Here is a 60,948-nt window from a genome sequence, read left to right on the forward strand (position 1 = left end):
CATAGTCCTTTGTCCTTGAGGGCAGCCTGTGTCTGAGGGGTCTGGGAAAGCAGTGAGTGTAGACAGTTCCTAGTGAGAGATGAGACCCAGCCCCTCGCTCAAGTGTGGTAGAAAGGCAACTAGTGTTACTCCAAGCCTCATCTTGGCGGCATCAGAGAAGCTGCTTAGAGTCTGGATTCTGGACCAGATCTGGTTTGCATCCACCTCCTTCCTGCAGGACAGTATGACCAACTTTACTTGAATATGCAGTGCCTCCATTTCCTCATCCAGGAAACAGGGGATAATAGAATCTCACTGTGACTGAGAGATTAGAGACATTTTTGTCATAAAAGCACTCAGATCTGCTGTTAACTATTGTCACTTTTTCTGAGTCCCTGTTCTGCACAACCAGTAGAAACTTGACCTCCCACGATTTGGGGCTGATGCTTCCCCTTTTCTGAGCTTTGTGTGGTACCAGTGACAGCGGGACTGACACGGTCCTCCGGCAGCATCTCCTTTGAGCTGCCACTTGCTCGTCATTCATTCTCTAGCTGAGATCATGGGTATCAGCTCAAGTGGTTGCCATGGAGACATTCCTTGTGTTGGTCCCATGGCCCTCCCAGCCCAGCTGTTCTCTGCCACTTCTGCCCACATGGAAATCACCCCCAGCTCCCACACCATGCAGAGCAAACACTGCCAACCTTGCAGACCCAGCAGCCCTGGGCAGGGTTGTACATGGGAGGGCCCAAGCAAGGAACCCAAAAGGGTAGATGGCCCAGATGGCCCTCAAAGGCAAATGTTCGTGAAGGGGTGGCTGCTCCTGTTTGGCTGGTAGCTATGTGAGGGAAACCAGGCTACACCTGCAGAGCTCAATTCTTCACTTCTGGAAGAAGCTGTTGTTTGTTTGTTTTTTAATATATATATATGAAATCTGGTTTTCAAATATTGGCAAAAGTACATTGAAAAGGGCCCATGTGGCCAAATCTAAAATGCTGCGGGTCTGAGCGTGTCCTTGGGGTGTCCTTACTGCCCTCCCTGCCTCTGTAGGGCTCCGCCTGGCCTGGCTCTCCTGTGCTCAGTCACACCACCCCTGGCCTCCTCTCCTGGCAGAGGGGACTCAAGCGCTCGCCCCAAGGTTCCTGTGTCTCATGTAGGCCCTGGCAAGAGCCCAGCCCTAGGCACCAGCCCTCCCGGGCCTGCAGGTCTTGGCATGACTGTGACCTGGAGCTCCTGTCTGAGCCACGTTAGGAGGCCTGTGTCCACCATCCAGCCAGGGAGCCAGGTCCTAGGTGCCCCTGCCCCTCACAGCCCTTGTTCTGGGAGCCTCTGGGGGGAAGCTGCAGCCGACAGGGTACTGATCAGCCCACCGGGCAATGCTGGCTTGAGCTGCCTGGACTTTCTGTGAGACCACTTGACCCTCAGGCCCAGGAGCCTGTGCTTGCAGGGCCAGCAGAGCATGCCAGGGCCTCTGCAGGAGGCATGAGGCCGGGCACAGGACCCCAGGTTGTGCTCTGCCACCATCCTGGCCTTAAGAGCTGGCTTCTTGTGTTTCAGCCTTTGCTGCAAATCATTAAAAGGTGTGCAGTCTGCTCTCAGGGACTTACACAGGCCTGGGGCCCTGCAGAGTCTGCCCCATAAGGCATTGCCCTCATCCCCTGGTCCCCTTGTTTATCGGTGACCTCAGCGGCCTTGGTGAGGCTGACTGTGCCTGCACTGAGCTGTCTGCTCACAGTTCCTGCTCCATCTTCCCAGCCATGCTAGGGCACTGTCCCCACGTAAGGACACAGGCCCAGGCTCAGTAACTGGTGAGCCTAGATCTCATCGTGCTAAGGCTGTGGTCATTTGGAGAAGGATCCTCTCCCTCTCTATTGGCTAAAGTCCCAGACCTGTCTGAAGCCACATGTCCAGCACCAGGACAGAATTCCCAGGGGCTGGAGGTCACAGGATTCTGGCCTTTGCCTGTGATTGACCAACAGGCATAAAGGGTGAGTCTTGGGCAGAAAAGGTCCAAGGAGAGGGAAGTTAGGGGAATGGAGAAGGGGAGCCTAGAGGAGAAAACAGCATACAAATCTAGAACAATACCCTCACCTGACCCCTCCACTCCAGCTCCTCTTTCTGCCACAGCCTGAATCCCACTTCCAGGCCTCCTGGTCCTGCCTCATCATACACTGGACCACTGAGAGTCTTCCTCCTGGGCTCTCCTACTGGCAGATACGGTTCCTCTGGCACCTTTGGTGCAACACCTCAGCTGGAAAATTAGCGACATGTCCTTAAGTCCTCCAAAAGAGACCACACCCTGCCCTGTGATCCAGGACTATAAATGGCACAGCCATCTCTAGACTGGCCATGAAGTAAAACTCCTACTATTCCTGATGGTGAGTGCAGGACAAGAACTGAGGGGTCAGCAGCAGAGCAAGTGGCCAGGACTGGGCTGGGACTTTCCACAGGGACACCAAGGGCCACCTCATTCCAAAGTAACTGAGCCAAGACCTGCAGCAGGGTGTTGAATCTCGCCAGCAGCCCCCCTGGGGCACCATGATGACTTGCAGCTCCTACATGAGCTCAGAGTGCTTGGCCACCTGCCCAGGGCCCCACATGTGCTAAACCCACTCTCTGGCCCCTGACCAGTCCCGACTTGGATCCTCCCCGGCTCGCCCAGGTCCCAGGGTGCTCTGGGTCTGGGGTGTCCTGGGCTGTGCCTGCCACCAGAGCTCTTGGGCCTGTGACGGCTGCCTGGAAAGGGGCCTCAGGCTTCCTCCTGGCTCCTCTTCTCCCACAACCTCCCAATTTCTGATGAGCAGGGGAAAAGATGCTGCACAACACAGAGTTCATTTCAATATTAATTCTGGAACCTCGTTTTCAGCAGATAATGAAATTACTCTTTAATGACAAGCACAATGTCTGTGCCTTCCCTGGGAGCAGGGTCGGGTGGGTGTAGGGGCAGAGACAGGAAGGAGCTGTGTGGCACCACCCAGGCCCGGCGAGTCCCTCAGCTCCCAGCACCAGACTCAGTATGGGCCGTCACCAGGCTGGGCCCAGTGAATGGCGCTCCTGTGTTACATCTGCCGGCTGTGAGCCTGTGTCCAGGTGGCCCATTTGCCCTTCACCAAACAGGCCCCTTTGAGTTCTGCTTCCTGTGGTCACCTCCCAATAGCTGCCTTCCTTCTGAGTGCAAAAATTGTCAAAAAGGCACCCAGTTTCCACTAAAATAAGAAAAAGGCCATGTTGGGAGCCATTCTACATAATTTTGGGGAAAAATCATTTCACAATTAAATTATGATTAGACCTAGTCTTCTTGCCTACAAGTGGGCTATGACATGCCAAAACATAACTCTTTTTGCCTCTAGTCACAGCTGAGACCTCAATGGTCCCATGATGCTGTGACACTCAAAGGGAAGATTACATCTGCAGAAGACATCCTGGTTCCTTGAGAACTGAGTAGTAAGAGAAAGGTTTCACCTAGGGAGGGATAAATTCCTTATCAGTTTAACTCATCCCACCTGTTGTGAGACTATCTTTGCTCATCTTACCATCCTAATCAACATAAACTCCTTGACCTAAGATCCTTATCAGCATAAGATCCTTATGGTCATAGGATTACTGCCACCCACTGAAACATCTGATACTTTCTCTGATTATAACATCCTTGTCAATTTAGGATTATTGTCACCCTCTAAATCATCTGTTACTCCCCATGAACCCAGTAAATAATGGTAAGCTTCAGGTGCCTTCATCTTTGCTGCCCAGAGCAGCATTGATCAGGCCCAGAACTCAGCTTCTTTTCTAAGTCTCACTTTCTGTCTTTATTCTTTAATTTGCCCTGCATTGTTGTGGCTCACAGGAGACCAGGACCCACAGCAGGGGTTCGGTAACATCCCCTTTCCCTGTTCCCTATAAGGACAGACTGGACAGGAGTAGCCATCACACTGGGGTCAGGCTGTAGTGAGGTCTGGAGTGAGGAACAGGATCCCAGTCCAGGACCTCTGGGATTCACAGAGCTGCCCAACACACAGTGGCTACAGAAAGAGACCAGGGACCAAAGTCTCCTCCCTCCCTGGACACCGAATCTCTGGTGGCTTTGTGAGGGCACATTTCCTATCCTCTGGCTCACTCCTTAGAGCCCCTTCCACCCTTCTCCTGGTCACCACTGGTTGGGTGTCCAGGGCTTCCAGGAAAAGGGCCAGAGGTGGTCTCCCAGGTGCTGTGTCCTGGCCACTGCCCAGTGTGACCCAGGGACAGTCCCTGGCACTCTGATCAAAAAGTGCATGGGGCCAGGGTGTCTTAATAGGCACAGACTCTGGAGCCAGAGGAGCTGGTTCAGATTCTGGCTCTCTGGCTGCCAGCTGAGAAGGGTGAGCACACACCACCCTGCCCTGGCTGAGGAGGGGGCTCCCCTGGGCCAGGCTGACCTCAGAACAGCCTCAGAAGGGACGAGCACAGATGGTGACAGCGGCCCGGCACAGCTCTGCCCTCAGCATCCCCATCCACATGGCCAGCCTGGAGCACCTTCTTCCACTTCCTCCTGAGACCTCTGCCTGGAGCCACCCCTCCCCTGCTGGAGCACACAAAGCTCTCGGCACAATGCAGCCCAGAGCAGATGGCAGCCCCAGCCCAGCCATGTCCTGCCTGCCTCTCACATAAAAATGGGGAGATGGCCAGACAGAGGTCCACCATGCTGGCCTGGCCAGGCAGACAGGCCTGAGGCCACAACCCCACCAGTGGCCAAGCATTCAGGATAAGGGCATCTGCTGGGCATCACGTGGTGCCTCCCAGCCCTGGGTCCTCCAGGGGCAAAATCACATCTGTTTTCCCTCCCTCCCTTCTGCAGCCATCAGAGGGGGACAGCCAGCAGGGCCTCCACATTTGAAAGGGACACCCCTGAGCCATGGGGCAGCAGAGCAGCTCAGTGCTGTGAACTCAGAAGAAACTGCCCCTAAAGGGAGTGGCTGCCACTGAGGACCTTCCAGGCCCCTCCCCTGTATCCCCACATGTCCCTGGAGCTCTGGGGACACCCCACACTTCACCCAACTCTTCCTTCCTCAGTGCATGCATTGAGCAGATGCTTGTGAGGGTCCCCAGTGAGAAAGACAGTGATGACATTCATGTGACATCTCCCAGGAGACCCCAGCGCCTTGTGTTCGAGCCCTCAGCCCACAGTGACTGAAATGAGTAGGAGAGGAGCCCCCCAGCTAGGGATTCTCACCCCGAATCCAGCTGCTCCTCCACACTTGTCCAGCGCCAGGTCCTGGGCACCCAGGTGGGAGAGGACGGAGGATGCTGCATGTCTAACAGCCTCCCAGGGTCTCCTGTTGACCCCAGGAGAAGGAGAAGGCCTTGACATTCCCAGACTCTGTAGAGGGAGAGCAGAAAGCTAAAAAGCCGCAATCTCTACCCTTAAAGAGCCTTCATCTCCCCACCTGCTGGATGGACTCAGGAAGAAAAGCATTACTGAAGAGCAAACGATGAGAGGATTCCCCCGTGCTTATGGCCTGAAATCAGTGGCCATTGGTCAGTGGCTATCGGGCTTCCCTGCCCACCTCAGTCACTCATCAGTGACATAGGCCTGATCCCTGGCCAAGCAGAAAGACCCGAGGCCCCTTCCACTCTTCCATGTCACTCTCATGCCTCCCTGTCATCTCAGAAATTACCTCACTGCTTTATTCTCCATTTTCCAGTGGACAGGACTCGGGGGCCTTGTCTAGTCTGTCTACTGCTGGATTCCCAGGTCTGCAGCAGTTCTGGCTCATGATTACGAGGTGAAAGTATTTGTTCATTGAACGAGTGAATTTGGAAGGTGAATGGACAAAGGAATAGACAGGCTTCACGTGACTCTGGCCCTGCTCCCTGGGACTCGGCCCCTCCTCTCCCTCTCCCTTTCTCTGCCCACCTCAGCTGCAGCTGCTGTTCCTGCAACCCCCAGAGACACTTTGGCCACAGCACCGCTCTCTGTGCTGCGCTGATCTCCCCAGGGACACCTCACATGTGCCCAACACCTCTGTCAGGTCCCTGGCTGAATACCACCCTCTCAGGCCCTCCCTGACCTGCCCTGTCCAAAGTGCAAGCCATCCCCACCATCCCATTTCCCGAGCTCCCCTCTGCTTCACGCTTTGTTTTCTCCACAGCACTTAGCTTAGCATCCCTTGGAAGATTGATTCCCTTGCTTTGCTGGCTGTCTCACTCCTGGCAGGAAGACAGCCCCAAGGGCAGGGATGGTGGTCCGGCTGTTCCCTCGCTGTCTCCCCAGCACCTGAAACAGCACCACTGGTGCTTAGCAGGCAGGTGCTCAGTAAATATTTCCTCAGTGGGTGAGGAAATCTGAGGCGAGACAAAGAAGCTCCCAGAGATGGTGGAGGGGCTTTCTGGGGGCGAGGAGCTGAAATGGGACCTGCACGTCAGTGTTCATGGCAGAAATTCCAGATAGGACCAAGGACCCTAAACCCAGTGTGGTCTCCAGGCCTGGAGGAGGGGTTCCCAGGCCCCCTCTTGTTTTTTATTTTTGTTTTTGTGTGTGTTTTCCAAGGTGCTTAGATCTTGGGCGGGCTAGTCACAGTTCTTGGGCAATTAATTCAATGTTTTATTCATCTCTGAATGCCTTAAAGCTGCAAATCAAACTGGGTGCTTTGCTAACCACGTTCTGTGCTCCCTGTGTCGCAAATAACCGTGCTCTTTTGCATGCCAAGCAGACCTTCCTCTGTCTCAGGAGAAAGAATTTCTTCTGGTGTTCATTGTTCTAATTGCATCTGTGGAAAGCCAGATCAAATATGTTTCCATCCCAATTTGCATTATGCAAAACCTTAGTCTCCACAAGTTTCCTAAGTCACTGTGAATGATTCACAGCCTCTTGATGCCAGGAAATGCACCGTTTGATCTGCCAATCCATGTAAACTAGATTTATTGGGGGGAAATAAAGGAGGCTTGATACTATAAACTATCAGGAAATAATCACCGAAGTGCATGTGTGTTCCATAAATTTGTTACTTAGGAGAAAAGCAAGGCAGCTGACCAAGCACATGTTGCTGAATTGATGTCCTCGCTGTAATTGTCAAGGTGAGGAGGATGGACTCCAGTCCTGGGCAGTGTCTGTGCTGTCTGAGGTGGGGCTGGCCAGGCTCCCACACCAGGCCAGGAGGACAGAAAGGCCTGGAAGGCGAGCGGGGCAGCAGGGTGTCCAGGTTAAGGTGAGAGCCTGGCAGAAGCACAGCTGACTCTGTCTCTGTTGGCTTTGAGGCAGCAAGCAGGTCATTGACCTCAGAGCTTTTGTTCCTTCCGCTGCCACTGGGAACACACAGGTTAGCAGACCGTCCCTTATCAGGGTTAGATGGGTCTCATGTGTATTCCTTTGGGGACACCTTCTCTGTGCTAGGCCCTGGCTTGTGCTCTGAGAGATAGCAGAGAAAAAAAGGCAGCCCAGTCCCTGCTCCCAGGGAGTTTGGAGAGGACAGGCCAGAGAGCAACCCTGAGGCCCAGGACAGCTCAGATGGCATAGGTAAGATGGTCATTAACTTTTTCATACAACCCACTTCTAGCTGGGTTTTATGTTACTTGGAGCCTATAGCACCCACCTGGCTGTACCCATGGCACTTCCATTTGGTGAGTGAAAGCTTTCACACCCCCATTTACGGGGAGGAACACTGAAACCAAGTAACGGGGGCACTGATTCGCGCACTGTTGGACCCACAAGCCATGGCTAAGTGGGCACTTGGCCCTGGCCCTGTGCAGTCGCCCCTGCCCCTATCCAAGAGGCCTTTGCAGTTCTGTAATGTCAATGCCTCATCACCATCACTTCCTATTCTCCTTATTGGAGTGACTTCCTAGAATTAAAGAACTGCACGATAAATGTTTCTTGTTGATTTCACATGCTTCACATGGAGAGAAAGAGCACATGTCCTGTGGCACAAATCGCTTCTCCAGATTAGATCTCAGAGGTGCAGGATGTAGAAGAAATGGGACAAGTGAATTTGGGGCACAATCACATCACGGTGCCCGAGTGAACTTTCCTTCATTCATTCATTTGTTCATCCTTGCAATGCATATTGATCCCATGTTCAGTGCTGGATGGTTGCTAAGTCCTGGAGCCACAGCAGTGCGCCAGCTGTGGCCCCTGGCCTTTGAAGCTGGGTTTCTAATGAGCAGACCAAAGACAGCAGTCATGTGAGCATGTCAGAGATTTGATAAGAGCTTTACTGATAATAACACCAAGAAACATGGCAGAGAAGGAGAGAGCATCTGACCTTAGGTTCCCAGAGACCCCAGGCCAAGATCAAGGGCAAGATGTCTGTTGGGAAGGCAATGCAGGCAACCCCTGTAAGGGCATCTGGATGTCATCAATCGAGTGACTGCCAAGGGTAGCTGGGGTACAACTCTGCCGGGGCAGAGGGCAGTGGGAACCACACCGCTGAGTGTTGCACCAGAGGACGAGGTGTCTGGGGTATTTTCTCACCAGGTACTGAGGGTCACTGGTCAAGGCTGCTCTAGGGGATGATGCACCTTTGACAGCCCTAGTGTACCAGAAAGGCACAGCAGTCTCGCATGGTTCTGGGGACCATCCTTGGGCACGGAGATGCGGGCACAAGTCTACAGGGCACTCTAACTCTGAGAGTCCTGGGAGGGGCACAAGCAGCATCTGGCTCAGGACCCTACATCAGTGAGTGTGGGCAGAGAGGGCTCCGTGGTTCGTGGTATCAGCACAGCCAGGCCACAGTGCCCAGGTGCTTAGTCAAAGCCCATCCAGGCTGCTGTGGCTGTGCAGTTACCTTGAAGATGTGATGAACATTTAAGTCAGTAGACTCTGAGCAGAGCAGATTCCTGCCTCAATATGGGTAGCCCTCATGCAATTAGTCAAAAAATTTAAGAGAATGAGATCCCTCAAAAAGGAAAAGAGTTGCCTCCCATTACAACATGCAAATTCTGCCCAAGGTTCCACTCTTTAGACTCAGGACTACAGCTTCAACGCTTGCTGGAATTTCAAGCCGACTATAGATTTCACACTCACCCGCCCCCATAACCCCCCCCCGTATCTGGTTTGTGCAAACCCCTGAATAATGCAGGCTCAAGGTGGACATGCTAAGACCTGGAGGATGAAAAAGTGCCAGACACAAGGAGATCTGGGAAGAAAGCATTTCAGACAGCAGGTCCAGTAAGTGCAAAGGCCCTGAGCTCTGGAGGTTGCTAGGTGCAAATCGAGAAGGGGATAGAGGTATATCACATAGCACTGTGTAAGCCACAGTGGGGAGCTTGGCTTTAATTCTGAGAACAGTGTGTAGTCACTGAAGAGTTTAGGTGAGATTGACAATCTCAGCTGCACTGTTTAAGGCACACTTTCAGGGGATGTGGTGGGACACACCCGTACCCAGATACTTGGGAGGCAGAGGAAGGAAGATTGAGCCCAGGAATACAGCTCCCCTGGAAGGAAACTCAGGGGAGCTTAGAACAGCACCTGGCACAGCTCAAGAGTTCAGTCAGCACTATCTAGATTATTATTCCTGTTTGCTATGAGGACCCAAATCCACCCCTTACCCAGCCTGATGTTGTCACATACTTGCGAGCTCAGCTTTCCTACAAAATCCCCTCCACCTTATCACTGTGCCTGAAATTCTCCCATTAGTCACTCCCCTTCCAGATGGACCGTGAATGCCTACTTTGGAGCTCTTTAGAGAGACAGCTGTGGAGAAGAGAGAAATATATAAGCATATGTCGTTCTGACTCTATAGATGTCATAAAATACAAATGAAAAGCACCAGCTGCACCCCCCCACACACACATACACTCAGCATGGGGGGGCCACTACTGTGTCATCTGAGAGTGACAGTGCTGGTCATGCCATGAACCCTGGAAATTCCCCACCTGGCTCTTGCCACCTTGCTCCTGGTTCTGTTGGAAGCAGGAGTGTTGTCCAGGGACACCCTCCCATTACGGGCCTCATGTAGAACTAATTCCCACCGAGCTCTGGGTATTGACATAATGCCTTCATCATCCAATCAGAGAACTGCATCATTCTCTTTGCCATTATGATTGGTTCATGGGTGGGCACCTGACTCAAGGCTACCAATCAGATTCAGAGAGAGGTAATTCTAATATTTTCAATAAAGGGATTTAGCTGTCTCCTTCCTTTTGGTTAAATCTGGAGTTACTATGGACCTGAAGTTACTGGCACCCATCTTTCTGACCAATGGAGCCCACAACTGCAGCCGATACAAGGGAGTCAGAAGTGAACTAGGAAAAAGACCCAAGCCTAGTACCACTGCTAAGGGTCCTAGCTCCAGCCCTGCTTGTCCTCTCAGCTGGACCTCATTCCGCATGGCTTTCTACCCTCACAACCGAATGGGTCCTGGGGAAAACCTGTGGCCCTCTCCAGCCCTGCCATTGTCTCTGTTTCTTTCTTCTCCTTTGAGGGGTCATTTCCATCAGGGAGCCAGGCTGCCTGGCTCCACCACTTTGCTGTGTAAACTTGTATTCAGCTGTTCAGAATTAGAGATAACAATAGCACCAACTCCCTAGGGTTTGGGAATGGCATCTAAAGCGAGTAACAGTGCAGGCTCATACTAAGCGCCATGTGTTTTTAAAGGATTATAAATCTTTAGCAGTGACGATTCCACACTATCCACAGTCTTCATCCAAGTGGGAAACAGGCTGGAAGTGGTAGAACCAAATGGATGGCGCAGAACCCACTTCTGGGAGGAAGCCCGTTCAGGACACCTCCTGCTCCAGGTGGAACTTCAGAGTGACTCATGCACCCCAGTATGAAAATAATGGCCAGCTCCTTCCACAAGAATTCCGAATACACACTCAGGGGGCAGGTGTGAAATGGAAATATTAATATATAACAGCATCACTTTGTTGGAGGGTTAAATGAGATAATTTGCATAATTCATGGAAACAGTGCCTGCCACATGGTTAGCTGTTGAGGTTGGTTATTGTTTTCTCCATGCTAAAATACAATTGTTTGCCTTGAGTGCCTTCTTAGTGAATTGACTCTTAGAGAATGAATCACCCTATCACCCCTCAAATTGAAGAGGTGCTATGTGCTAGGACTGGGTGGAAGTGCAGGGAAAGAGGGGGCAGGACTCAAGTAGGCAGCTAGGGCATGGCAACGCAGCTGAAGCAGGTGGACACCACTTGCCAGTTGAAGAGCCTTGTTAACCACGGCACAGAGCAGCAGTGCCTGGGCCTGACACAGGATCAGACCAAGCCCTGCACCTGGTACCAAATCTTCGGACACGAGAACGTGCGGGGCCTAGCACCTGACACCAATCTTCTAGCACGCGATCAAGTGGGACCACCTGGGTCAGCTCCCAGGGAAGGTATAAAAACATGGCAGGGAGGACCTTTGCGGTTGCTGCCCCTCTTGTTCCTGCTGTGGTCTGTGCTGCTGCCTGGGGCATAGCTTTTCTACCTCCAAAGTGCCCTTTTTCTCCTTGGGTACTTCTGTGCTTCTTGCCCTTTTCTTATTTCTACCCCCCAAAAAATATACTCTTACCTTTACCAATTATCCTATGAATTCATTGAGCAGGCTGATGGGAACCTGCAAAATGCTGCTGGTGGCTACTCAGCCCCGTAGCCCTCCTGGCTGTGTGGGATTTCAGACTCAAAGACACAAGCAGATGAGAAAGCACCAAGGCAGGGTGGAGTGGCGGGGGGGGGGGGGAGACAAGATAGGGTGGAGGACAGTGACCTCAAGCTGTGCTCAATAAGGGGCTGAAGGAATAGCTGGGCAAAGGCCCTGAGGCGGCTCTGCAGCTCTGACTCTGCAGGGAGAGGGGCAGCAGAAGGGTGGCTGGGAGAGGGAGGTGGGCAGGGAGATGTGGATCTGGCTCTGTCCTCCCCCTTGACTCTTCCCTCTCCCCAAGTGCAGTCCTTGAGGCTTAATTCAGGGCAATTTGATAGTGAATCAGCGTTGGCTGCTAAGGTCGAGAGCCATTAATATGGACATGGGCTTCTGGGAGCTATCAGGCAACAGGAGGGAGGGATGGGCCAGGGACAGCAACACAAACGTGTCCATGAGGCCAGGGAGCCATAAATCTGTCCCAGACCAGAGGGAAGCAGCACAGCTGGCCGGGAGACTGGGCTCTGGTCGGGACCAGATGGCAAAGAGCCAGAGGGGCCTGAGGCTAGGGCATTGGCTACTCAGAGAAGCCTTCCAGCCAAGCTATCTGTAAGTCTCCTCTCCACCTCTAGATCTGGGGGCTTTAAAGGGAGGGTGTTTTTAGAGGAATTTGAAGGAAACTGACGTGCTGCACCTCAAGCCCTGAGTTTGGAAATCTTGGTTTCTGACCTAGCCTCAATTAGGTGGAGCAGGAGACTCACATTGAGTAGGCTGGGCAATCTGGGACTTTGGAGCCCTGTGTCCCACCAGAAAGACAAACTCCTTGGTGTCTCTGGGACTCGGTTTACCATGTGGAAAATGGCAATAAGGGGAGTACTTAACTCATGGCCTGAGACCATTTTTTCAAACAATTCCTTCTAGAAACATTTACTGAGTGCCTACTACGTCCTGGTCTGTGTTGTAAGCCCTGACAAAGAGTTTACTGGGAGCTGATCAGCTGCCAGGCTCTGCAATTAGATCTTTCTATGCTTTGCTTCACTCCACCTCCCCAACAGCCCCAGGGATAGCTGTGCTCCGCTCTGAGTGGGGAAGAGCCTTCTACAGGCAGGGCTGGGATTTGAACCTGTGCAACCAGGCCTGAGACCACGTCATCACCCTCACACTTGGCTTGTCCCTTGTGTTTAATCGAGTCAGAGCAAGCAACTGCTTCCAGCCCTGTCTGACAAACATAGAAACTGAGGTTCCAGAAGGCTGGCAGCTTACCTGATGCTGCATAATGATTAATTCTTGGGCTTTTTTGTTCCACAGAACTCTGGGGGATGTCCATGTCTCTTATTTCGGAAGCCACTCTAGGGGGGACATGTTCCTGGGGCAGGATTTTCTGTGGGCTCAGCTGCCCCTGTTCCCTAGGGAAACCCAGCTGGAGACAATGCGGTGGTTACCTGATCCCCTTCCCTGGCCCTGGTGCTACACGTGTGCAAAATACCTTCTAGCCCAGCTCACGAAACCTCTCAAGGAGTCTGATAAATGACTAACAGCATATTGGTACTGTCTCACCAGCCAGCCACCCATCATTCCATCCATACATTGCCTGTCCGTCCATCCATCCACCCCCTATTTGTCCGCTCTTCCCTCTGTACAATCACTCATCCAGTGGCTGGAGTGTTCTAGGACCAGAAAAGTAGTCAGCATGAGCTTGTGAGATGGTGGTGACAAAGTTGGCTAAAACTTGGAAACAGCCCAAATGCCCATCAACTGGAGACTGGATAAAGAAAATGTTTTTCTATAAAATGTAGTACCACTCAGCCATAAAAAATGCGAAATTAGAGACATTTCTAGCTAAGTGAATGCACATTGAGGTAATACTCTCAAGTGAAATAGGACACAGATGTGTAAATACCGAATAGTTTCTCTGGTGTGAGAAACTGGAAGTGTAAATAAGGACTAAATGTATAATAGGTCATGTGAAATAGGAAGGGGCAAAGGGGAGGGAAGTGGGAGGGCTAAGGGAAAGGATAGAAGGGAATGGGATTAATATGAGAAAATGGAAAAATAGGAACAAAATCTTTGTAAATAGGGCTGGAGGGGTTGAAGGGAGGGCTGGGCAAGGGTGAAAAACAACCAAGAGAGACTATGTAAAGGTGCAAATTTCCAATGATGAATGTCATTATATTGTATACCTAAAATGTACTAATGATTAGAATGAATAATCGATAATGTAAAATAGGAATAAAAGGTCCAAAGGGGTAGGGGGTAGTGGGAGGCACAGGGGAAAGGAAAGAAGGGAAAGGAAAAAATGATGAGAAATGGAAATAAAGTCTTTGTAAATAGGGAAGGGTGGAGGGCGTGAAGGGAGGGCTAGGAATGGGGAAAAAATAAGAACCAAGATGCATTATGTAAAGGTACAATTCCCAATGAGAAATGTAATTGTGTTGTGTACCTACAATGTACCAATAAAAGAATTTAATACAAAAAAAAAAGTTGGAGAAGCAGACTGGGCCCACGTGCAGATTGATGACCACGGTATTAAAAAAACTAAAAACTCAAGTTTGCTTAGACTCCCAAACCTAGCCCTTTCTAGCTCAGCCCAAGACACTCCCAGCCCGGGCCCTGGGAGCTCCCGGGGCTCCAGCACATGCAGGCTGGGGGTGGGGTGGGAAGGGAGCTGGGTCCCCAGCATGGAGGCGCCAACCTGATTGCCACTCGCTGTCCCGTCTGTCAGCCCCTGTGCCCTGCCCCGTGCACTCTGCTTCTCCCAACCCCAGAAGGTAGGGCAGTCTTGGGGGGTGTTCATGGCCCAGCAGATAGAGGGAGGCAGGAACCAATGGGAGCCCCTGCTTTGCCGGTCCAGCTGAGGGAGGCTCCCAGGGGGATGAGGTGGCTTGGGCTCCAGGTCCTCTAGGCTCAGGCAGAAGTGAGAGATGCTCAAAGCACAGGCTCTGGAGCCAGAGGACCTGTCTCCTCCACCTCCCCTCCACTCACCACTGGGGGACATTTAACAAATCACCTGTCCCTTAGTTGATTAATGCTTTAGTTTCCTCATCTCTAAAATCAAAATAACTTCTTCTTCCTTGGGTTGTGGGCCCATTCAATATGAAAAATAGTTCAATAAGACCCTAATGCATATTAAGCCTTCCATAGATATTAACTCTGTGATGCTTTAGTGCAGAATGGCAGAGTGAAGGCCTCAGAAAATCCACTCCATCAAACAGCGACAAAAACAAACAAAACTCCTATCAAAATCCACTTTTTCAGAACTCCGAGCATTGACTAGAGGCTTCGAATGGAGTATTCAAGAAAAACGGCCAAATATCAGGAAGAACAGCAAGCTTGCTTTTCACTTGCCCTAACCCGACCCTCCCTCTCCCCAGTGCTGTCATAGCCTTGAAAACCGAACTCCTGCAGTGAGCGCAGCTGTGAAAAGCAGCACCCAGCAGCTGCTGGAGAGGGCAGAACAGCCATTGGGAAGATGTACGAGCACCTGAGAAAGGGAGTCAGCCTCCCCAGTTACCAGGGAATAGGAATCCAGACCACAAGAAGGAGTTGCTTCACCCCACTAGGAAACTGTGATTAAAAAGGCAGACAGCAGCAAATGTTGGGAAGGAAGTTAAACCAGAAGCCCCTGACACTGCTGGTGGGAGCAGAGAGTGGCACAGCCACTTTGGAAAATAGTGTGACAGTTCCTCGAAACATAGGGTTCACTCCATCCACAATGTCACTTCTAAGATCCCTCCCTGAGAGGAGGGAAAACATACGCTTACACTAACACTTGTAGGCAAATGTCAAAACCGGAAGCAACACAACTGTCCATCAGCGGATGAGTGGGTAAGCAGTGAAAATCTGGGGGTGTAGTTTGGTGAGAGTTTGCCTAGCATGTGTGAAGCTCCGAGTTTCATCCCCAGCACGGGAACAAAAAGTGCTACATGCCTTCCATGGAAAATTGTTCTACCGTAAAAAGGAGTGCAATACTGGCAAATCCTACAATGTGAATGAGCCCTGAAAACATACTAAGTGAAAGAACTCCGTCATAAAAGATCACATTGTATGATTCCACTTACATGGAATGGGCCTATAAGCAGACCCATACAGACAGAAAACAGCACAAGCTGCTCAGGGATGTTGGCCAAGGATGGGGAGTGAAGGTGAACGGGAATAGGGTTCTTCTGGGATTTCCATGAGTATACTAAAAACCAACAAAATTGTATACCTTAAAAGGTGTGGTGAACATTGCAGTATGCAAACTACAGCTCTAAAAACTCTTAAATTCACATCTAGTTCAGGCACCATGGTGTCTCACCTAGTCTATTCAGGAGCCTCCCTGTGGGTCTCTCTGCTGCCACTCTGCCCCCTTCCATGCTCCCCCTCAGTGGACAGAGTTGATATTTGAAGCCAGAAGCGTGATCTTATCTGTCCTCCAATGAAAGCCCCTGTGGCTTTCACGGTTCCCCATTCACCCTTCTCTCTTAGCTGGGGCCACTGCATGTGCTGCTCCCTCAGCCCAGTGAGCCTTGCTGCTGGCTGATCCTGTCTACTCTCAGATCCAGCTGCCTCCCCAGGGATACTACCTGGCCATTTCTGGATGTTTCTTAAGATAATTCTGTTCCCCACACTTGTCCAGCCCCTGTTCCCTCACTAGTCAGAGTCCTGCAGCCAGAGGGAGGTCTGGCTTGTCCCTGTGCTGGCAGCCGCCGCCTCTACACCAAGGTCACGCACCTAATAGGTGCTCGGTCAACACCTGTGCATGAATGGTGTCCCAGGCATCAGTGTAACCAGGAAGAGCCCAGGTCCCTGCTGGGCCAAGGCTGTGACTATGTCCTGGACAAGACACTACCTGTTCATGTGGGGATGAGCTGGAGAGACTCCTAGCAAGCTGGTGCAAAGGAACCTAGTTTACTTGGCTTAAGTATGACAGTTCATAGTTAGGAGCTTCTCCCTGTGTGGCTTTGGAGAAAAAGTGCTCTGGTCTATCCTGTAATTAGCACCACTTTGCAGCTGAAGAAAGTGAGGCTCTGGGAGGTGCACTGACTTGTTTGAAGTAAGTTTGAGACAGACAGAAACTTGCACTTGATCGTCATTCGTTCACCCTTTCACTCAAATATATACAGATGCTCCCTGATTCATCATGATTCAATTTAGGAGTTTGTGACTTATTGACGGTGTGGAAGCGTTTGCTTTCAAGCATTCTGTTTTTCATATCAATACAGTAATCAATAAATTACAGGAAGTCTTCAATGTTTTATTATGAAATAAGCTTTGTGTTAGAAGATTTTGCCCCACTATAGCTCATACAAGTGTTCTGAGCATGCTCAAAGTGGCTGGGCTAAGCTGGGAAGTTCAGTGGTTTAGTTTAGTGGAAGTTTAGTATTAAATGCATTCTGGATTGCAGAGGTGATGTTCTAGAAGGCAAGATGGACAATGACTTCAGATTGTGGTTTGTGTGAGAAGGAGATGAACTATGACAGAGTGTGTGTGAAGGGGGCAGGTATTTCAGCTATGCCAGTCACTGAAGGCCTTACTGAGGACACTTGCCTGAGCTTTGGGAATATCCTTCCAGGCACGGGGACCAGCTGAGACAAAGGCACACCTGTGGTGACTGTTCAGAAAGCACTGAGGAGAGACCAGTTGGCCAAAGGCAGAATAAGCTGCAAGCTGGTGGGGCTGACCATGCGGTGCTTCATAGACTGTATGAAGATTTGGGTCTGGCCAAGGAGACAGATGAGCATGTTGGGCCATGGAAGAGTGCAAAGTATCTCTTCTGTGTCACATTAAACTCCCGGGCAGGGTCGGGGATTTAGCACAGTGGTTCCGCCACCTGCCTTGCAAGCAGAAGGTTCCGAGTTCGATCCCTGCTACCAAAAAAACCACAACACTCCCAGGGAGTCCCCAGTCTGCATTCATGGAGGGTGAGTTTGAGTTGTGTCCAGTACTCACCTGTGGAGACTGTTCTTGGACTCACAATCTGGTGGCGGGACCTGGCCAGGGTCACCTGAGGCCAAGCCCTGCAGAACAGAACAATCAGTTCTGCAGACACTTAGAGAAAACTTCTCTGCTGCACAGGGGGAGCCAAGGGGGGAGTGAGGGTCAGCACTTGCCAAGGACACTTGCTCCAGTGGATCAACCAGGGAGCAGTGCTAACAGAACATCCTTGCAAGGGATATTCAAGAAAGGACCACTGAGGTAGAAGCTGAAACTGGACTGTTAAAGTATATGGTGAAATTCAGAAAAGGAGGTGGCGAGGTTAACCCCAGGAAGGCTCACTACAAGGGCAAAGGTCAGGAGAGGAGGGACAGACAGCAGCGAGCAGAGGAAGGGGCGAGAGGCGAGAACCTGTGGCCTGCTGGGCCGTGGCACTTGGTGGTGTAGGGTTGTGATCATGAAAGACTTAAAATGCAAGCTGTGAACTCTTAGCCTGACTCTGAAAACTTCTAGGAAGCCGCGTATCCATCTAAACTGGGGGCTCTATTTCCTAGGAAGAAGATGCCAAATGGTTTGGGCAATAAGCAGTTCCTGCTGGACCCGATTTTCTCTCTTCTAGGATCTTTAAGGAAAATTAGCACCAATGTTCAGCAATGTCCTGAAACAACCCTTCTATGACTGGTTAACTCACCATGACTTTTCACCCAGCAATTCATCGAGGACCATTTTTGACTGAATAAAATATCTGATTCCCACTACCTCCAACAGGCCCAATGGATTGTGTCCTCATTACAAAGAGATTTTCTGGATGCCCTCGAACTCTCCTTGCCAGTGCCTCTATGTATAAGGCCACACTGACCCCATCTCCCACTGAGTCCTCACTGCTTACCTCTCCCTTGAACAATGTCCTGTGCTTTCAGGGACAAACTGTGAGGCCCCTTAGCTCTTATGCTAGGTAAACCAGGAAAGTGCTCATGGGGCAGGAGTGAGGTGAAGAGGTAGCTGCATGGTGCAGAGACATTTTCTCTTGGGATCTCGGATCCCAGGTGTTGGAGAAAGAGCTGCAGGGAGGAGGGGATAGGTGCACCTGAGCTCTTCACACACCAAGTCCATGCCTCAAACAGCAGCGTGGTGTTGGCAATTGCTCATTCAGTAAAGATTGAGACATAATTCCAGCCCAAGATGGCTTGGCATGTGCAGGCAGAGGTGATGCTAACTCGGAGTAGGCCCAGCTCTCTTCTGGGACCTGTGCTTCCCCATCTCTAGCTCAGAGGTCCCTTGGCTGGAATTTTCAATTTCACAAGGCTAAGATTTTTTTTCCTCATTCTATTTTCTATGGAGGGTAGACTTTATCTTAAGGGCTTCAAACCAGCTCTGTGAGCCAGATATAAGGGGACAGGGGAGCAGAGAACTAAGATATGCTGGAGGCCAAGTTACCTGTAGCAGGCTCTGGGCCTGATGGAGAGACTCCAAGTCCCTCAGGCTTCCAGAAAAAAGTTAAGATCCAAAGGCATTCGAGTTGAGATTTTTTGCTTAGTATCCAATAACAGCAGGAGTTAATTTTGAGAGAGAAACCCCTGCACAGTGCCAGCCAGAGAGAAGGCCAGGGGTTCATGTTAGGAGCAGCCCTCAGAACCAGATTGTGGGTGGCTCATGGCACAGTTCAGCCCACACTGCCCAAGTTCATATCCCTGCTCAAGTACTCGCTGGTGCAGCCTTGGGAAGGTTACTCTGCCCCTCTGTGCCACAGTTTCCTCACCTGAAAATAAAACTATTCCTAGGATGCACCTCCCAGGGTTGCTCCAAAGAGTCAATGAATCATACAGTCACATAGTTAGAATGGTGGTTGGCGTACAGGCTGAGCCTGTATGCAGCTGGAAACCATGGCAGAGTCCATCCTGATTTTTGGTCACAGCTATGTTTTCCAAAGAAAAATACCAACAAGTTGTGGCACACGGCCTATACTCCCAGCACTCGGGGAAGCTGAGGCAGGAAGGTTGAAAGTTCAAGCCCGGCCTAGACAGCACAGCAAATTTGCTAAGACCTTGTCTCAAAATAGAAAGAAGGGGGGAGGAAGAGCTAATGTAACTCAATGTGAAGACCCTAAGTTCAGTCCCCAGTGTGTCTAAGCAAGTGGTAGGTGAGGCTGGGTGTTGGGCACCCGTATGGCTTTTACTATCACACAGGCTCTCCCCCTTGAGCTAATCACATGTTGGTGTGGGCAATAGATTACTTTGATTGGTCAGCCCTGGGACATGGTTTGGATTCAGCTCCCACCAATCAGCCTGAGTGACAGTGGAGAGAGTGTTCTCTAGAAGCAGGCAGAAGGGGGCACATGGGTACAAAGCAAGTCAAAGCTCTGCTCCCATCACTCCCTTCTGCAACCATAGGTTCCACTGGACCTGTGTCACAGTGCACAACCATGGTGGCACAGAGGATGAGTGATTACTTGAAGACAAGACTTAGCCCCTCTGAGCCTCATGGCAACTGAACTATCTTGACTGAGAGCACATTGGGGAGACTCCCAGGAGCAGCCCTGAAGCCTTTAGCTTTTATTTAGAATTGAGTGTAAGTGAAAAAAGAAGAAAAACAGTTTGGGCAAGGAGCTGTCTCAAGGCTAAGCGGAAAGTGGAAGGACAATGGCCAACAACATGCTTCACTAATCTAAGTTCTTGTTTGACCATTCATTTCTCATAGAGCCTGTGGGCTTTTGCCCCAAAGTGTTTAACCATTTACCCTTTGGGCAAAGCCCCCACAGGCCTGAGATCTGTAAGGAAACTCCTGGTCTTTAACCCAGAAGTGAAGAAGTGAGACCTTTCCAGATTCAGATAGCTGAGAAGAAAATGACCCCACCCTTTTGTGCATCCCCAGCCTTCAAGCCAAGGTTGGAGCGTGGAGGGAAGAAAGGCCTTTCCATCAGTTAACCCAGTCCTTAGTGAAACAGGAAGGGGAGGAAGCTCTGTTGTTCCCAAGGTTCATTTGAAGGGTGTGATTGTGCAGGGATGCAGTAGAGAGGATTCTGTGTCTCAGGGAGCTAAGCGCTCCCAGCATTTCCCACCATCTCCCACTGTGCCTTCCTCTGGCCTGTAACCCTGTCTGTATTGATTTATTAAATGTTTTATTTGCATACATTTATGTGTTTTTCCCTATACATGTATTAAATGTATACTGGATGGGATGTTACTATTTAATGGAGACAGAGTTTTAGTTTGGGGAGATGAAAAACGTTTTGAAGAGATTGTGGTGATGGAGCCACAGCAATAGTGCACTTACTGCTACCAATCTATGCACCTAAAAATAGTGACAAATTGCATGACATGTATAGTTTACCACAGCAAAAAAATTTAACTCCCAGAAAGAAAATGGATACAAATGTCACCATTATAAAATGGGAAAGCAGAATACTTTCCCTCAACAGAAAAGCGTAAAAAGAAAAACAATGAAAACAAAACATTCACTGTAATTCTAGCCTAACTGTCACCTGCAGAATGCCCTGAGCCTGAAGAAATGACCCTTATTTTTCAAATAAGTATTAAAGGGATACAAAAGCAATTAAGATATATATATGTGCCAAACTTTGGCTTTCTCCTTGATAAAATCAACCAGATTGAATGAGAACTGATTTGGGAAAAGCCTTTCTTGGTGCAGTCGATGGTATTCTGATGCAATGTCTACCCAGCCCCTGAGTCATCTTTGACTCTACTACTACCCTAACGATTTTTGAATGTCTTCCATTAACTTCCTAGGAAGGCCAAGGGTGTACTACTGGAGTTGGGTGACCTAAGAGGATGGGATATTTGGATTTCCTCCTCTTTCTGTCATCAATCAGTTGAGAATTCTTTTCCTCAGTTCAATTGGACAACGCCACTCAGCAAAGTGCAGCTCTGGGCTCTGAGTGCCAGTGCCCCGGCTCTGAATGCTGCAGCTCCTGGCCACTCCTTTCAGCTCCTCGGAAGCCCATGCTCCTAATTCCCTTTGGCAGCTTTCTGGAGATCTTCCAGCTGCTTTCACTGTCTCTCTGGGGTTCTCGGTAGGCGTCTGCCAAGCGCTGCTGATCTCTGCTGATTTCTGCTCGTCCATTGCTGGTGGTCATGGATCTCCATTAGTTGCCGCTGTTGCCTGCCACTGATCTCTGGAACTCTTCAGAGCTAGCAGTCCTGAGTGTTAGCAATCCCACACCAACTAAGGATCATGAGTAGATTTGTACTACTCTACTAGACCATGCATGTGAGGCTTTGTTAGGACATGTGCTGTGGTACAAGGGGGTAGTGCACAGGAGGAAGCCTGCTTCACCTGACCTGAGGAGCATGAGGAGGATGCTACTCATAGAGACAGCATCAGCCTGTGCATACACAGCTTTGTACACTTCTCAGACCTATGTGAGGATGACAGAGTAACGGCGGGGGGGTGGGGGGGTGCTACAGCACAGAGTCCTTTGGGATTGGTCTGACTTTCAAGCTTATTGCAGCCAAGGCAGACATTTCTTGGAGTAGCTGAGGGTATCCAGGGCGGCAACAGTGTCACGGTGCAGAATTTCTGGAGAAGGTGCTGCTTCATTGGCAGCTTCTGTGTCTCTGCAAAAACAGAGGGACTGAAAGCAACTACTACTAACTGCCACTACTTTTGCAGTCTTCAGGAGGGCTGGTCCTGTTGATGACAAACTCTTAGGTTTAGGGATTTGGGGAGATCGACAGTGGGCCCCAGGGCCTCCCAGTCTTTGCCCTGTCAAGTACATTTTTCCTGGCCCTTCCTCAGAAGGCAGGAAACATCTGGAGCAGAGGGAGCAGTGTGTGTGTGCACACATGTGTTGTAGCTGTCAGATCACACTCCCTTCTCTAGATGTCAGAGGGGAAAGGAAAGCATAGAGCCTCATTTTTCCCCTATTTCTCTTCTTTCCTCCGTAAAACCAAATGGCTCGGTGTTGACTTGTTTTCATCTTGGATGCTCTATAGACGTTGGGTTTTCATTTGACAAAAGCAGTCTGTTGCTTTTAAAAAAGTTTGGACACTTGCTCTGGATCTGGGAGATGGCTCTAACTTTCAGATTCCTGATTCGCTGCAAGTGTGATCATTCTCAAACCTAATATGCCCATTTCCTTTTATTTTTTTCTGCTATGACATGTTTTCCAGACTAGGCTTTCCTTGTCCCTAATCTGCCTCCCTTTTTCCCCATAATCCTATTTCCCTTGGTGAGTCGTCCCTCCCCTACTCTGTTTATATCCTTGGCTGAGCCTAGGGCTGGGCATATGACCTGGCTCTTGTCAATCAGAAGTTTTGATCCCATGACCATAGAGGTTGGCAAAGATATGGTTATGTGGCCCAACGACAATTAATGAAGTCCACTTCTCAGATCTTGGCTGGAGTCACTGGAGGAGCTGTTCATGCTTTCCCTTGTTATTGCTGAGAAGTTGTAACACTGAGCTGAAGCAGCTGTGAGTTACCTTACTACAGCTGAGCATCTATCCTAGCTTAATCCCCACCCTGCTTCAAATTTGTGACCCAGTGAAATCCTTGGTTGGCTTATTCCAACTTGAACTGGATGTTCTGCCACTTGTGTAACCAAAGAATCTTGATTGCCACTAGACCCTCTTTCTCATGAACCCTCCCTTGAAGCTACCGTCTGATTTCTACATGCTCTTGTAAATGGTAACACAAAGCATTGAACTTGGCGAGGACCCAATTTTTAGGTTTTGGGTGAGTAGATGTTTTTCCTTGGGGTCCAGGGAAGTAGGCCAGAAATCATCAATTCTATGTTGACCTCAGACACTTTCTCTTCTCTGTTGCTTTGATGTTGTTGAATGTAAAAAAGCCTTGTGTGCTGTTCCATAGACATAGGAACTGTGCATCGTCCAGCCTGCCCAAAGTCTGAGGTCTGTCACCAGCTCAGCTCTGCCCTTTTGCAAAATACTGGGCTTTTTTGTCACTGAAGATGTGTGTTCATTGCTCACATATCTGGCTGTCACATCCAAAACCAATATTTTATTTTTGGCTTAAGGGCCCATCTCAACATAAACATCTGAGGGCCCGAATGTTGCTCTAACAGCTTGACAGTTCTGTAGGTGTAGAGCTGGCTGTCAGCCAATCCAAATTTTTCTGCTGCTTTCTCTTACTATAAACAGGGCCTTTGAAGAACTGTGGATTCATTGAATGAACAAATGAACTTGTTTACATAAAACATGCAGGAGGAAATTTCCACTGTGCTTCAACATATAATTTCAGTCTGTTTTCTGATGGGCCTGCAATTATGGATATTGTTTTCCTAGACGGGGCTGCTGTCTTCTGTACAGTGGCTGAATTCTTCACCCTGGGCTGTAAGATCGGAATTTGGTAGTGGAGCTGGGGAGTCCAATTGGAATTCTACTGTGTTGGTTTCTGAAGAAGGGACTTTTGAGTGGGAAGACCCCTGCCCGGTTATATGAAATAAAGAAATGGAAATAAGTTGAAAGCACAATGTATGATTGTTTTATCAAAGGCGGGGGGCCAAAATCTTCTGGGGAACTCTGATGCTCCACCCCATAGAGGTGTACCCCAAGCCTTGTGATTTATATTAAAGGTAGAAGATAAAGTGAGCAAGGAGGGCACGCAAGACAGGGCTGATTAATGACAGTTTTATGTTATTTGGGGAAAATAAAGGTTGCTTTTCACAGGTGTTTGAATGGAGCCCTATCACTCAATTAGCTGATGACAAATTGCCCTAGAGCAAGGAGGACAGGGTTTTCAGAAGATGGCTTGTGTGAGGATGTGAACTCCAGAGACAGAATATGCTGGTGGGGAAGGAACAGACGGAGGTGAGGGCAGCACAGGGGAGTGGGGAAGGAGGTGGCCAGGGATATGGGCCCTCAGAGGACATTGGTGCGTCCGTCCATGGGGGTGGGAAGGCCTTGCTAGTTGGTAGGGATCAGGATCGCTGAGCTTGACAGGAAGTTCTCTGGCTCCCTCCCCACTGTCATGAGTCACTGCTTTTCTTCATGGGCTGGTGGTGAGCTGGTTTGGTCAGTGACGGGGAAACAGTAAAGTCTACTAATAAAATCCATGAATAGTCCATCCTACTTGGGTTCAAATTTATCACTGTTTATTTTGAAATTCTTATCTCTGGGATTGTTGCCTTCATGAACACCAAAACTTAATCCAGAGTTTTACAGAAAACAGCCTTTCAGTTGAGAGCCTCCTTATGTTCCTCCTGCTTGCTAGATAAAAGCAAGAGCGGTAATAATGCTAACACTTAGTGCCAAGCACGGCTTGAAGCGTTTTTATCTGATTGAGACTGTGCAGCAACTACATCAGGACCGTGTTTAGTCTGTCTTGCAAAAGAGGAAAATGAGGTACACAAAAAACTGAATCATCGTGACCAAGGAGATGGAGCCAGGATTTGAACCTTAATGGATGTGAATGCCCTGGGGTGAGACTGGAGAGAGCAGAAGAGCTTTGCTAGGCACATAAGTCTCCTCTGGATGCAGGGCGGTGAGTGAAGTGTTTCCAGATGAGGGGCAGCGTGTCAGTGGGTGGGATAGATACAGGGCGAGAGAGAATTCTGAACTAGGAAGGAGGTACCTGGATGGCCATGGAAGGAGAGAACACAGCTGTTGCCTCTGAGCTATGTGTCTGAGAGCAGTCATGGCGGACAGGGAAAGGGCTGACGAGAGCCATTCGAGGTGGCTGAGGGATGGAAGGAGATTGTGGACCAACCAGCTGCTTCAGAGTTGTAGTCGAGGAGAGAAGGGTGAGGGAAAGGGTCAGAGGAGGAAAAGTAAAAATCATCGTTGAGAGGGAAGAAAGGACCAACGAATCTCTGAAGGAAAAATGTGTACCAAAAATCCAAACTAAAATTATTTGAAAATTTTTTCTAAAGTTAACTTATTGAAAGAGCATTTTGCATCCTGAAAATAAAGACCAAATCAAGTAAAATTATTAGATGTTAAGGAAAATTGAAAAGTTTCTTTGGACACATGATTGAAAAGTCCAGAGTTGGGGGGGCTGGGGATTTAGCTCAGTGGTTCCGCTGCCTGCCTCGAAAGCACAAGGTCCCGAGTTCCATTCCTGGTACCAAAGAAAAAGTCCAGAGGGGAATGGATGGATTTCAGGGGTGGGTAGATGGCACTGGACCTGGCCTCTCCCACTTTCTCCTGTCTCTGTGTCTATCATGTGGCTTCACATGTAGGCAAAATACTTCCATATGGTGTTTCCAAGAATATCTCCGCTTACATCATAAAAGCCAGCATAAAAAGAGAGCATCTATGACACTCTCAGTAGCAGTTGAAGGAGTGTGTTTCAGTGGATGAGGTGGGGCTGTTATATCTGGGTTATCTGCTCGCACCTAGTCAGCCCAGGACACCTCAGTGGGCTGAGAGTAAAAGAAAAGTGGTTTCCCAAGAAAAACACTGTTGGTCCTTAAAAGGAGAGATGAATAAAACACAGGCAAAACAACTTCTGTCCACCAAAATTATCCTTAGCTTGGCTTTTCCTGCCCCTGAGTTTTGGTTCTTAACCTGGGAAGAGCCCCCAGCATGGCACGAGAGGGAAGGAAATGGGATTCTAAGCACCACCTTGTTTCCCTTTTAATGGATGTGTCTGATCTTTGTCCTGGATCCCTGGGAGGGAGCTTGCAAGTTGGGAACATGTCCTTGTGTGAAGAGGTGGCACATCCTGACTCCACTAGGTGAGGACATGGGAATTCTGTGCTGAGACCCTCCCAGACCTTCTCCTTGGGCCTCTTCATTGGGATGACCCTGATCTGTCCCCTTTATAATAAGCCTAGAATCCTAAGTAAAACAGTCCCCTTTATCCATGAGGGATACATTCCAAGATGCCCAGCAGCTGCTGATACATGGATAGTACTGAATCTTCTGTGTGTATGTGTGTATGATAAAAGTTAATTTGTAAATTAGGCACAGTAAAACATTAGCACCAATAATAGAACAATTACATTGAAAGTTATGTGAATTTGACCTCTCAAAATACCTATTGTGCTACACTTGCCCTTATGGTGGTCTGATATGACACAATGCCTATGTGATAATGTAAGGGGAGTGATGTAGGCAATATGACAGTGTTATCACTGTGACAGATAATCTGATAACCATGATGGCTACTAAATGACTAATGGGGGGGTAGCATATACAGCATGGATACATGAGACAGAGGGATGATTCATGTCCTGGGTGGGATGGAGCAGGAGAGAGCAAGATTTTATCACTATTAAAGGCATGAAGTTTAAAACTAAAATTATGTGTTTCTGGAATTTTCAATGTAATATTTTTGAAAAACACAAGTAACAGAAAGCATAGAGAGCAAAAGAGCCAGCAAAGGGAGAGGAAGGCACAGCACTTTCCTAAGTGCTCTTTGGAACCTGAGTGGATCATATAGGAGCACCTGAATCGACAGGGTGTTGGTCAGAAGTGTGCGTGGCAGGCGAGGGAACACCAAAGTTGGAGCTTGGTGTGAAGCCAGAGCAGTCTTGTGGGGGGAGTGTGCCCTGACCTCGTGAAAAGGTGAGAACTCCAGGTGGTTAGCGTCGGAATCACTCAGTGTTGTAGCCTCCCTTCCTCACTTCTGAGTGGACTTCAAGTCAGGACTTGGAAGTGAATCCTGTGCTGAGATCATGCAAATGGATCCTTAGAGTGGAAAGGCTCAAGTGCGAAAGGAAACAGCAAGCAGTGGGATGGTGTCTGTCCACTCCATCTGCCCATTCTTCCACCAGTCCATTTCTCCATCTCTCCATACCTCCATCTGCCCACTCTTCTTTGCAGGGCTGTCCCTAGTTGGGACATGGCTAATGTAAGAGCTCCCATTGGCCACTGGTTCCCAGCTGACCTGGCTAATACTGGGTGACAGGAGGATGGAAAGTTGCACCCCTCACCAGGATTGGGAACGGCAGTGGCTGGGGGAGCCTTCATGAGCCCCAGTCTTACTCAGCCTGCCCCAGGTGGCCTAGACAACTGCCTTCTCAAGACACGGGGGCTAGAAGTGGGTGACAAATCCCTCCTGAAGCCCAGAGCCACTCATGTGCTGGTACCACGTCTCAGGGTCTGGGCCAGGCTTTTGGGATTTCCTGCCTGCCCCTCCTCTCTCCTTTCCTGTTTTCTTCTTAGGCTGGTGTCATCCTAGCTAGAAGCAGCAATAAGTTCCCATCCATTTTATCAGTTACCAGGATAGTAAAAGATATTGGGATTCATGATCAGAAGATTGGTATGGAATAAAAACTGCCTCTGACCTCCCCTTCTGCATTCTGTCTTTTTTGGAATGTGAGAATGGCAGGGAAGGGTACACAAGGACGAAGATGTGTAAGTGATTCTGGCTGGAGTCATTAATCTTGCCTAGACTTAAGCATTAACCACCTCTCACACATTTGCTTATACCCCAGCCCGTGTGCAGATCACTAACAGATCTATCACATGCATATTAACCAAGAATACTGGAAACTTTGTCCTGGAAATTCCTTGGGACAGGCCTTCTTCCAGTAACCAGAATGCCAATGTCATTAACAGATACTTTTCCATTTAGTGGCTAAATGGCAGGTCTGTGGGGATGGTACTGAACCCGGTTTGCTTTTATGGGATGGAAACCTGCTTGGCTCCATCTCCAGAAAGTTCAACTTCAAAATATTTGCTTTTAAATGGGTTAACTGTTTTCTCCTGACCACACTGAAGCTGGCTGCAAGGTAGGGATGGTTAACTGCATACTCCCTTTCCAGAGAAGAAAGCGATTCATCGGAGCCAGCTGGTGGAACACGCCAGGTTGGCCTAAGAGGCCTCCGAGGCAGCCAGAGCCACAAAAAAGGCCCAGCAGTGGCCTTGGCAGAGGGAGATGGTGAGAGATGCCTGGCTGCTCCTCTAACCCTCAGAAGGTGGCTTTGGTAGGTCAGGCCTGGCTCAGTGCCTCACAACGGGGTCAGGGTCAGGCTCCCTGTGACACACAACTGAGCATAAGGGAAGGCAGTGGATCTGGGGACAAACACAGTGACCAGTGACCACCACACCAGGCAATTTTTAATAGTGGGCCTTCTTAGAAATGAGGCCTCAGTGGGCAGTGTGTCAGCATGCATTTCTGAATCTTATGGTTCCAGAATAAGGAATTGTGCGTCAGATCTCACTTTCCCTTGCACTCTATTTCTTAGCCTACACACTCGGAGCAAGGAGGTGGCAACTCCAGAGGTGCCAGTTTCCACAGGGCACCCCCTGGCACACATGGTGTCCCACCAGGCACTTGCCGGAATTACAGTGACTTTATCTTTGTTCCGAAAGAGAAACATTGGGGTGGGCTGGAAGGTTCCCTCTCTCCTGCCAAGTCGCCAGGTGCCTCCTGAAGGATCCAAATTGGAACACTCGGCGCTCTAGGTATCAGTAGGACCACCTGTCCTCACCCACCCGCAGGGCACCAGGGACACCAAGCCTTTGCTCAGGGAGGCCAGGCGGCACTCTCAAGGCTGGTCTGTTGGAACCAGAGGTCAGAGCCCCTGTGACTTTCTCAGCATCACATTATGGGTAAGGATACTCTAAGTGGGGGTGGTGACTGGCTGCCCTTGCTGTCTACTGTCACCTCTCCATGCACTTTTGCATATCCATTATGTGCATCTCTCTGTGCTCAGTGAACACTGCTGGAGGAAGGTGAGGCGTGGGACAAGGCCCACCACTCCCAGGCTCACGCTCTACACCCCATGGTCTGCTTGATCTCACTCCCCTCTGATCCCCTCCCTCCTTCCCCTTCCCATCTCTCCTGGGTCTTTTGTCCATCCTCCATTTCCAGGGCATACTCAGAAACTTCACTCATTCTAGACTGCACAGAACCCACCCTGGGTCAGCCTAGTAAGCGATTCGATTTGTAATGACTAATAGTAAAAGAACAGTTACAACAATAATTGTCAGCATAATAAAATTGCCAGCATCATTACTCTCGTCCCTTGGGGACATTATTAAGAAAAATAAAGGTTACCTGAATACAAGGATTGCAATACTGAGAAACTGTTAGTCTGTAACTAAGATAGCTACCAAGTGATTACAGGTGAGTAGCGCATACAATGCGGATACACTGGACACAGGGAGTGGAGTAGGACTGTAAGAGATCTCATTATATTACACAGAACAGAGCACAATTCAAAAGTATAAATTATTTATTTCTGGAAATTTCCAGGTTGTAATTTTGGACTGCAATTGATTGTGAGTAACTGAAACTACAGAAAGGGGAACCACAGATAAGAGGGGACTTGTCCTCCCTCCCTCCCTCCCCTCACACCCCTTTTTGAAGAACAAGATTTGTTTTGATACGAGTGTAATTAACACATATTCAGTAAACAACTTATGTCACAAATTGTACCAAGCTCTTCACTATAAGACTCTGCAGATGGCTTCCTGGGTACAAAATATTTACGAATCTTGTCTCTGTGGCATACGGGCCAAGAGGCAAGTGCGGCATTGCGGGATGTGACTCCTCTCCCGGCTGCCTTGGTGGTCATCATGGCCCCATCGCACTCCCTGTCTACAGGATCTGGGGGTTGCCACGAGGCCCCGATACGGGGCTTTGTTGGACTCATGGCCAGGATTGTGAGAGAAGATGCTGGGAGGGCAGATGGGGGGAGATGGGAAGGGACAGGGCTGTGCAGACCCCAGAGCTCCCCATCTTGGTCTCTGCCTCCCTCTTTATCTCTTGCCCTCCTTCAAATACACCATCACGGGCTGAATGGCTGAACAAAATGTGGTCCATCTGTGTATAAGGCAATAGTATTCAGTCATAAAAAGGAATAAAGTATCCATGCCTCCACAAAGATAAAACTTAAAAATATTCCATGAAAAGACATCCAGACACACAGGCCACATCTGGTGGGATCAGTTAAGGCAGTCAGTGTCCAGCACAGGAGAATCCACAGACACAGGTAGATCAGTGATCACTAAGGAAGCAGGACTAGAGAGTGACTGCCAGCAGGTGTGGGGTGTATTTGGGGGACCATGAAGATGTTCTGGGGTCAGTCAGTGGTGATGGCTCCACAGCTGTATGCTCCTGCTACTAACACCTCTCCAGCCTCGCAGGGCTTATACCCTGAGGCACAGGAGAAGGTTGTTTTCAGTGTGTGGGTTAAATCATATTGTCCCCAAATACCCTCAGTTGACTTGGCACGTGTATTCCTTGTTACACACAGATTGAGCACTGGTGTACCTGGTGGGCTGGGTCTGTACGCTGCTACGCAGGATCAATACACAAAGCCATGGACCAGGCTCTCCTGGTGGTTTCAAGGCTGATTTGGCTCCACTGTGCTTCTCATTTAAGTTGGCTGCCAAGGCTGCTGTCCCAGGTGGTGCCCAGCCTCGGCTCACCAGTGCCAGGAGAGAAGAGAGTGACTCCTAAGCAGAAAAACACATTAGTTTCTTCCTGGGCAGACACAGGGCCCTGGTGGCATGGAGCAGGCTTGGTTTTCTCTTTTTTTAAGACAGACTAGCACTTGTTAGTGGTTAGGGGTCCCTAGGACCAGCCTGGAAATTTCTCCTTGAAGCGATCAGAAGGTTGAAAATGAATTTGAAAAGGACCAGTCCTGGGGGGGCTGCAGTGCTATGCAGAGTGCCTTCGTGGACCTCAGTCTGTGGCAAGTACAGTGACATCCTCAGATGCATGTCACCTGAAGCAATGCCATCTGCGTGCTCTGCTGAAGGGAGGGGACCAGGATTGGCCATCACCATGTCCATACTCCCTTCCCAGCCTGTCACCATTCCTGCACTGCTGCTGTCTGAGTGGCTCACAGAGGGGAATGTACTTCTGCTCTTTAAAGATAAACAAGGCTTGTAATGATACAACCAGCCTCTCGGGGCAGCCAAGTCCTTCATCTGGGATCTGGCTAAAAATAAGGTACACTCATCCCAGAGCCTGGAGCGAAGGGCTATGTCACATTCCCCAAAACATGATGCATGTAGGCTGAACCCTACCAGCAAATGGGACCCAGTGTGTTCTTGTCTCCAGCATCCTTAGACCACAGTCCTTACTGTGCCCTGGGGATGGAAGGGGCTGACCCAAGATGGCTCCACTCTAATAGCTCCTGAGAACCCATCCCAAATACTTTGCAGCACTATTCACTCTTGAACTGTCATGACACCGGCGAGACACGTTATTACTCAAACTCCACACCGAGGATGTAGAGATGCAGGGAGGCTGCTTACAGTGCCTGGGACAACAGGGTTGGGCAAGAGGTACAGCCAGCCTGTGACATCCCTCGGCCACTCTGAGTCCCTCCCTGTGGGCAGATTAGGAGACAGGTCCTCACGAGGATGGTTCCTACTTCTACCCTGAAGGCTCATGCCCCGTGCTGGCCTCTGATAAGGAGTGGCCTCTGGTCAAGGGCAGGAACCAGAGGACATGAAGCTCCCCCTGGGTGACAAGTGTCAGCGGGGACCTGGAGCCACCAGAACTCTTGCACGCTGGGGTCTGTGGGTGCTGGGCTGGCCCTGTGGACAGCAGCTTGCCTAGGAGAGTTGGCAACATGGGGAGCCTGGGGCCCAGCGGTGTGCGCTCCATGTATCCCCAGCAGAAGTGCCCTTGGCATGGCTGAAGGACACGTGTCCAAGGACGTCCACCTCGGTGGCCCCTGCACCCTGGAAGTGACCCAAGTGGCTTCAGCAGTGGACAAGAGAAGACACAGCATCAGTGTGCTCTGGCTCACTGTGTTGCAGAGAGGCCAGAGAGGAAGGAATGCGTAGCGGATAGCTCCACTTCTAAGTCGGAAACCGGGCAAAACCAAGCTGCAGTGTTTGTTCAGTGAGCAGGCTTGGGCACCACGAAAACAGGGACACAGAAACAACGTCCTAGTCCAAAGAACAATGACTCAGGACACAGGAAGCCCCCAGGAGCATCTGCATCCTGATGGGTGGCAGCAGGAGGGCGGGAGGCCCCTCGTAATCATGTGCTAATAATCATCAGTGTATGCTGTGCGCTTTCTGAATTTTTGTTTCAAAAACTTAAAGAATGTAAAAAATAATGGTTCCACCCCTACAAATGGTGGCTTCCCTCATCTACCTGATGAGATCCCTCATTTTGTCCCTAAAACCCATGTTAGGCTAAACTAGTGACTTTGGGCCACCTGGGAGAGGGGCTGATGGGGACAGGTATGATGGCATTTGGTGCCCCTGTTTTCCCAGGGGTCCTCTCCCTGTAAGCCAGTGTTCCAGTATTCCGGTTGTTTTATTTGAGGTACTTGGGATGGAACCTATGGGTGCTCTACCACTGAGTCACATCCCCAGTCCTTTTTATTTTATTTTGAGGCAGAGTCTGACTAAATTTCCAGGCTGGCCTCAGACTTATGATCCTCCTGTCTCAGCTTCCCCAGGAGCAGGGATTACAGACCTGCACCACTGTGCCTGGCCAGTCTACTTTTTTTTGGTACCAGGGATCGAACTCCGGACCTTGCGCTTGTGAGGCAGGCGGCGGCACCACTAAGCTAAATTCCCCACCCTGGCCAGTCTGCTTTGTAAACAGAGGTCCAGGACAGGGAAAACCTGCTCTGAGATGAGATGTACCATCCACCCCCCACCCCCGCCCCCGCCCCCGAGGGAAGACAGAATGGTTTTGTCCTCGGTGTCTGGGAACAAACCCGGGTCTCACCCGGCAGAGGAAAGTTCTGTTTGTGCTCGCAGCACTTGGGTTTATGTTGTTTGCTTAGGCTTTTGCTCTTCTTTCTCGTCTGAGGTTGAGACCATCTTGGGTCCTTGTGGCTTGTGAGTGACCCTGGTGATTATCCTGTTGGAACAGAACCTGGGCCTTGTCCCTGCAGGTGGTCAGAGCTGCTGGGGGGGATTATTTCTCTGTTTCTGGGGGGCAGCCACATTCTTGGGTTTGGTTGCACCTGCTTCTCCACAGGCTCTGGCTGGGGTAGGATTAAGGCCTGAATCAAACCAAACCATTGCTTGCTGAGCTTGCAGGTGCCTGCGAGGTGCCCAGCACGCACTGACCCCACTAATCTCTGCAGGAGGCACCATTGCTTTTGCACCCCTTTTCTAGACGAGATCACTGAGGCAGAGAGGTTGAGCAACTTGCTCAAGGTGACACAGCTAGTTACTGGCAGAGGTGGGATTTGAACCCTGACCTTTAAAGTTTTTAGGGCTTCCTTCTACCCCTCTGGAGAGACGGTCTTCCTACCCCAGAGTTAAGGAAGAGTGGGTGACGGGGGAGGTCTGTGGGTGGTATCTAGAGAGGAGGACATTCCTAGCCAGGAGGTCGAACCAGTGCCCCCAGAAGCCCTCACCACCAGGATGCCCAAGGCTTATGTTTCACGCAGGAGGGTTTTGCCCATGTCCGTGACCTATGGAGTTTTGCCCAAGCCACAGGGCTGAGCTCTTGATGCAGCCAGGCATGGGACCAGGTACCAAATCCGTGCCAGGGGGGCTGAGGGGCAGAAGCAATGAGATGGGTTTGTTCCTCCAGATGGTGGAAATTCTCACTTCCTAAAAAATCAAAAAATGTGCCGAGGTCCTGCGATTTGCTCTAGCAGGAAAGGGAATCCCTGGATCTCTAGCATTGACTCTCTTCTTGCCCACCCACGGCTGAAAGCCAATTTCAAGGTGCTGACCCAGCCCAAGGGAAAGGGCCCTGGTCCTCAGGTGGGAATGGCTGGGTTGAGTCTCTGGGTCTGGGTCCCCTGGGTCAAGCCCTCATCTGTCACTTAGTGTCACTTTCTCACCCTGCCTGTTTCCCTATCTGTAAAAGAAGAGCTGTAGTTTCTACCCACGGTGTCACTGTGTCAGCTCCAGGTCCCCATTCCCAGGGCCACTCCATGACTGTTGGGCTGTCCAGGCCTAAGGACTCGGCCTCAAACCCAGACACAAATGCACCCACAACTGGGTCCCAAAACCTACTTTGCTTCCCATGAGGACAGGTCACCTTGTGTTCTTTGCAATCTTGAGTCCACAGAGACTATCAAAAAGAAGAACAGATGAGTTATTAATCATACCATGCTGCAAAAAACCACAAAGCCCTGTGACAAGGGCTCATACATCGAACAAGTGTTTGTGGGCTCCTGCTGTGTGTCAGGCATGGTTCTTGGCTGCAGGGACACAGTGAGCATGTTCTACCCTCACAGAATTCAAATGACATCCAGGAGACTGACCGTATGCAAAATAAGGAAGCAAATATGAAGAGAATACCAAGAGACTGGGGTCTGAAGCTGTGGGCTGCTATGATTTCCAATTTCAGATCGGTGGATTAGGAAGGGCCTTTGCTGAGAAGGTGATATTTGGTCACAGACCTGAAACGAGAAAGCCCTGGAGACATCTGGAGGAAAAGCATTGCAGGAAGAGGAAAACAGCAAGTGCAAAGGTCCTGAGGGCCCAGGTGTTAGAGAAACAGCCGGGCAAACTGGTCAGGTGGGGCCAAAGCGAGGCAGGTGCTGAAAAGGGAGAGTTCTCAGAGGGCTCTGATTTTTACATGGAGTCGATGGAAAATTGTTATAAATTTTTAAGTCGTGGAGTTGTCATCGGACTGGGTCCAGCAGGCTGAAAGAGGGGTGAAGAGCATCTCTACCCAGAGAATGAAGTTGCAGCTTTGCTGTCGATTAACAGCACCCACTCAAGGAAATGGAGAGTGGGCCTCAGAGGGGCACCTTCTGACCTAGGGCTGCTATCTTTAATGGGGTCTTGGGTGTCCTCAAGGCAGCCGATCTGGGCTGTGATCCCCACTCTGTCCAGTCGCCCACGTGCTGGGCTGTGTTGGAACGCGAGCCATTCACATGCACTCCGAGTGGAGATCTGCTGCCCACTTCCTGGAAGAGGGAGGTCTGTGGGAGACAGCACAATTTCCACGAGAAGAGCATGGCCCAGAGCCCAATTTACAGGCTTATGCTGTCTTTAAGACTCTTGGGAATTTAAGTGAGTTTCTGGGAAAGGAAAAAGGCTCCAGTAACTTTTGTATCCTGAAGGTATAGATTTTATTAAAAAGCACAACTTTAAAATTGTGCTTTTCCTTGTCTCCTTTCTTCTACCTATCTTTATTGCCTCTATGCTACATTATGTGACTTGGTCTGTTTTATAGTTTTAAAGGCCTCTCTGGCTGCTGATTAAAGAACATAGTGAAGGAGCCAAGGGAGAGACGGAGAAGGCTCCTGTCTTGGGGCTGGAGGTGTGGCCCGGGGTGACAGCAGTGGGGTGGTGACAACAGGGGTCAAGGGTGGATGCATTTCTAGGGCAGAGCTGGAGGAGGGAGGTGCACAGAAGGGGCCGGGTGAGCATGCCGCATCGGGGTTGAGGAAGTCCTCACACAGAGGGGCTGTGGACCCTGACATTGAAAGGGGAGGAGGTGCTGCCCAGGTCCTCAGGTGAAGGACATCAAGGCAGAGAGATCTGAAGGCACAGGGACCACTGGGCCCTGGGGGCTCTGCTCTTCTGCACCCAGGTTGAGGGGGGGACAGGTGACAAGCCCTAGACCTGCAGCTAGGAGGTGACAGAGCCAGAGGAGTTGAGACTATGGTAAGGGTCACTTGTCTGAAGTCCCCGCAGTGGATGTGGGGGTTCCTACCTCAGCCTCTTGAGGTGGCTTTGGTGTGGCCTGTGGTGGCCCGTGGCCTGGTCCCTGGCCAGCCTCAAGGTGTGGCACATGCTCTTCCACAGCTGGCTCTCTCCTCCAGGCGGCTTCATGGGAGCTGAGCAGGGCTTCGCTTCCTAACCAATTATTGTGTCATAAAACTACTGAGCATGGTTTACTGCTGCCATAGCCCTGGTGGAAGCGCTCATCGCCTCGGCTAACGGCAGCTTTGCAGACCATTAGCTGACCTTGGCTTTTCCTCTGGTGACTAAGAACCCCGTCACAACAGGCTGTCACCCTTCAAGGGCTCCTGACCCATCGATCAGTACCTAAATGAGAGCAGGTCCTTTGAGGTGGCTGGGCGAGGGCTCCAGAGGAAGTAGGCAGACAGGATGGGATGAGAAAGTGGGGCACCTCAGGGGCCCTGCTCAGTCCTGGGGGTCCTGGAGACCCTTTTATGTTTCATAGAAGGACGACAAAAGTTCCTGCTTAGACAGACCTTAGATATCACAAGCCTGCCTCACTGCCCACTGTGGGTCTCAAATCGTGTGGGCATCTGCTTCTGCTGCCGGAGGGGTGGGATTAGAGAAGGTTTCATGGAGGAGGTGGCTGGAAGCTTGTTTCTGAAGGGTTCGTCGTTGGACTTGAGGGAGAGAAGCTGCAGGGAAGGCATTCCAGGCATGAGCTAGGAAAACCACGAGCAAGTGAGACCCGTGGTGGGCACCTGGCTACCTGCTGAGGAAGGTGTGACCTCTCTCGGGCACCTCCAATACCAGGCTAGAGACTTCGTGTTTTGGGTTGGTTTTTACCCTTAATAGTCAGATGGATGATGCACCCCCAGCTCCTGCAGAGGCCAGGCAGGTGGCCCCAGCCAGGCACTGCGGCACCGGGAAGCCCACCTTTCCTGAAGGAAGGGCTACCAGGGTACAGTGGTAACTGGGCAGGATGCCAGTCGGATGTTGCCAGGTGGATGATCTTGCAAAAAAGCCACAGAGGTGGATTTTTTGCATGAAAACACAAAAGTTGAGTAGGCTGGTGCCCGGTCCCACGTCTCTGAACACAGGATGGGGAGCCTCTGTGCAGCTGGCTGTGGCCAGGGTGGGCCTCGTTAGAAAGCTCATGTTCCCACACTTGAGACCTGGGCTCTGCCCCAGCAGCAGGAGCAGCAGCAGCTTCTCGGGCCTCGGCCCATGCTGCAAGAAGAACCACATCACTTGCTAGAGGGCACATCCGCACAGTTGCCCTTCTTGGAGCAGGGAGAGGAGCTGAGCCATCAGCCTCAGGGGCTTTTCTGCCTTAGAAGTCAGAAATATGGAGCCCAGGGCTCTGAGGGGTGAGCATGTGGCTTGAGCAAACCAGGACCCTTCGCAGGGCTTTGTGGCCCCAGAGCAGCCCTGGGTGTCTGCCTCCCTCCCAGCTGCTCGCTCCTTGGGAGGGGAGGCGGAAGGGCGGGAACACAGGGTCAGGGCGGTCAGTCTCCTGGCCTGCATGCTGGGACAATTGGCAGGCAGCCTGTGGGCTTCACTTCATGTCCGGGCAGTGTCTGGGGCTGATGGCTGAAGAAATGGTCCCTGGAGGTCCCCTAGGGGAGGGGTCTTCGGGATGCAAGGCAAAGGGAGACCTAGGGGTGGGGTGCAAAGAAAGGGTCACGTGAACAGAAGAAAAGGTGGTAGATTCAGGGAGCCCCCGGGCAGCCTGTCAGCCGGCAGGTGGGGACGGGATGTCTTTGGAGGGGCAGTCCTGGTGGGGGGGGGTGGCCCAAGGCTGAGCGTGGGAGCTTTGGGCCATGTCAGTGAGGGCCAAAGTCCCCAAGAGATGAGTGTGTCCAAAGCGTTTGTTAAGAGAGTGGTGGGAACCAACCTCTGGTTTTCCTCACAACCCGGAACCAGGCAGTGCTATTTGCTTTCTGATGGGTATGAGGATGACGTGGCTGGGAGGCCGAGTGGTGCACTCCACATGATACAACTCTTGGTGATGGAGTCAAGTGGAACTGGAAGTCCGGGCCCGGAACTGCCAGGGCTTGGGTTGCCTGGGATGGGGGAAATCAGCTCCGCCCAGGCAGGAATGACCCTTGCCAGGCAGATGGTCCACATCTATGGGGCCTTCACAGAAAGGGGTTTGGAGGGAGCACGGCCCAAACCAACCTGGGCAGGTTCAGGTGTGTCCTCAGCTTAGGTGGTTGTGCCTTGGCCTGCCTGGCCCTTCCTTCACGATGGCCCCTGGCGCCCCGGGAGGCGGGGTGCATAGGACCCTCTGCCTTCTTCTACTTCCCCCGTCTTCTCAGTCCAGGCAGAAATCCACCCTGCTCTGCCTTTCAGAGTCACTAGCAAGCATGGGCTGTAACACACAGGTGCCAGGCAGGCAGGGACTGTGAGGTGTGACTGTGCCTACCATGTGTGTGCATACATAGGTGCTTTTGCTCACACTTTTGTACACGCTCATAAGCATATACTTGCAAATGCACACAGATACACTTCTTTGTACAAACACGTTTTCCCACGTACTTACTCCTTATCCACATACACTTATTAAATACACACATGCACACAGCCAGAAAAGCACCTATTACATCCTTGCTCCTGATGAAGACAACATCCTTCCAACTCACAAAATACAGTTAATGACACCCAGACACACACGCACCCCACAAATGCACTTGTCCGCTGCTGCGTGAAACCCAAATGCCTCCCCAGGCTTGCTTTTTGCAGTGGTTCCACCTGCCACTTGTCTGTTCTCAGTCACCAAGCATCTGAGCTGCTAGAGATTCACCGCAGGCTGCTGTCAGCTGTGCTGGGCAGCGGAGGACAGAGTGCCAGATGCCTGGGGGCTGAGCAGAGCTGCCAGGAGACAACGGAGGACAGTCAAATGTTGAGGGATGGAAAGTTGGGAAGGCCAGAGATTCATTCATACATTTCACTTTAAAGAATACTTTTATTTACTTTTCATGAATTATCTGTCTCCCCCAGTGGAATAGAAGCTCTTCCAGAGTAGGAGTTGGTTTTGCCCATTGCTTAAATGGAGTCTGAGGTACATCTAAGTCTTTAATAAATAACTGGAATCAGTAAAAGCCAACATGACATCCTCCCCAGAGGACTCTGCTAGAGGAGCTTTGGCTGGTATTCATGGAGTTAGGATATTTTTGCCCTGTCTTACTTTTCTCATCGCTGAGACAAAATACCCAATACCCACAAGTGAAGGGAGAAAAGGTTTATGTAGTTCAGTTTGTAGAGTTTCAGTTCATACCTGGCTCCCAGGCAGGGTGGCATGGCAGAGGGGCATCGGAGAGGAGAAATAGTCCATGGAAAAGCAGGGCAGGCAGAAGGCAGCAAGCAAGCGACCACACTGGTCCTCATTTTGTCCCTTACATTTTATCCATGGAGGGGGAGGGGGGAGCACCCTTAGTCCTACCCAGAACTATGACAAAAACCTATCAGTGACTGACTTAGTAACCACACACCCTTAATCCCAGCATCACACACTCTAGATCCCACCACTTCTGAAAAAATCCCCACTTATGACCTCATGAGGCTTTGGGAAGACATCTAGACACTGCCATAACATGCTCCTTTCTAAGCAGAGGGTGAAATTCATGATTTTTCCACTTGGAAAGAGTGGCTTGGAATAACTGAGTTAGACAGATCTGAGGTTCCAAAACCTGCCTGGTGATTTCAGAGCTACAGAGAAGGCAGGGAGAAGGGGGAGAAGGAAGAAAGGAAGGATGAAGGGGGGAGAGGCGTGGGGGAAGGAGACAGCTTGTACACAGAGACTGAAGGACCAAGATGACATCCTCTGAGATGACCTGGGGCTGTGTCTTTAGTGTCAGAAGTTGGGAATGAGTTGCTGTGTGGTTTTATGTACCTCCTTTCATGTCTCTGGGCCTTGGTTGTACATCAATTCCAGGGTGAGCTCTGGAGAGCCAGGGCAGGGTTTTCCTAAGAGGCTTCCGTGAATAAGTTGCAAACAATAGCCAGACACACTTAATTTGATTAACTATAGAAAAGACAAAACATAGCAATGAGGTCATGACTATTATTCCCAAGGTTAAGCCTCTCGTATGAGAGCATTATTGTAAAGCTGGTTTGAGGAGACACAGGTGACGCAGCACGCTGCTGGTGCAGTGAACAGGGATGTGTGGGGACAGTGGCCTGTGAGACCTCAGAGGAGCCTGCTGGCTGTGGCTTTATGGTATGAAGGTCCTGGTCATCAGACTGGAAGACAAGGTAACTCGAAAGGGGTCCCATGGAGCTCTCTGTACTCCTCACTGGCCCTGGAAAAGGAAGATGCCTTAGGGCAGTGGCTTCCTCACGCTCATTAAGCCAAGAAGCATCTTACATGGTGAGAAGAGTCTGATGGTGGAGTCATAGACTCTGAGCCTCCCTGCTGGCTGTCCCTTCCCTGCCCACTCCCCCTCATTCAGGTCCCACTCTTATGTCACCTACTTGGGAACCATGAGCCGGGCTTGTTTTCTTGCCTGCTGTCATCAGCATCTTGTTTGTCAGTGTGATGAGGGTCTAGTTCTACTAGGAGGGGCCATGTTCAGGATGCTCACTGCCTGGTCCTACTGAGGCTCTGATTTCTGCTGCATGAACAAACGAGGGGCCAGATAATACCCTAGGCACCTGCATCTACCTCTTAAACGTGCTTTTTGTTTCTCATCCAAGCCTTGCCAAGCTTGGTTTTTCTTTCCTCCAGGGCTGAGCTATGGGTCCCCGTACGGTAGCCAGAGCTGGCGATGGTGGGTTTCACAGCGGCAGGTGGAGTGGGTGTTAGTTAACCAGGACCTGTGGCCATGGTTCAGAGTGCCCCTCAAGGCCCGCACACATCTGCCCCTGTCAATCTGCCCCCGTCAATCAGACTCCAAGAAGCTGCTGGAAGAAAAGCCCCAGTCACTCTAGACACCTGGCAATTTGCGTACAGTGTTTGCATTCAACCAAAAGCCGGGTTAGGGACAAAAGCTCCATGACCCGGCTGCCTGTGGAGGTTGCCTGGCTGGCAGGTTTCCATGGAGACTGGAAGCACATCTGCCCCCCTCACTCCCCAGGGAGGGAGTCTGCTCCTGAGCCACAGTGCTAGGCCTGGGACCTTCTCTGGGCGAGCCCTGGTCGGGGCGGGGGGGTGCTCCTCTCTACCCAAGGGAGCACGGGGTGGGGAGCTGTGTTTTCTGTGCACGAGGAGCCAGCCTGGGAGACAGGGCAGAGTAGTGGACCCTGGAAAGACAAAGTCCCATGGTGTCACATGTGCACAGCACATAAGACGCCGTGTCTGGGTCAGGGGCCACATGAGCTGCTGGCATATTTGTATAAGAAAATCTTGTCTAATCACTGTAGCCTAGATCACAGGCTGTGGGGAGGAAATGGCCCAAAGACTTATGAACATTCTTTGCAAACCAAGCTGGAGCAGGTGTGCAACATGGAGCAGAGGGACTGGCCCAGGCTGCCGGGGGCCACCACACAGCTCTGCTGGTCATCACTGGGGGCAGGCACACAGACTTGCCATGGCCAAATCTTCAGATCTTTCTAGAGAAGCTGGAAATTGAGTCTGTAAATTGGTTAATGCTGATGGTTTCACCTTTTTGACTGGATTTGCCCTTATTTTGACCAGTCTGCATCCTCTGCACTCAAGCTTGAGCTAATTTCTTCCCTGCGAGAGGATATGACCTTGGTTTCCCCACTTATCAGCCTTAAGGGGTTGAGCTAGATTATCTGCAGAATGCGTGGGGATGCTGGAGCTATGGTCTGAATGCAAGTCAGGTACAGGGCCAGCTTGATGGGCACAGCTGGAGTCCCAGGGTGACTGCTTTGCCAACCTAGCCACTCTGGCCTCTGGTCTATCCATGCTCCCCCAAGCAAAGGGTGAATGCTGGGTCCTCCAGGTGGCAGAAGTGGACTGTATCTTTAGGACCTGCACCAGAGGCATGGCCAGCATCCATTCTAATTATTCAATAGACTCAGACTAACCCACCCCAGTCCCTCCCAGTCCATCCAGGCAGGATGCAGAGGGAGAGCCCCGATCTGGCCTTAGGCTCTGAACTGAGAGTAGACTTCCTTGACCTCTCCTGGTAGTGTGTGTGTGTCAATGACAGTGACAGTATTCCTGCAGCTGCTGGCTGCCTGCTTTCAGCTGCCATGGCCAGAGAACCCATGGGTGACATTGGAGTCTGTGTGGGAGACCTGCAGAGCTGGCCTTTCCAAGATTCTCATCTGAGGGGTGGAGGCTTTTGAGAGGCAGCCTGTGAAGCCAGTGTCCTTGCTGTCACCTCACGGTCCAGACCCCAGTGGCAGTGCTCCTCCAAGGAGACGGCAGTATGCCCTGAGGTCTGGGTCACCTGCAGCCTTCCAGCTCTCACAAGGCAAGTACAGCATAGAGGGAGACGAGAGCCTGGGAGACAAAGGACACACTGCATCATGGTGAGACAAAGCCAAAGTGCACATCTGTTCCCAGGTATGCAAAACCATCTGCACACATCTGTATGCTGCTCCAATTGCAGCAATATCTTGGGACCAAACTACTCTTACATCTCCGTCAGAAAGCATGACTCAGAAACTGCCATCCCCCATATGGCGAACCCTGGTCCACCATCAAAACAATGAGGCGGTGAGAGATTCTCGGAGAAGAAATGATCTCCATGCAGAATGGAGAGAAAGAAATGAGCTACAGGGCAATGTGTCAGCAGGCTCATCAGACAGAGGAGCCCTGTTCATTCCTCACGCATTTATTGATCATAAGCCAGGTGCCAGGTGTTGGTCCTGATACTGAGGGATCAGCAGGGAAAAAGCACACAGGATCCTGGCCATGTACAGCTTCTGTAGACTTTTTTCTTTTCTTTCCCTCCCTCCCCGCCCCCCCCCCCTTTTTTTTTTTGCATCGATGCCATGTATGAAGATAATCTTGGAAGACCATCCCAGAAATGGAGGTCTGTGGGAGCAGGAGCAGGAAAGGGGGAGATGTTCTCCCACAGCACGCCCCTCCATGCTCTGTTTTCACCCTTGAGTATCTTACCTACTACCATGAGTTTCAGTAGAGAACTTGGAAGCAGAGCTGTAGACCGTGGCCACACTGCAGGAGGGTCATCCACTTTCCAGGTCCTCTCCCTAGATGCTCATTCCATCAATGGCTGAAAGGCTCTTGGTGTTTTCCCAGGGCTGTTTGTTAATACACAATTCTGTGAAAGAAGCACCTGGATGGACTCTCCTTTGACAGATTAGGAAATTGATGGCCCAAGGCTTGGAACTTTTCCATCTAGTGCACTGTTCTGGATCCCAAGCGTCCACCTTCTGCAGGTCACCACTTAAGAACACAACTAACCAGCTGGGGAGGGGGAGGGATGCTTACCATCTAGGCATAAGTGACAATGTGTGTTGCTCTGGCAGAAAACAGGATGATGGGTGGGTAGGGGTAGTCTTAGGGACAAAAAGGCATGGCCTCCAATTTTTGTTAGAATGGCTCAGGACTTTAAAAAGGCAGAGCATGTTTTCAAAAATCATCTAGTCCTGAGATTGCAAAGAAGTTTCATTCATTCCTTGATTTTCTTAGTCTATAAACACATGGTCCATGGGGAATCCTCCCTGATCCAGGGATCTGCAAGGAACTGACCTGTAAGTAACACCAAAGGTCCATCCTCAAGGGGCTGGTATGTGGGGGAAGGGGAGAAAGCCATGTATCAGGCAGCTTTCTGTCACTGGAATGAAATACCTGACACAGAATTTAAAGGAGAAAAGCTTTTTTCTAGTTTGTGGCTTCAGATGTTTCAGTCCATGGTCAGCTGGCTCCAAGGCAGAAAGGATGGAGGAAAAAACTTCCCACCTTATGGGAGGTGGAAAGCAGGAGAGTCAGAAGGGGCCAGGGAACAGATTGATATAGTCCCCGAGGTCACCCCCATGACCCACCGAGACATCCAGAAGTGTGCTTTACTAGTCCCCTAGGCATCTCTCAAGCCAATCAAGTTGGCAGTCCAGATTCACCATCACAGATGACACCCAGAATGCATCAGAACTGAATTGTCAGAAGTGGCTTGGTGAGCCAGACAATGGCAAACACTATAGGGAACATAAAGCAGCAAAGGGGATCCAAGGCAGACAGGTGGCCTGGGAACCTCCGTGATGCAAGGGAGTGAAGGGCTGAGGGGGGAGGAGGGTGGCCACCTCTGCCACCTCTTATCTCTGGGTAATAGTTCACCTGCAATGACTGACTTGGCTTGGCCAACAGAGTGGCCATGACAGAGTTTCCTCAGGTCAGAGGCTTTGAGCTCTTGATGCCTAAGCCACCAGTCTCCGGAAACACTCCTGACACCCAGGATGATTCTGCCCAGGGGACACTTGACAAGGCCCAGAGATACTTTGGGTTGCTAGAGTGGGGGTGCCTCCAGCATTCAGTGGGCTGAACTCATTTGCTAGGGCAGTGGTAACAAAACCCCACAAACCAGGGCTTTTCTCCAGTCTGAGCTCATCATAACTGATCACCTTGGCAGCAGCCCTCTTTCCAAGAGCAGTCCCACTCTGAGGTCTCAGGGATAAAGACTCTTAACATGTGAGTGTTAGGAGGACATAATCAACCCATATCATGGGTGGAGGCTGGAGATGATGCTAAACATCCCACATTGCTTAAGAAAGCCCCACCCACCTGAAGTGTCAGCCGAGCTGAAGTTGAGCCCTGTTGGTAGACTGTGGTTCTGAGGGCAGGTGATCTAAGGCAGAGTCTTACAAGGGGGTATCCATCAGGACTCTGTTGGTTGCAAGCAACAAAAACCCAAATGGAACAGACCAAAGTGAAAGAAGTGTATATTAATGTGAATAAAAGTTTGGAGGTATTCATGACTTCAGGTGTGGCTGGATGCAGGGTTTAAGTGACCTGGATTCAGGATTCTGGAAATATATGTCCTTTTTCTCTCCATCTCTTGGCTCTGCTTTCCTCCAGATTCTCAGCTGGCAGAGATGGAAGAGAGGATGGGCAGCAACTTCAGTCCCCACCCTGCCCTCTGGGTGACTCTCATTCCCAGTTATGCCAGCAACAATCTCAGGATGGGCTCTCATGACAGGCTGGATAGTAGAGGTCCGGATGACCACAGCACAGGACCTTGCTGCAGAAATCCCCACTCCTGGGACAAGCACCCCAGGGACAACTGTCTCCTTGCCAGTGAGATGTGGTTTGGACTCATTTCTCGAGCCAAATGCATCCAGACAGCGTGTGGCTTGTTATGCCAGAAGGATGAATGAGAGCACACCACTGGATTTTAATGGTTTAAAATGGTGTCTCCCCCGCCTGTCTAGGATTACTATTCCTCAAAGAATTCTACTCTGCGATAAGTGTTAATACCTTATTTCTCGGCGGACCGTGCAGTCTGGAGTTGGAATTGATTGTGCACAAAATAAAATAATTTGCTTTTTATCAGCATCCTCCATAGAAACTTGTTTGTACCCAGTGCAGACCTGGGAGGAAAGCGAATTTAGCTTCGCCTCCCTAATCCTCTGTTGGTCCCTAAATCACTGCCTGTCACTCAGCACCACTCAGCCAGGAATGAGCGTCGCTCGGAAATCATAAACAGAGTTATGGTCGCTGTCACCTCCTAATGATGGCTCCTTTAGGGCCAGATGAGAACAAGACTTAAGAGTTGATGCTTGTGGGAAGTGGCAGGACCTGAGGGCACTGCCAACATGAGACTATGCCCAGGAATCGGCCACTAATCCCCTAAATCACTGAGGGCCAGGCCCTGCACAGGGTCCCTGACGCCCAAAGTCAGAGTCCACGGCCCCCTCCCATGCCCAGAGCCGGCAGCCAACTGCTGATTTACAGACTTACCCATGTGCTTCATAAAGAATGTCACCAAATCTGCTCACTAGGAATTTCTACATGAAAGTTTGGATTTAACGCTTCGTGAAAACTAGGGGACCCTTCTTGAAAATGAGACCTCCTATGGAAAAAAGGGGTCTTTGCAGATGTAGAGTGAAGGACCTCAAGATGAGCTCGCCCTGGGTTACCCAGGGGGACCCTTGAGCCAGTGGCAAGTGTCTTTATGAAGGATACGGTCATCCCAGGTGTTCAGGAGGCTGAGACAGCGAGACCCTGACTCAGATGAAAAGGGCTGGGGATACAGAAGGGCTGGGGATGTAGTGCAGTTGTCCCTGGGTTCAATCCCCAGTGCTACCAGAGGGAGGGGGCAGGGGGAGGGGGAGAGGGGTACAGACAGGGTAAAGCCACGCAAAGATGGAGGCAGACCACCAATCACCGGAGTGATTCAACCACAAACCAAGGCACCCGGGGAGAGGCAGAACGGAAGCACTCCTGGAGGCTCCAGAGGGAGCACAGCCCAGCTGACACCTTGATTTCAGACTCCGGGCCTCCAGAACTGAGAGAATAAATTTCCATTGTTGCGAAACACCCAGTTTGTGGTGATTTGTGACAGCAGCCCCAGGAATCCCAATGGAGACTCAGGGCGACGGATTCTGCCTCTCCCGCCACCTCCACCCCCACCCTACCCACTCAGTGTCAGGTGCTTAAGACAGGACTGTGGGTGGCTCTGGAACACTTGGAAATGTATGGATGCCTCACCTGCAGCTACGAGAAGAGAAGGGGCTTTCTCGGGACATCCCCACCCTGATGGTGAGAATGTGGCCCCCTCGCTTGGGAAGGGATGAAAGAGCTTCCTGCCTCAGCCTAGCTCTTCCCCCAGAATTACACCCTGTGCCTGTGTGTAGGCAGGACCAGCTCTCTATATGCAGGGCCTGGTGCAGAATGGATCTGGGGGCCCTTTGTTAAAAATAACAAGTATTAGTGACACCGTGCCTGCCTCGTAAGCGCATAAATACAAATAAACAAGTAACAAGCATTTGAAGATAACTACAGTAGATCCTTGAGCTGTGGGCACTGTGTTCCTGCCTGGGTGGCAGCCCGCAGTCCCTAACCCTGAGCTTCTACTCCTGTGTGGAAGCAGCAGAAGCAGTCGGCAAACTCACACACAGACCAACCTTCCCTGTGGCCACCCTGGCTCCTGAGAGCCTCTCTTCTCCCACAGAAAAGGGAACCAGAGAGGGTGGAGGAACAGATTAAGTAACCTCTCAAGGTTACACAGCTGGTTTGTGTTGTAAACAGACTGGGCCCCTACACAATTTCACCTGCGCTACCTCAAGCAGGCAGTTAAGAGAGGTTATCTGCTCTGCTTCACACCTGGCTGTTCCTTTAATCCTCCTCCTCGGAGGACAGTCCTCCAGGGCAGGAGCCACCTGGGTAAAGGGGGGCAGTATGGCTCCTCCCAGCACTGCGCAGGGCACAGCTGCTGATTGAGTGAATCAGCTTCTGCCTTAGCCTCATCTTGGTTGCAGACTCCAGAGCCCTCTAAGTTGTTTCCACTGAACAGAACACAGTGGGTCCAGGGAGGCCGAGCTGTCTGAGCGCCAGTGTGACCCAGGAGGCCCAGTGCCCTGGTACCCTCACTCTTGCCCCTTTATACCAGGAAGACGAGCTGGAAGGGGCCCGGGCCCAGGCCCAGGGTAATCAGTGCTCAGAATGGGGGCCTGATTACCTGCCTCGGGAACATTGATTTAGAGGCAATTCTGCTCTCTTCCAAGTCTGGATTGCAGCTAATTTCCTGGCACTCTTAAATCATCCCCCGCACACAGCGATGGAACTGGAGGCGCCGTCTATCATGTGCCTCCCGTAACCACCGACTTGATTAAAACGAGGGTGGCGAGCAGAGCAGCCCACTCCCTGCCTGGTGGCGCGGGGCGGCAGCCCACACACGGCTCACTTAATTTCATGTTTGGCTGCTGATGGGTTTTCATTTATAGATAATATAAACAGGTTGACAGGGCCCTAATTAACTGATTTGTGGTCCTTTGGGAACAAATGATTATTAATATTCATAAACATTTGTAACACGTAGGCAGATGCCTGGCAGATGATCATATGTCCTCCGCTGTGCCCATCTGAGAGTCCTGGTTTGTCTCTGGCCTGTGGACTCCAAAGAGCATCGCCAGGTGCTGAGCCTGGTGCCCCTCTGATGGTGGCCTTAGCATGGGGTTTGCTGATTACAGCTTGCTGAGCCGGCCACAATCCTTCCTTCTCCCTGGGTGCCCTTGGCTCAGTTTTCCCCCAGTCCGACTCTCAAATCTCCTTAGAGACAAGCAGAATTTTCTCCTCCTCTGGGAAGGCTTCCTGGATTGGTTTCTGCCCACAGTGTTGCCGCCTTCCCAGATAATAGTTACTTAATGCAGAGTCTGTTTACAGGAGGCTTTGCTAGTGTTTTTACATTTTTTTATCCAAGAATGTTCTGCCTCATAATCCTTCCTGAAAATCAAGGGGAAGCCTATCTGTTCCTTTGGCAGTGGGATTCTATTTTATGCAGTCAATTGTGCAGTGAAAATTAAGAGACAGTAATGGTGAGGAGCTGTTGGGCTCTCGGCAGTACGCCAAGTGTCTTACCTGCCTTGCCTGGTTAACTGTCCCACCTCAGCCCTGTGAGGCAGGTGCGAGGGCGATTTGACAACAGTGACATCTGCTGAGTCCCCCCTCCCAGCATGTAGGGGCGTGACCAGCTGAGTTATTTACATGCATTTAAATATTCTGTTTAATTATTAGCAAACTGTGACTCCTGTGCTTGTTGTAAAGCTGCAGATCCTCCCCCCGCCCACCCTGCCACCAGTTCATTTCCTGGCTCACATTCAGCTGTCTGTGTGTCTGAGGCGACTCCACTGCAGCGCTTATGGCCACCCCAGCCCGTGCACACCTGGGAACAAGGAGCCACCTGCTGGAGCCCACTCCACCCTGGCTCTGTGGCTTTGGGAAGTTGGCTAACATCTCCTCACCATCTGTTTCCTAGACCAGGGATTCTCAGCCAGCTGGGGACAGTTTGAATCCTAGGAGTACAGCTGGCAGTGTCTGCAGACAGGACATTGAGGTCACATCTTTTGAGGGGTGGGAGCTATTGGTACCCAATGGGTAGAGGCCCAGATGCTGCTAAAGGTCCCACAGGGCACAGTACTATGCCTCCTGAAGCAGGATCTGGCCCCTTATCTGCAGTGCCAAGGTGGAAGAGTCCTAGTCTAAACATCCAAAAGGCATTTAAAGTTACTATCCTGCAAGTGGGGCTGTGGCTCAACAGTAGAGGGGCGCCTAGCATGTGTGAGGCCCTGGGCTCCAGCCCCAGCACTGAAAATAATAAATTTTAAAATACTGGAATGCATATCCCTGTCTCTACCTCGTGGGCATGGGACGTAGTTGAACCCGTGTGCCCCACGCCTGTCCTTCCCGGCAGGGGCAGCCCAGGCCTTATGTGTGCAAACACACCACCCACACCCTGGTGTGGTAGCAGCACGTCAGCTGCATCTGTAGGACTAGTGTAAAGAGCATCTGTCTGTGACACAAACTCCCAAATGTTTTAAATTTGGGAGGGCTTACTATGGTTGCATTTGCTTTTCCTAACGTCCCTTTGGGTATTCTTGGTAGAAATCACTGTGCCTCCTTCGACATTCGACAGGTGCAGAAACGAAGCCCATAGGCAGTAAATGGCCTTTTCTTGGCTGCCCAACAAGTTAAGCTCAAGTTGGGCTCCAAGTCCAGTCCTTGGAGTGACACTTTTAAAGAATTTGAGCCATGGGAGTTAAAAGAAATCCATCTGGGTCTCTCACCCAGGCTATGGCCGCTCTTTCTGGCTTGTGTCAAAAGCAGTTCCAACTCTTGTCACCTCCTCCCAGTGGCAGTGGCAATTGAAGCCTGCTTCCAGACCCCCTCCCGAGAGCAGCCAGTGGCAGGAACTGCAGTGGGGCTGCCTCTCATGTCTCGTTTTGTTCCTCATGAAAAGAAGGCTAAAAAGCGATTTTTGAGAAAATGACCTAGACGATTAGGTGAAGTCACTTCTTTTTTTGCTTTGTGCTCCAGCTGAGAGGCAGTGGCCAGAGGATGTTCGGGGGTGGGGGGTGGAGTGACTGCCCATCCCCCAGGAGACAGCCAAGGTCAGCATGTGGAGCCCCCTCACGCAACCCCCATCTCAAGTTCTTTACTATTCAAGCCAAGAGATGTGTGCACAGATTAAACGAGCCCATGTTTCTCTAAGGTTTATTACAGAGAGGCTCTTTTCCCAATTCTTTTTGCCCTAAGTTTCTGCTACTCCAAAGCAACTGCTTTCAACTCTTTAGCTGAATCTATGGCATTAAATCTAAGTAGCATGTTCATAAAAGGCCTGCTTGTCTTCAAAGCCTGAGCAGGAGACCAAGGAGACATATACTCAGTGTTGCTAGGTGAAGGGGACAGATGCAGTGGTGGAACACACCAGCAGCCACCTTGTGTCCATGAGGCACCTGCAGCAAATGATACTGATTGGACCAAGAGGTGCCACTGTGGGGCCTACATACCTGCCCTAGATCCGACTGCCAGATGTCTTTGTGTAAGACGTATGAAGCCCTTGTTATTTAGCCATTGCTGAAGCTGCAGCTTTCTGTCAGCAGCAGCTAAACTGTGAACCGGAACAACAAAGTCAATACAAATCTTGGATTTCTATGGCTGTATTCATGTAGCTAATTGTCCACTAGACACTTGTCACTTGCAGACTGTTAAAATTTCTGTCTCTTTTATGTGAGATAACGTGCTATTCCGTGGAGACAAGACTCACATCTCAGTGGTGTGATTCCAAGGGGGTGTGGCACAAGGGCACATGGCTGAAAACTCAGCTTCACAGTGCTCTCCTTCAGATGAAGGGAAATTGCATTGTGGTACATCGTGCTATGAAGGACACAACTCGAGAGATGGGACAGATGGTGACAGGGGAGCTGAGGGGATGCCTTCAGATTGGAATGGTGTTTGGTCTTCAGTGGAGAAAGACACTGAGACCTGTCTTAATGTTAAACAAAATGCTGAGCAAGCCTTGTCTCGTGACAAAGCTTTTTGCCCATCTCTTTCTCACTTCTAGGGATGGAACAGCTGGGGCATGGCAGCCATCTTGTTGACCATGAAGACACAGGCATGAGGCGAAGACTAATATGCTGAGGGGGGGAGGTAGAGCAGAAATGTGGAAAGACCCCACAGCCATGGCGATACCACACTGCTGCCACGTCAGCCCTGGGACTTCAGGGCTCCAGGTGTCTTATTCATATGGGATAAGATTTTTTTTTTTTTTTTTTTACAAAGCTTAAAGCAGTTTGTCAGGTGTTCTGTAATTGCAGCCCAATGCGTTCCCAAAGGCTCAGCATCTTCCTGCTCAGGGTAAGCGCTGAAGGAGTATCACATTCATGAGGAAATCAACACAAATGCTTTTGAGTCAAATTTTGAAGCTGGTACTTCTATAGACCCTTGGAATGCAAAGATGACTTGAACCTAATCCCTGATTTCACAAAAACAAAACCATGGAGAGAAAATGTGCACTCTGGCCATGTTCTGTGCAACAGCCACTGGCTCCACATCAGGCACTGTGCTGAGCCCGTCACGCCTGCTGACCTGCTGCTCCCAGGGGGTCACAGCAGGGTGACATGGCACGTGTCTTGCTGAGCAGAGCCATCCTGCTTCCTGCACATCCCCAGTCCCAGGCATGGTATGAGTCTACAGATTGAGTCTCAAGGGCAATGAGAGAAATTCCAGAACATTCTAGGAAACTCAGCATTTGAAAGTTTCAGCTGACCAGGCCGCACTGGACTCCTGTGCTCCCTGTTCCTCTGGGTGTGCAGTGTGTGTGGCAAGAAGTTTATAAATAAACTGTCTGCACTCCTTCCCCTGTCCCCTCCCTCCCTCTCAACACTCAGCTCTTGGTTTCTTCTTTGGAAGTCTTAGCCTGATGTGGATCCTAATTAAAATCATGCTCCATATGCCTTTTTAAAGAACGATCTTTTATGACTGAACATCTTTATTACATTTGGGGTATATGTAAGTAGTGTATTTATTAGGAAAACCAAAGGGGAAAGGCTCTCATGGATACAAGTCAGAATGTCGATGTTAGTGATTGTGTTTAGAAAATATTCCAGGGACTCTATGGAAGGGTCTGTATTTCAATTTGTTTTTGTTAAACTGTGGGACGCACACTCACTGGGAGACTTGGCCGGTTTCTGAGTGAGCAGCACAGCACTATTCTCTGTGGTGCTAATGCTGCAGAGCCCAACTCTAGAGCTGCTTCATCTTGCAGAACTAGGCTTTTACACCCACTGATGGAGAAGACCCCATTTCCCCTCCCCAGCCCTGACAACCACCCCTCCTTTCTGCATCTAAGAGCATGGGCATTTTACAAACTTCCTGGAACCATGAAGCATTCATTCTCCTGTGATGGTTTTTTTTTTTTTTTTTTTGCTTTTTTTGGTCTTATTTTTCTGGGCCATCCATGCTCCATCTATGTTGTCATATATTGCAGGATTTGTTTAATACTGCATAGTATTTCATTGTATATAACAAGTTTTTAAAAATAATCATCCATTGATGGTCATTTAGGCTGTTTGTATATCTTGACTGCCATAAGTGTAATGTACAATGAACATAGAAGTATTGATACCTTTTCAAGATCCTGATTTCAGTTCTTTTCAATAAATAGGCAGAAGTGGGATTGCCAGTTTATATGATTCTTCTATTTCTGATTTTTTGGGGAGCCTCCATACTGCTTTCTGCATTTCCATTCTTTCCAACAGTGCATAAGGCTTCCAATTTCCCCACATCCTCACCAGCACTTGTTGTCTTTTGGTTTTTTGATAATAAACATTCTAGCAGGTGTAAAGCAATATCTCATCATGATTTTCATTTCCCTGATGATTGGGAATACTGAGTGCCTTAGAATGGTTGTATGTGATACACCACATTAACAGAATGAGGGATAAAAATCACACCGTCATCTCAACTGATAGATATTTAATAAAATTTAACTTCAAATTATAAAGGAAAATTAATTCAATAAAGGTCATAAATGAAAACCCCATAGCTAACATTACACTCAGTGGTAGAAGCTGAAAGCTTTCTAAGACCAGGAATAAGACAAGGATGACCATACTCGCCATTTCTGTTCAGCATAGTAGTGGAAATTCTAGCCAGAGCAGCTAGGCAAGAAAAAGAAATACACCCAAAGGAACAAAAATGACTGACCCTGTTTGCAAATGACTTGAGCCCTGTATATATAAAACTCTGACAATGCCACAAAAAATAAAAACTTATTGGAACTAATAAACTCAGGTAAAGTTGCAGGATACAACATACAAAAATCTGTTGCATTTCTATACACTAATAATAAACTATATGAAAAGAATTAGGAAAACCCCATTTATAATAACATCAAAAAGAAAATTAGGAATAAACTCAACTAAGGAAGAAAAACATCTGTACTTTGAAAACTACCAAATATTGATGAAAGGAGTTAAAGGTGACATAAGCAAATAAGGCGGCACCCTATGTTCATGGACTAGAAGATTTAACGCTGTTTAGAAGTTCATATATGCTAGAGATCTATAAATTCAATGCAATTCCTATCAAAGTCCCAATGACTTTTTTTTACAGAAATAATTTTAAAATTCATATGGAACCATAAGTCATTGAAAGTCCACCCCAAGAATATATATGATATGCATATTATATATTTAAAAAGAATAAAAATAGAGGCTTTGTATTTACTGATTACAAAGCTGCAATAAATGAAAATGATACTGACATAAGAACAGACTTAGATGATAATAGAGCAGAATCAAGAGGCTGGAAATAAATTCATACATATATATGCAACTGATTTTTGACAAGAGTGCCAAGAATATACAATAGGGAAAGAATAGTTTTTTTTCAACAAATAGTGTTGGAAAAACTAGATACCCACATGCAAAACAAAGACATTAGGCCCTTATACCATATACAAAATCAATTCACAATGAATTTAAGACATAAATAGCAGACCTAAATCTGTAACATTCCTAGAAGGAGACAGGGGAGGGGAAGCTTCATTGCTCAGATATTAGACATTAAACTTGACCATAATTTTTTGAATATGGCACCAAAAGCACAGGCAACAAAAGCAAAACTAGGCAAGATGTCCGTCCAATTAAAACTTCTGCATAGTTGGTCACGGGTTAATTTTCAAGATATATAAGAAACTTCTAGAACCTAATAGCAAAACCCTAATAACCCAATTTTTAAAAACAGGTTAGGGACAGTAGACATTTCTCCCAAGAAACGGAGCTTTTAATTAGCCTAAGTAGACTTTGTGGGTGATGAAGGAACGCGCAGATCACTTCCCTCTGCCCACCCTGGGACAGGGTCCCCCGGAGGGGTCAAGCCAGGCAGAGCCAGCTGCAGTTCTCTCTTGGGTCTGCCGCTTTGCAGCCAGGAGGTAATGCCCTTTGTGAAGGAGTTGCAGGCTCATTTCTTGTAAACTAGATGAGATTTTAAATACTCAAACTGCTCAGACAGCTGCCACCAAAGGGCATGGCTGGGTTTTCTATCTTGGGACAAACAGATTTAAAGTAGAAGGAGGTGTTGATCCAAATCTGATTCCTCTCCCTCCCTTGGCTCTGAATGTAGATTTAAAGGAGGAAATACATGGAAAAAATAAAATCCCTTCTTCTTACCAAATAAAATAATTGGGGTCATGATGGTTTCTTAGTGCAGAGCTATTTCACTTTTCCTCTTTGCCCAAAGCCATAGATTTTTCTCTTCCTCCATTCATTAATCAACTAGAACTGTGACTTGGGGGGGAGGGAGAGAGTAAAGGCATTTGCGGCTCTGGAGTTCATTAGGATCCTGGATGCTGACATCAGGGCTCACTCCCAGTGCAGCTGGCTGCAGACTTCCCAGAATGCGGGGTTGAGGAACCTAATTAAAGCTGCAGGCGGCCAGCTGCCAGGAAACTTCCCCAAACACTGTCTAGTTATACACAGGACAGCAGGATCCTCAGAGGAGGAGTCTATACTCCATAGCTCCCCTGGCCCAGGAAAATGTTGGCTTAAAGATTGTGTTACCTATGGGGGCAGGGGCAGGCCTGGAAACCCTATAGCTAATGGGGAGAGTGAAAAATAAGTTACAAATAGCAGAAAGAAGAGAAGTCAATGGGAAAATAGGATTCTCATCGACACAAAGCAGATTTCCATAAGACACAAGCTTGCACATTGTGCTTCCACCAGTCTAGGGGTGGCATCTACTAAAACAATGTAAAAGAGTTGTCTAATGACAGTCTTTGCTCCTAAACTTTTTAAGTCTTGGTCCCTTCTGAACTTGAAAATTTTAAGGAAATGAGATGGAGTATTGAATTCAGCACATAAGCCAACAAAAAGGACATCATGTTGATCTTGACTTGCGAGTGAGATACATAAAATGTGTGTGTTGGGTTGGGGGTCTTCATGCTGCAGTTTTCCAGGGCAGATCCGAGGTGTGAAGTGGACAGTCTCAGCTTTCTTCAAACTCCCTGAGGTCATGAAAAGCCTACCAGAAGCTGCAGTGACAGGCATGAGATCCTTGTCCTTCCCAAGCACAGGATACCCACCCACTGCCACTTGCTTCCCCCCGCTTGACTAGACAGTAACTGCCTCTTGAGTGCCTTCATGAGACCTTCATGTCCCCCATACAGGAGGCTGTGCTTGACCGTGCCGTTCTTTGGATATTTAGTAACGACAGGCCATGGTGCGATAGATAATTGTGATATGTCAACTTCACTGGAGCAAGAAATAGTAGATTAGGAAAGTAGGGTTCTGTGTGATGACTGACATGTAGGCCAGCAAACTGAGTGGGGAGGGACCCATCCTAGTTGCTTGTGGCACCAACCAACAAGCTTGTAGCTTGGATGAAATAAAAAAGGGAGAGAAGGAAGTATGCCCGGGAGTGGGTGTGTCCTTTGCTGCTGTTGCCTTTGGACATCGCTCTCCAGTTTCTTCAGCTGTCCAATGCAGACTCATACCTGCAACTCTGTGGGAGCTTCCAGATTTTTGACCTTGAACTAGTACTACATCCTGATCCCTATTGTTCTCAGCTTCAGTCTTCTTGGACTGAGCAGCTACAGGGTCCTCCGGCTCTCTGGTGCACAGATGGCCATTGTGGATTTTCCTGCCTCTGATCCTGTAAGCTACCTTATAAATCTCCTTGCGTAATTATACATGTATTTTCTACAGCTTCTGTTCTAGAGAAACCCTAAATAATTTCTCTCATGCTCGATTCATGCGGCCTTATCTCTGTTGGTTCTTCCATCCAGCATCTGGAATCTGACCTCAGCTCCTGGCCACCACTGCCATTGACTCTGGTCAAGCCCCATGGTTTCTCTCCTGCTGGCTGGAATAGCCCCTTGCTGGCTCCTTGATTCTCCTGTCTGTAGAAATGGACCTGTTCAAAGCTGTACCTTTTGACATTTTTATTTTTAAATTGAACACAGGTATTGATAAAATTTGGATCTGGCATGTCCCCAAAGGGGCATGTATTAAGATTGGTCCCCAGAATGATACTATCGAGAGGTGATGGAATCTATCGGGGGACTAGTGACAGATTAGGTCATTGGGGCAACATCCTTGGAGGAGACATGGGACCCCAGTGCCCTCCCTGTGCACTGTTTGCTTCCTGGCTGACGTGAGGTGCACGGCTGGCTCCACAGTGTGCTCCCTGCCTTGGCCCAGGCCCAAAGTAACAGAGCCAATGATTATGGACTGAAACCCCCAGAACTGTGAGCCAAAATAGTTTTCTAAGCTGATTGTTTCGGGTATTCATTACAGCAATGGAAAGTTAACTGATACAGGTAGGTATCCCACCCCTGCCAAAAATAACATGCACACACAAGAGCAACAGTGAAATATTATTTTTTAAAAAGCATTCTTATATCCAAGATCAAGTCAAGAATTTGCACCTTATTGGCAATCCCCCATGGCTGCGTCCCAATCCCATGGGTGATTCACTCTTCATGCTGCTCCCTGCATTACAGCCCATGTTGCCCACTTGGTAAATGCCAATTGTCTCAAGTTAACATCTGTCTCATCCTGGGAACTTAGGGTTTCTCACAGTCTGGATTTTGCTAAGTCCATATTTATGGTCCAGGCAGTCCATTCTTCTCTGCCTTCTGTATTTCTTGCAATAGGACAGCTGCATACAGAGACTTGTTCAAGGTTACATGTGATACTGAAAAAAGTTCTGAATTATAAAGAAGTTATTGAGGATTGACAGAAAGTTAGAAAGTTAGACCACGAAGTTAAAGACCACTAGACGCACACCTACAACCCAATTTAGTTTATTTAGCTCACTGCATGCACTGAAGGAGACCCCATGGCTCCCTGGGAGCACCACACATGGGAAAGGGAGAGGGAGCTATGTTTCCGTGAGGATCTTGGCTTCTGTTAAATGGATTCCAAGAAAGGAGTAAAGGCAGAGTGAAAAAGTGCAGGCCATTTGGTGACTGGGCATCTTAAATACTTTTCTCTCAGATGTGGGAAGAGTCGAGTTTATGGTGTTATTGACACAGCCTTCACTCACGTTAGATAGCTGCAGGTTCAGTCATTGGTTGTGGCATCTGCCTAGTTCCAAGCATGGTCACTATGTGGTCTCAGCTGCATATGTTTTTATTTCACGAGCACTGCTCATGCTGATCTAAGGAGAATCATGGCTTAGCTACCGGCTTCTAGGAAGGTCATCGTTTTTCTTGGTTCCCCTCATGGTCTAATGCAAACAAGACTGACTTTACTTTCAGTGTGAGGAGATTTGTACCTAATTAGGTAGGAAGAGAGAGCCATCAAAGCTCAGGTGTGGTGGTCAGGGGTGTGAAATCTGGGCCACACTTCCTTTGCTGACATTCTGGCTCTGCCATTTTCTATCTGTGTCACCTTGGACAAGGGGCTTAATCTTCATGTGTTTAGAAGCTTCATGTGAAAAAAAACAGTGCAATAACAGTGGCCAGCCCAAATCATGCTGAGGACCCAACGAGTCCACGTGCAACATGCATGACACCCCAGATCCACACCTGGAGCACTGTGAGCACTGTATAAGGCTCGCTGGCCCCAGGGACTGACTGATCCCTTGGCTAAATTCCATGTTTTTTCTGTTCTTTGAAAAATTGCCTGGAACACATCTGGATTCAGAGCTCTGTCAGTAAAAAGATCAAGAGAGAGCCCGGCCCATGGTGTCTTCCTTTCCTATGTGCTCTTTCATCAGATGAATCAGGATCATTGATTGATGAGGCTGCTGGGGTGTGGGCAGCTCTGGAGCAGCAGCACAGAACCTTACAGGCAGAGAGGCCAAGACCCAGCATGCAACCTGGTGCACAGAAGGAGGCACTGAGTGGCATTCAGAACAGAGGTGGGAATGTGTCCAGGGCAGCACATGATGAATGAGCACTGGGCAAAGAGGGAGAGGTACAGGGTGTAAACAGAGCCTTAGCAGATCATCTACTGGGCTCAGAAAACCCAAGAGAATCAACTGGCACTTTCAGAGCTTGTAAACGTGTCTAGAAGCCCAGTGAACTACAAAGTCGGTATGCACTTAGGGAGCTAGGTCAGTCAGTCGTAACACCCATGTAAGGAGAACATGTAAGGAAAACTGGAAGTTAGGAAAGGAAAAGACACTTAGGAACTCACTCCACCAAATGTGCTGATGCTGGAATGGAGAAAATGGAACAAATTTCAGATGCACAAAGTAGTATATTCTATGTTGAATGATTAAACCCAAAGAGAAACAGATCCAATTTAAATAGCTACATGCCGCAGTTAGATATTGTTATAGCAAGTCTTTGGGATCCATAAAATAAAACTATGAAAAGGAAGAATCGAACAATGAGATATAGAACATATTTCTTGTTGGCATTGATGACCAAGTATCTATTTCCTTCCTTTCAAATTATAAAATGTAAAGTTCCAATAATGCTCTATACCATATATGAGTCTGCAGTCAGGTGTGGAAGAATCAAAAGGGCTGTCTGCATGCTGGAGATCTGAAGGATCCAGAGAAAAGTTGAAGGCCTGGAGCTCACTGTAGAGTCCCATGTGAATCCGTATCGGGAAGCTGACAGGTCTGTGCCGGAAGACAGGAGATGGACGTCCAAACAGGAGAAGACTGAGGCTCCTCCAAAGAAAAAGAACTGAGCCTTCCTTCTTTTCCTTTTATCCCTTTCAGGCTGCAAGCCTATTGGTTGGTGCCACTCACACCCAGGGTGGGTCCTCCATCTCCAGTAATCCATTCAGCCACACCCAGAATTGTGCTAGACCAATCCATTGGGAGTTTCTTACTCAAGTTGACAGAACAATGAACTATCACATACTCTAAAGTGAATTAAAAAAAATTGTCATAGAAATATGTTTTGAAAAAGAAAATAAATAATGGATGTTTCTCCAGGTATTCTCACGTACTGAATTATAATAACTGAAGTGCAGGGTTGATTGGGAACAGAGCAACAGAACTCAAAAGAAAGTTCGGGAAAAGACCTGCCTACATAGATTTTGCAATGTTATAAAGGTCGCATTTCCATTGTTTGGAAGAAGATAGATTATTCAATAAATGATAGACCATTTTGAAGATGCCTAATGATCTAGATAAGATTAAATCTAATCCGTATCTCATTATCCTGGAGGAGAAAATAAATGAATGTTTACATAGTATTGAAGGATTTGTAAACAAATGTTGTAAGCACTAAGGAAAAGTTCACTGATTATAAAACAAATTAAAAACTTTTCTTCCATCTTTCAAATGTATTCATTTCTTGATGCCATAAACTTCCTGCAAAGTATCATTTCTTTTTTTTTTTTTTTTTTTGGTACCAGGGATCGAACTCGGGACCTTGCGCTTGCGAGGCAGGCACCAGAAACACTGAGCTAAATCCCCGGCCCAAGGTATCATTTCTTGCATGCATTCATTCATTTGGTTGGTGCCTGTTCCCAGGCCAGGGCTTTTCTAGGTAGGAGAAAATCCCACCTTGTTATGTTACACACTTTAGGGCTGGGATGTTCTGCGAGTGCTTGACTGTGAGGGACAGTGTCCTCTCTGCCATGGAAGTACCTGGTGTCTCCTCTCAAGTGGAGTCCTCCCTTTCAGTAATAGTAAAAGTAAACCTAGCAACAGTCAGTGACTTTCTCTGTTGCTAGAAGTCACATAAAACCTCAGCAGTAATGATTGCAGAAGCAACCTTCCCAAATCACACGCTCATTACAGAACATATTTCAAAACAAACGTCCATTTTCCACCCCTAGAATAGGAAATCAATACTGAGCTCGTGCCCAGGGCAGATGGCTGTCTCTGGAGCTGATATAGTCGAAGTTCCTCCTTAGAAAGGTCACTCTGGGACTTTCATAAGAAGCACAGCCCTCTCCCCAGGTGGCTGTTTATACACGTCATTGACCTCTTGCAGTGAACAGATGGGAGGCTTTCTCCAGGGGACATGGCGTACATGTCCCATATCTCACAGAGGTGGCAGGGACAGCTCCAATTAACCAACTTCCGGTGAACTGGCAGCCAGCAGAACTCAAAGGAGGGGAAGGAAAGAGAAAAAATGTTCAGTGCCTGCAACAGCTTGTTGGAGCATGGTGGCCACCTAAGAGCTTGATGTTCTGCCCACAATTGGACTGATGCCCTCTGTTCCTAGGGCCCAGGGGAATTTGCAAGTGGTGCTCATGCCAAATGCAGCCCACACAGTGCCCCATCCCCAACCAGGGGGCAAGTATTGACGGAGACCCTCACAGGGCTCTTGACCTTGAGATGGCAACATGGGCACCAGTACTGACCTCAGGATGGGCATTGTACTTGGAAAAATGAGCTGATAAACAGGACTCCCTGACATGCAGTGACTGTGCTCAGGTTGACCAGAGCATGTGGGTGCTGGAGAGAGCAGGTGCTTGTGAGGAGACAGACCCAGGATTACATCTCCACCAAGCCCTCTACTTAGCTACAACCTTGGGCAAACATTACTACCCTCTGAGCCTCAGTTTCCCTGACCTACCAAGATATGCTGCCACACTCAGATGGCATAGGTAAAGTGTGTTTCATTAGCTTTGTGTCTTCTCTTCCTTTTTCACTTTAATTTCTCCGAAGGAGAGGGGAAGCTCATACAATGGGTATGGCAGCACCAACTGAGCTTTACAAAGGTATGGTGCTCATCACTAGTTATCTGCCTGATATTGGCTTCTCCCTCCCAAC

At 49.4% G+C, this 60,948-nt stretch overlaps 1 long non-coding RNA gene across 1 annotated transcript; it reads left to right on the plus strand.

The window, feature by feature from the left end:
* Positions 1-11,245: 11,245 nt before the first annotated feature.
* LOC147822198 (uncharacterized) lies at positions 11,246-59,564 on the plus strand. Its single transcript, XR_015446067.1, has 2 exons — positions 11,246-12,130; positions 50,819-59,564. It is a non-coding gene; the product is annotated as an uncharacterized LOC147822198 (long non-coding RNA).
* The last annotated feature ends 1,384 nt before the right edge of the window (positions 59,565-60,948 follow it).

Source organism: Heterocephalus glaber, unplaced genomic scaffold, assembly GCF_053883595.1.
Source record: "Heterocephalus glaber isolate CG9 unplaced genomic scaffold, H.glaber_assembly_v1.0 deba00001673, whole genome shotgun sequence".
NCBI classification, from domain to species: Eukaryota; Metazoa; Chordata; class Mammalia; order Rodentia; family Bathyergidae; genus Heterocephalus; species Heterocephalus glaber.